Genomic DNA, 69,413 nt, shown 5'->3' on the forward strand with positions numbered 1-69,413 from the left:
AAGCACTGGAACTGAAAAGGCAAATCTAGGACAATCGTTAGGGTGTAAATAAATAAAAAAGTAAAAAGGTGAAATAACCCAATCTTTTAAATCAATCGCCATCAAATGCTAACATTCTGGAATCATAGTAGGATTTGGTACACCCGGTTGTAATGCACCCATTGGTGAAATGATTGTATTAATAGCTCTTAAATCTTTTAACATAAATCTCCATTTTCCTGATTTCTTTGGGATAACAAATATTGGAGGGAATTATATGTCCTAATTTGAGCTGTTCATTGACTAATTTTTGAGTTCAGTCCAGTCGCTCACCTTTTAGTGGCCACTGATCAACTCAGACCGGCTTGCCAGCTTGAATCAGGGCTGGACATCAGTGACGTGCTAAAAATTTGAGGTTAGCCTCACATTCCACTGATTCAACAAAGCCCGACCTCATAATGTATATGGGACATCAAAAACATATGGTTTCAAAATAGCTTGTTTGTTACCTGGGCCTACTGCTAACAAGGTCTGTGCACTCTGCTGTGGGATCTGTGTTCCACCTACTCTGATCACAGCTGCCAGGGCTTGTATCAGAGGCCGAGAGGGTGGCCAGTCAGGATTTTTCACTATAGATACATCAGCCCCTGTGTAAACTAGGCCAGAAAAGCCTTCCCATTAATGATTGCTGTTAAAGGAGGCTGTGCAGCTTTGACTGTCTGTGTCCAAAATTCTTTTGTGATAGCAGAGTGACCTTTATTGTTGTTATACACGCAGCTTTTATAGATTATTACTCTCGCCACGATGTGTCCATGCGGCTCTCACCCAACTGTGATTGATTACAAACAATAATGCACGCACCTATTTTAATTTTACTATTGGCTATGCCTAAAAAGGAGCTATTTTTTACTTGCTAAACTAAACATCATTTTCTCACACACTCTATATCGACTTCCCAAACTCCTCATATCAACTTCTCACACTCCCTGCACCAGCTGTTCACACTCCCTTTTCTTTCTCATCCTCTTTATCGGTGTTTCCCAACTTCAGAAAAGAGCACAGGCTTAAATCATCAAGGTCAAACCTCAACTGTAGCTGTGTGTATGATGCCACAACAACTCCCTCCTTTTTTGTTTTTCTGTGACCATTACTTGATTAACCGTACTCTGTACCGTCTGCTGGGAGCGTGACAATAGGCAGGGGGTGATTATTACTATGCATAAAAGAACTACTAGCAATATAATGTCTGCTTTACTAAAGATTTTAACCATCCTGTCAATTAAGAGCATTGATAAGGCAGAAGCTGTAGCATTAATTTGTTTTGCAAGCCAACAACCCAACTTATTCAGTGTAGTTAACACCTGTGCCACTCCAACTCCTGGTGCAAATATTGAAGCTGCAATAATTTTAGCTGGTTCCCAAAATTTTGCTTTATAGTGTTTCGAGCCTACATTGTGACACACCTTTACTAAATCTGCAATCGTTTTTGCCCGATTTCTGATAAGATCAAGAGCTTGTTGGCAGTCTGTGTTAGCATTTTGAATGGCTAGCTGGAATACCAACACATCTGCAGTAGCCGGATTTTCTGTTTATCTCTGAACTGCCATTTGTAGCTGATCAAAGAAATGCTCATAAGGTTCCTGTGCTCCCTGCCGAATGGAAGCAGAGGAAGCCTCCCCTGTCCCAAAAATCAGGGACACGTCTTAATGCTCTCTTAGCCAATTCAGTCAGCTGTTGGAAAGCCACTTGCTGTAACCCTGCCTGTGCCTAATTTTGACATGAGTGACATTTATTCATCTTAAAATATTTAGCTCTCGATTTAAGAGATTTAACACCTATAACACTTTAGCTATTGTTTCATTGGGAGATTTCCCCATCATTCCCCTTTCTTGTTTCAAAAGCATATTCTCCAAAGTACCATGTGTATATTCTATGATCGGTTGCCCAGTAGGATTGTAAAAGATACCAGCAACATGCTCAATACCTCATGATGACAAAAATACATATGGCTGATAAGAAGTGTATGCCAAAGTTCCTGCGAGCGTAAACCACGAGGATTAACACCATTCACTGGTGGCACGATCGTATTTTGACAGGTGCTACACAATTGTACAATTGAGCGGGCTTGCTCTCTTGTTATACCAAATTGTCACCTAATAGCATTAGCATTCTCATGGTAGAAGTCATGCAAGATGTTTCCCTGCACGAGCGAGTTTGGTACCAGAGCTGCACTCGTGAGAGGCTCAGCTCGCCTGTTCCCTTCTGCTATAGGCCCTGGCAGCGCGGTGTGCGCTCGCAGATGTACAATGGAATGTGCATGTTTACGGTTTTGCAACACTGATATTAACTGTTGAAATTGCTGGAACAGAAGAGGATTAGTTATTTCCCGCGATGCCGATCGAGACGATCCAAGTTACGATGTGCTCTCTCTCGGGGGGGTCAGGCCTCCCTCGCCTCAGCCGGGCGGGGGGGCGATGACGACCCAGCAGCCCTGTGCCGCCCCCCCCTTGTTGTTGTTGCTCTTGTTGTTGTTGCCGCAGCTCCGGCCGCTCGCGCTCCGTAAGCGCCGCCGCCCCCTCCCGCCGAGGGACCATCAGCCGCGAACGAACCGGCGCAGCGGGGCCCGCAGCGCGTCTCCGTCCTTTCCAGCCGCGGTTCGTTCCCGCACACGAGCGGCAGCGCCGAGGCAAACGCCGCCCGCGGCCCCGGCCGGCAGCAGCAGCGGCGTTCCCGGGGCGCCGCCGGGCGCGGTGGGCGGCGCGGCGCGGGGGTGCCGGTGTACCGACTGCGTTGGAAGAGGGGGAAAGCAATAAGTCTGTCTTTCGTTCGGGGCCCTGGATCAAAAGATTCGATGATGACTTTTCCAGGCCGGCAGCATCCCCACAGGTGGCTGCACGCCAAAGTTTAACGTCTATAGTGTCCCAAGTCCTTGTCAGGCATATATTTGAAGAGCTTGCCTCCGGTACATGGGCTGATACCCAAACCAGGAGTACCGGGAGTTTTATCAAGTTAGAACTGTTAGTAGTGCTGGTTTCTCTAGCACTTTGTCCCAGTCGCTTACCTCCTCCTGTTGAGGCAGTTGTCACTTATTTGTGGGTTTGGTTTTTTTTTTTTTTTTTTTTTTTCAGTCACTTACTTCTTCTTTCCTTTGGTTCCTAATTCTTCGTGTTTCTGATAATGTCTTTTGCATACCCCCCTGCAATCAGGGGCCAATATCTTTTTCCAAGTTTTAATCCACGCTCCTCTAAGAAACTTTTCAACAACGACAATGCAACGTCCCGTTCCATCATCTCGTTCCCAGGCTGTCATTGCAGCATTCCCATCCCGAACCAGACCTCGGTCTGCCTGACTCACCGGTCAGTCCGTAGCGCTACGATTCCGCCTCTCTCGGACGATCCGCCTCTCGGGCTATCCGCCTCTCTCGGGCTATCTGCCTCTCTCGGGCGCCGGGATGGCCGTCCTCTCTCTCGTCCGCGTTGTGGTCGTTGAAAACCCTCTTGATCACGTCGGGGTCACCAGATGTTGCGGCCGAAGACGGGGAAGCAAGACGCATCAATATGATGAGTAAAAAGGCTTCAGCTTTATTCTGTGACACTGCTCTTTTTATAGCATAGCTCGGTTCTGTGCACGCTTTCATGCGCTGTACTTAGCAAGCTAATTGGTCTAGCACTACTGTTCACGCGACAAGCACGAGTATGATACACACCGTGATTGGATAGAGATTTCTACGTTTGTTACAATATTTTACTATTTTTGCAGTTAGTATGTTTTGCTCAGAATCTTGTTTTTCATAGTTTCATCCTTCTTGTTTTTCCCAGGGACAGTGTGTTTTTCACAGCTTCAACCTACCTTCTTATCTCAAGGACAGTGCTCTTTTTATATTCGCTGATACACATTCCTTACTGTTAACACTTTAGCTGCAACAATCACCGTCTCATATGTGGGTTCTACCTCTTCCTCCTGTTTTTGTGATGGTCCTGGTTCATTTTCATCCCTTACTAAGCGAGCTGTTTTCTTTAGGCACTTTCTTTTCTGTACAGGGGCCACTGACAGGGGAACAGGTGGGTTCCCCAGCTCAGCTGCAGCATCTGTCATGCTCTTACCAGATTCAGGGACCTCCTCCCTACTTTGAGGGTGCTGAACAGTATTAGACACGGCCACTCGGTAGGCATGGGCCAGGCCCCAGCACACTGCAGCGAGCTGTGTGTCCCTGGAATTGCCAGGGCGACAGCACACTTTTCCCAATTGCTCTATCAGTTTGTCAGGGCTCTGTACTTGTTCGGGGGTGAATTCCCAAAACACTTGAGGTGCCCACTGTTCTAGGAATTTCCCCATGTCTTCCCACGCACCGTGCCACTTGTAACTGTCCTGCCTTGGGGCACATCTCTTGAGTTTTTTGAATAATTCTTTAACCCCAGACAGGACCTGAAACCCGTTCCAGACAAGCAGCAGTAGGACCATGATGGCCAGCTTGCCCCCGGGACATTCAAAATCCTCAAAGGCTGTTGTACCCGGCCCGAACGAGAAGGGCGGGCTGAAGGGCCGGTGGACGGGATCGTCCCCCGACTCCGCCGCCTCCCCCGCCGGTTGGGCGCGATTACCAAAAATTTCCGGGAAGTGGCGCCCGAGACACGGGCACGATGCCAATGCCGCGTACACGGAGCAGCCCAGCCGCGTGGCCAGCGCCACGACCGGACCATAAGCCCTCGTTATCCCGTACAGCGCCAGGAGGGCCCTGAGCCATCTCCCAACCGTCATAAACATCATCACAAACAGTACATAGGGCATGTAGGGAATTGCGGAAAACCACCACGAAAGCAACCAGAACAACATTATGATCAATCACTATTAACACAATAAACAGGTATAACAAATTTGGCTCTGTCGTTATCCCAACCCTTCGTGCCCCACGTTGGGCGCCAAAAAGGACTGTCGTGGTTTAGCTCAGCCGGCAGCTGAGCTACCACGCTGCCGCTCGCTCAACTCCTCCCTCCGGCAGGATGGGAGGAGAAAAATCAGAATGAGAGGGGTGAGACCAGTAGATTGGGATAAGGATGATTTAATAGAACAATATCAGGAAAAGGAAAAAAAAAAACAAAAAAAAACAGGGTAAACAACTCTGAACGTATAAACACGAAAACAATACGAACCGACCGCACGCGAAACGCGACGCACCGCCCACTCCCGATCACCGAAGCGAACCCCTCCCCCGGCTGCTCCCCCAATATATACCCTGAGCATGAGCCACATGGTATCGAATAGCCATTGGCCAGGCTGGGTCAGCTGCCTGAACCGTGTCCCTTTCAGCTTCCCTCGAAAAAGAAAAAAAAAAAAAGAAGAAAAAAAAAAATTAACCCTTTCCCAGCCCAACCCAGAACACTGGCCAATCAGTATTCCATATCATGCAGCATCATGCACAGTGTAAAAGTGAGGGTCAGCCAGGAAGAAGGGCTTTTGCTCTTTTTGCACTTTTGCTCTTTTGCGCTTGCTGCGCTGTTGCTCTGCTGTTTCTCTCTCTCTCTCTCTCTCTCTCTGCCCCTCTCTATTTCGGGGCCTCGCGTTCATCCGGGATTTGCAGTTTTCGGGACGAGACGGGCTTCGCATACGAGGGGGTGGTGAGCACCTATCTTGTGTATTAAATCATCTGTATTAAATCATTCTTATCTCAACCCACGGGTTTCCGTTTATCCTTTAATTCTCTCCCTCATTCCTGGGGGTGGGGGAGGGGGAGTGACTGGCTGTGTGGGGGAGAAAGTTTTCAACTTAACCCACGACAGTCTTAATTGGCGCCCAACGTGGGGCCCGAAGGGGTTGAGATAACGATGTTGCTGGCCGGAATGCTGTTTATTATCCTTGCATACATGTTACTGGACATTTATAATTTATTGCCTTGTTTACCCTATATGATGTTACGCGGAATGTTTATGCGGTTTTCTGGCTCTGGGTGTTGGACCGGCATGAAAAGTACGTTATCGGTAATTAAGGGTTTTGCTATACTGTACGGTGTAACTCTGATAAGATTGTCGGTGCTGGGACCGGCTCAGTCTTTGTATTCGGCGGTGCAGAGGGGGATGGTGATGTGGAGCTCGTTTATTAATTTTGAGCGTCACCTGGCGGATGTCATCGCCAATTATACCGGTGACTTTTCATTCACAAAAGCTTACGTTGATTTTGATAATGCCGAACATCATTGGAATAATTTAACCGGTTTGATTGTCCTGCAAGGTCTCCTGAATATATGTTTAATTATCTATATATTCAAAGTCAATCGGCCATTTAGGGGTGTATATCAATTTATTTCTCGGGTTATTGTGCTTGCCATCTCAACTCCCATGACAAGCACTATAGCTACTCAGACTACAACGGTATCAGTTGCCCCCATAAGGAAAAGAAAATGTATACAAAAGTTAGACGATGAAGAAGAGGAATCAGGGCCATCACAACAACCAAATGAGGAAGAGCAACCAGGGCCATCAGAGCAACCAGACAAAGAAGAACAACCAGGGCCATCACAACGATTGGAGGAAGAGAAACCGAGGAAATGTGTGCGAAAGTCAGAACGCAGAGGAGAGGATGATGATGATGATGAAGAGCGACCAGGGCCATCACGAGAAATGAAGCGGAAGCGTTCTGTTTCGCCCCAGAGGAAATCTCAATGGAGGAGGAGTGACATCATAGATGAGAGGATAACCACCAGATCTCTAAAAATGAGCGAGCTGCGAGATATTCGAAAAGATTATGGCCGCCTTAAAGGTGAGCCCATTGTCTCTTGGTTGCTCAGATGCTGGGACATGGGAGCCAATAGTCTGGAGTTAGATGGTAGTGAAGCTAGGCAGCTGGGAGCCCTTGCCATGGATGGAGGCATTGATAAAGCAATTGAAAGGCAGACACAAGTCCGCAGCCTCTGGAGACGGCTCCTGGCAGCTATAAAGGAAAGGTACCCCTACAAGGACGAGGTGCCATGTAATGTAAGCAAGTGGACCAACATAGAAAAAGCTATTCAGTATCTGAGAGAACTGGCTGTGCGAGAGTTGATTTATCTTCACTCGAGAAGCGGACCAAGACTCGAAGATCCAGATGACGTCCGGTGCACACGACCAGTGTGGCAGAAGATTCTGCGGAGTGCGCCAGCAGCATATTCCACCTCATTGGCAATAATCTACTTCGGAGACGATGAAGCACCACTATCCGTAGGTAATCTGGTCACCTACCTCCGACGATATGATGATAACACTTCTATACGAACCTGTGTTGCGGCTGTGGAAAAGCTGTCTGAAGAGGTCCGAGAATTAAGAGAAAAAGTAGATTTCCCACCACCTGAACGTTCTAGAATTTCAGCTGTCAGAACCAGGCGTTACCCTCCTCGAGAGAGAAAAGAGAGACGGTACATATCACGGGGTGAGCTGTGGTTCTACCTCCGTGATCATGGAGAAGACATGAGAAGGTGGGATGGAAAACCCACTCCGCTTTAGAGGCCAGGGTACGCCAGTTGGGAGGAAGAACCAACAGGAATAGAACTTTCTCCAGTTCCTCCAGGACAGCTGTTGCCCCAGTCTACAGTGAGCAGTCCACTAGTCAAAATGGGAGGGCTGATCCTCCTAGCCACCCTGACTCCAATCCTGCTGACTCCTCTGATGAATATGATAACAGGCATTAGAGGGGCCCTGCCTCCAGCCAGGTGGAGGAGAGGGATAATCGAGTTTACTGGACTGTGTGGATTTGGTGGCCTGGCACATCATGCCCCAGAAAGTATAAGGCTTTAGTGGATACTGGTGCCCAATGCACCTTGATACCGTCGAACTTCAGAGGGACAGAATCCATCTGTATTTCTGGAGTGACAGGGGGGTCTCAACAACTGACTGTGTTAGAGGCTGAAGTGAGCCTAACTGGAGAGCAGTGGCAAAACCACCCTATTGTAACTGGCCCAGAAGCACCGTGCATCCTTGGCATAGATTATCTTAAGAGAGGGTATTTCAAAGACCCAAAAGGGTATCGGTGGGCTTTTGGCATAGCTGCAGTAGAGACAGAAGAAGGCAGGCAGTTGTCTACTTTGCCTGGTCTCTCAACGGACCCTTCTGCTGTGGGGTTACTGAGGATCGAAGAACAACAGGTGCCAATTGCTAATACAACAGTGCACCGATGGCAATATCGTACCAACCGAGACTCTCTAATTCCTATCCATAAGTTGATTCGTCAACTGGAGAGTCAAGAAGTCATCACAAAGACCCGCTCACCTTTTAACAGCCCCATATGGCCTGTACGTAAGTCCAATGGCGAGTGGAGGCTGACGGTAGGCTATCATGGCTTGAATGAAGTTACACCACCATTGAGTGCTGCTGTGCCAGATATGCTGGAGCTTCAGTATGAACTGGAGTCAAAGGCAGCCAGGTGGTACGCTACAATTGATATCGCTAATGCGTTTTTCTCAATTCCTTTGGCACCGGAATGCAGGCCACAGTTTGCTTTCACTTGGAGGGGCATCCAGTATACCTGGAATCGACGGCCCCAGGGGTGGAAACACAGCCCCACTATTTGCCGTGGACTGATCCAGACCACACTGGAACAGGGTGATGCCCCAGAACATCTGCAATACATTGATGACATCATTGTATGGGGCAACACAGCAGAAGAAGTTTTTGAGAAAGGTGAAAAGATAATCCAAATCCTTCTGAAAGCAGGCTTTGCCATAAAACAGAGTAAATTCAAGGGACCTGCCCAGGAGATTCAGTTTTTGGGAATAAAATGGCAAGATGGGCGTCGTCAGATTCCGATGGACGTGATCAATAAAATAACAGCTATGGCCCCACCAACCAACAAAAAGGAAGCACAAGCTTTCTTAGGCATTGTGGGTTTCTGGCGAATGCATATTCCCGACTACAGCCAGATTTTAAAACCCCTCTATCAAATAACCCGGAAGAAGAATAATTTTGAATGGGGCCCAGAGCAAAAACAAGCCTTTGAACAAATTAAACAAGAAATAGTCCATGCGGTAGCCCTGGGACCAGTCCGGACAGGACAAGATGTCAAAAACGTGCTCTACACTGCAGCCGGGGAGAATGGTCCTACCTGGAGTCTCTGGCAAAAAGCGCCAGGGGAGACGCGAGGTCGACCTCTTGGGTTTTGGAGTCGAGGATACAAAGGATCTGAAGCCAACTATACTCCAACTGAAAACGAGATCCCAGCAGCATATGAAGGAGTCCGAGCTGCTTCTGAAGTGATTGGGACGGAAGCACAGTTGCTCCTGGCACCCCGTTTGCCAGTGCTCGGCTGGATGGTCAAAGGGAGCGTCCCGTCTACACACCACGCAACTGATGCCACATGGAGCAAGTGGATCGCACTGATCACACAAAGAGCTCGGATAGGAAACCTCAATCGCCCAGGAATTTTGGAAGTGATCACTAACTGGGCTGAAGGTAAAGACTTTGGAATGTCACCAGAGGAGGAGGAGGTGACACGTGCTGAGGAGGCTCCACCTTATAATGAACTATCAGACAATGAGAAGAAATACGCTCTGTTTACGGACGGATCCTGTTGCCTTGTAGGAAAACATCGAAAATGGAAAGCTGCTGTATGGAGTCCTACTCGACAGGTCGCAGAAGCTACCGAAGGAGAAGGTGAATCAAGCCAGTTCGCAGAGGTGAAAGCCATCCAACTGGCTTTAGACATCGCTGAACGAGAAAAGTGGCCAATGCTCTATCTCCATACCGACTCTTGGATGGTAGCAAATGCCCTGTGGGGATGGCTACGGCAATGGAAGCAGAGCAGCTGGCAACGCAGAGGTAAACCCATCTGGGCTGCCCCGTTGTGGAAAGACATTGCTGCTCGAGTAGAGAAGCTGATTGTGAAAGTACGACATGTAGATGCCCATGTACCCAAGAGTCGGGCCACAGAAGAACATGAAAACAATCAACAGGTGGATCAGGCTGCCAAGATTAAAGTGGCTCAGGTGGATCTGGACTGGCAACATAAAGGTGAAAAATTTCTAGCTCGTTGGGCCCATGATGCCTCAGGCCATCAAGGAAGGGACGCCACATACAAATGGGCTCGTGATCGAGGGGGGGACCTAACTATGGACACTATTGCAGAGGTGATCCATGAATGTGAAACGTGTGCTGCAATCAAGCAAGCCAAGCGGTTAAAACCTCTTTGGTATGGAGGGCGTTGGTTGAAATATCACTATGGAGAGGCTTGGCAAATTGACTATGTCACACTTCCACAAACTCGCAGTGGCAAGCGTTACGTGCTTACGATGGTGGAAGCGACCACTGGATGGCTGGAAACCTATGCTGTGCCCCATGCCACCGCCCGGAACACTATCTTGGGCCTTGAAAAGCAAGTCTTGTGGCGGCATGGCACCCCAGAAAGAACTGAGTCAGACAACGGGACTCATTTCCGTAACAATCTTATAGACACCTGGGCCAAAGAGCATGGCATCGAGTGGGTAATGGGTGGTGGAACCTTCAAACATTGGGATACGCATTTAGCAAAAGCCACCTGGTTAGTCAACACTAGAGGATCTGCCAATGGAGCTGGTCCTGCGCAATCAGAACTTCTACGTAATGTAGAAGGAGATAAAGTCCCTGTAGTGCACATGAGGAATATACTCGGGAAGACAGTTTGGGTTATTCCTGCCTTGGGTAAAGGTAAACCCATCCATGGGATTGCTTTTGCTCAGGGACCTGGGTGCACTTGGTGGGTGATGCAAAAGGACGGGGAAGTCTGATGTGTACCTCAAGGGGATTTGATGTTGGGTGAAAATAGATGATAAAATGAATTGAATTGTGTGATATTAATTGCTGAATAACCCTGTCCCTGCATACCATCATCGCTATGGTTGTCACATTGTACTAATGACATTATATTAAGAATCATCCAGGTTAATGAAGAATGAACTTCGTCAGAATCAGAACTGATTCCAAACACCCAGCAACTTCTTTGAGATCAACATCTTCAACCTGCAGACAGCGGCTGGATACACCAACTACGAGCTCCAGGCGCCACACGCAACAAAGACTACATGTCATCCGTTCTACCGACTGAGCGAATTCCACGTCATCTTTCCTGCCCTGAGAGACTGCTACAACAGATGAAGACACATTTTGGAGGGATGACCCATGGCTAAGGGAATAGTATATATGTAAGGTTTGAGCATGATGTGCATGGTATGGAATAAGGGGTGCTAAAACTAAATAATAGTTTTAGCTAGGACAGAGGGTTTTTTTAACAGCCAGAAGAGCTCCGTGTTTTGGTTTCACTCAGAGGCTCGCTCTGAGAAGAATGCTGATAGCAAGCTGGTGTTTGTGGTTGGACGTGAAACTCCAAGGACTTTTCAGTGTGCCGGAGTGCAGAAGCACGGCGGGATAAGGGGGGAGCATAGATGGGACAAGGGGGACACGATTCCCCTTGTGATTTGTGTGGAACTTAAGACTGAGGCCAAACTGGCCAATCAGTATTCCATATCATGCAGCGTCATGCCCAGTATAAAAGTGAGGGGCAGACGGGAAGAAGGGCTTTTGCGCTTTGGCTCTTTTGCGCTTGCTGCGCTGTTGCTCTGCTGGTTTTTTTTCTTTCTCTCTCTCTCTCTGCCCCTCTCTATTTCGGGGCTTCGCATTCGTCCGGGATTTGCAGTTTTCGGGACGAGACGGGCTTCGCATACGAGGGGGTGGTGAGCACCTACCCTGTGTATTAAATCATCTGTATTAAATTGTTCTTATCTCAACCCACGGGTTTCCGTTTATCCTTTAATTCTCTCCCTCATTCCTGGGGGTGGGGGAGGGGGAGTGACGGGCTGTGTGGGGGAGAAAGTTTTCAACTTAACCCACGACAGTGGGTCCTGAAGGAACTGGCGGATGAAGTTGCCAAGCCACTGGCCATTGTATTTGAGAAGTCGTGGCGGTCTGGCGAGGTCCCCGATGACTGGAAGAGAGGGAACATAACCCCCATTTTTAAAAAGGGGAACAAGGAGGACCCGGGCAACTACAGGCTGGTCAGCCTCACCTCTGTGCCTGGCAAGGTCATGGAGCAGATTCTCCTGGGAACCATGCTAAGGCACATGGAGAGCAAGGAGGTGGTGGGTGACAGCCAACATGGCTTCACCAAAGGCAGATCGTGCCTGACCAACTTGGTGGCCTTTTATGATGGGGTGACAGCATCGGTGGACAAGGGTCGACCAATGGATATCATCTACCTGGACTTGTGCAAAGCTTTTGACACTGTCCTGCACAACATTCTTCTCTCTAAACTAGAGAGGCATGGGTTTGATGGATGGACCACTCGGTGGATAAGGAATTGGCTCAATGGCCGCACTCAGAGAGTAGTGGTCAACGGCTCGATGTCCAAGTGGAGACCAGTCACGAGTGGCGTCCCTCAGGGGTCCGTGTTGGGCCCGGCCCTCTTCAACATCTTTGTCGGTGACGTGGACAGTGGCATGAAGTGCACCCTCAGCAAGTTCGCCGATGACACCAAGCTGTGTGGTGCTGTCGACACGCTGGAAGGGAGGGATGCCATCCAGAGGGACCTCGACAGGCTGGAGAGGTGGGCCCGTGTCAACCTCATGAAGTTCAACCAGGCCAAGTGCAAGGTCCTACATCTGGGTCATGGCAATCCCAGGCACAAATACAGACTGGGCGGAGAATGGATCGAGAGCAGCCCTGAGGAGAAGGACTTGGGAGTACTGGTGGACGAGAAGCTCAATATGAGCCGGCAATGTGCTCTTGCAGCCCAGAAGGCCAACCGCGTCCTGGGCTGCATCAAGAGGAGCGTGGCCAGCAGGTCAAGAGAGGTGATTCTTCCCCTCTACTCTGCCCTCGTGAGACCTCACTTGGAGTACTGCGTCCAGTTCTGGAGCCCCCAACATAAGAAGGACATGGACCAGTTGGAGAGGGTCCAGAGGAGGGCCACGAAGATGATAAGAGGGCTGGAGCACCTTTCCTATGAGGACAGGCTGAAAGAGTTGGGGCTGTTCAGCCTGGAGAAGAGGAGGCTCCAGGGTGACCTTATAGCGGTCTTCCAGTACCTCAAGGGGGCCTACAAGAAAGATGGGGAGAGGCTGTTCAGGAGGGCCTGTTGTGATAGGACAAGGGGTAATGGTTTTAAAATAGAGGGAGGTAGATTCAGATTGGATATTAGGAAAATATTTTTTACCATGAGAGTTGTAGAACACTGGAACAGGTTGCCCAGAGAGGTGGTGGATGCTCCATCCCTGGAGACGTTCAAGGCCAGGTTGGACGAGGCCCTGAGCAACCTGATCTGGTTGGAGATATCCCTGTTCCTTGCAGGGGGGTTGGACTAGATGACCTTTGAAGGTCCCTTCCAGCCCTAACGATTCTATGATTCTATGATTCTATAACTTTATTAGGATTGGTGTAAATTTCTCTTGTGAGGGGTGGTCGCAGCTCGGAGGCGGGCGGAGGTGTGATTTTGTAGCTAAAGGACAGAGTTTCACCATCACTGCTGAGGCAGCGGTTGTGATTCATCTTTATCCTCACCAGGCGCCCCTTATCCCTGATAACCCAGATGAGCCGCGATATCTCCGTACCACTCTAATCCCCATTTCAAGGATATTACCTAGGCCTTGTTTGCTATTCCTTATCCTGGATAACAGGGATGAGCCGTGATACCTCCGTACCACTCTACTCCCCATTGCAAGGGTATTACGTGGGCCTTGTTTGTTCCTGGGAGCAGCAGCTGTGTTTCATCTCAGAGCTGCTCTGATATTACAGCTTAGGTTGAGATATAGCTGAATTTTGGGGACAATGTTCTCCCATTCCCCTCCAATTTCAGTTACTTTCCCACAAAACCATAGAATGGTTTGGGTTGGAAGGGACCTTAAAGATCATCCAGTTCCAACGCCCCTGCCATGGGCAGGGACACCCTCCACTACACCAGGTTGCCCAAAGCCCCATCCAACCTGGCCTTGAACACTTCCAGGGATGGGGCATCCACAACTTCTCTGGGCAACCTGTTCCACTGCCTCACCACCCTCAGAGGGAAGAATTTCTTCCTTATATCTAATCTAAATCTCCCCTCTTTCAGTTTAAATCCATTGCCCCGTGTCCTGTCACTACACACCCTTGTAAAAAGTCCCTCTCCAAGTCACCTGGTTAGAACCTGAAGGCCAGTCAGCTGACGTGGCACAGGCTAATTACTCCTGGGCCAGGTGCTTCTTTTGGGTTGGTTTGGGGGTTTGGCAAGAAGACACACACACGTGGTAAAGCTCAACACCAGCGGGAGAACAGAACTGCGGCTCAAGACTCCGCACTCGCTGCGTACCATAAGTACGTCTCAGTCACACACACACAAACAGGATGAACACAAGTTATAAATTGATTATTGCGTTATATGTGTGTGCCCCTAGAGATCCTACAAGCGGTTTGCCTGTAAGCAGTTTGCCTGCATGTCGTTCCGTCATACTTACCGACGTGCCAGCACCACCGCTCCTGTCCCGATGACCACAGTGACAACCCTGCTGTTCCTTGGGGTCATGGCTGACAGGCACTTCACGTAGCAGGTGCCCCTGTGGAGACAACGGTGGTCTCGATGGAGCACATCTCAACCTGTATCCCCGTGCGGGCTCTGTTGTCTACCTTTCCTTCGTCCGTGTAGGGCCCGTGCGTGGCAGGAGGAGTGACATTGTGCTCCACCATTTTTGTTATATCACATTCCCGCTGTCATGCCTGCACGCGGCAGCTGGGGGGTCGCCCCGGTGGTCTGCCTTCCTCATTAGAGTCTTCCTCTTCTCACGTCTTGCACATCCACTTCTCGTTGCTTGCCGAAAGCCCCAAGTTTCTGCTTACTCCGTGCTGGAAAGTCCCATTTCTGCTCCATCAGTTCTGGAAAATTGTATCCAGTCCATCCCCTGAACTGGAAGGTCCTGAGTTCTGTTCAACCAGCTCTGAAACGTTGTGTCCAGTCCAGCTACAGGCAAGGTCTTCCTCTTCTCACCTTCAGTGTCCCAACTAGGGAACCGCCAGTTGCACACTCGCTGGAAAAGCAAAACTCCAACAACCGACCAGTACAGCATTACTCAATCAGGGGAAAATCACTAAATCAGTGGAAAGTCCCCAAACGACATCCGCGTGTCAACTCCTTACAGTCCCCTACAGTTGGCCTGTTAGCTGCACGATACCAGCAGTGAATGGCCTGCTCCATGGGTTTTTGTCCTGCCAAACAGTTGCTGGCAGCAGAGCTGGCACATCGCTGAATGGCTGGCAGCGCGCCGTCACGCTCCGTGTTTGGTACCAGCACGGGGCTCGCTGCTGTCACCGCAGCCAGCAAGCTGGGCAGCCAACTGCCTGGGGCACGTGCCCGTGCTCTCCCCACACCCTGCCACTCGTAACTATGTGGCCTCAGAGTGGATCTCTCTGGGGTATTTTTAAATAGTTGTTTAACCCCAAACAAAACCTGAAACACCTTCGGGAGACAGAGCATTAACACTGTGCTGGCTAGAACGCTCCCAGAGTGTTCAAAATCCTCAAAGACTGGTGTAATTAGCCTGAATGGGAAGGACGGAGTGAAGAACCAGAGGAAGGGACCCTCTCCTGCCTTTCCCAGGGCCTGAGCCCGGTTACCAGCAAATTCCAAGAGGTAGTGCCCGAGACACAGGCACGATGCCAATGCCACATACACGGCCCAGCCCCGCCGTGTGGCCAGCGCTGCGGCTGTATCAGAAACTGATATGAGCCAGGACAGCACAATGAGAGCCCGGACGGCTCTCCCATATACATGGGGCACGTAAACATTCACATGGCACAGCCACGGGGACAACCAAAACAACATTGTGACCTGCGATATTTCACTAATACAACAAACACGTGTAACAAACTTGGTTTTTAACACACTCTAGTTGAATTTGTCATTATCCCAACCCTTCATGCCCCACATTGGACACCAAAAAAAGGGCTGTCGTGGTTTAGCCCAGCACCAACGTTGCTGCTCACTCACTTCTCCCCCTCGGTGGGATGGGAGGAGAAAATCAGAAGAAAAACATAAAACTTGTGGGTTGGGAGAAGGACAGTTTAATGGAACTGTGCAAAAAATGAGAAAAAAGGGTAATAACAATGATAACATTAATGAAAAGAGCTAGTACAAAATGAGCTGTACAAATGCTCACCACGCAGACCTGGAACCCAGAAGCCCAGCCCGCTCGCAATCGGCAAAGATGCGGAAAGCCCTTCCCTCGGCGAGCTCCCCCAGTATATCTTCTCCCCCAGTATATCTTCTCCCCCAGTATATCTTCTCCCCCAGTATATCTTCTCCAGGCCTGAGCCATATGGTATCGAACACCCCCTGACTGATTATGGTCAGCTGCCCAAGCTGTGCCCCCTCGCAGTTTTCCTGTGAAAGGTTGACTCTATCCCAAGCCAAATGCAGGACACACACCTGCCTGCGGGCCCAGGGTGAGCCTGGCAGCCTGGTGGGGGTGAGGAGGAGGTGGAGGCGGAGAAGGAGGAGGTCAGGAGCTGCCAGAGCAAGCGCCCTGCCAAACGGGTGAGGTTGGCCGCCCTCAGCCAGGACAGGGAAAGGCGAGAGGATGATGGAGCAGAGGAGAACCTCTGGCTGGCTGGAAGAGGCTGAAGGGCAATGAGCTGAGCAGGACAAGTAAAGGGTGGTGCTGAAATGTCGTCTCAAGTGGGTACATCGCTCCCCTTCTGTGGCACGTTCCAGCAGTCAGCTTCCTGGGAGCGTGTTACAGGGTGCCCGACATCCCCTGAGCAGCAATGGGTGGTCCGAGCAGTTGTGGCCCCTCTCTGGGCCAGGGCAGACCCAGGCTCCCCTCGCTTGTGCTGGATGGTCCAGGCATGCCCGGGCAGGCAAGCGGAGGGCAGAGGTTTTAACCTCCCCTTTATCGCTTTAAGGGCTGTGCAGAGAAATGAGCCCCAGAGCTGCTTTGGACAATGCGGCTCTTGGACTGTGTGTCCAGTGTGAGTCTCATCCCATGCCTGGAGTAACTCGTTTTGACTTGCCTTCATGTATCACTTTGTTCTCCGGCTTCTCCTTCCTTCTGGACCAGCACCCGTGACAGTTTATCTTACGAAGATGCTAATGGAGCCATGCAGATGGGCGTTGCAGGAATTAGGCTGCAAGGCAAGTGCCTGTATTTCCGCTTTGCTTCGGAGCTCTATTGGTGCATGCGGCGGTTAAGTGCACGGACTCCGTAGATGTGATAGCAGAGTGACCTTTATTATTGTTATACAGGCAGCTTTTATAGATTATTACTCTGGCCACGATGTGTCCACGTGCCCCTCGCCCAGCTGTGATTGGTTACAAACAATAGTGCACGCACCTATTTTAACTTTACTATTGGCTATGCCTAAAAAGGGGCTATTTTCCACCTGCTAAACTAAACATCATTTTCTCACACACTCTATATCATCTTCCCATACTCCCATGTCAGCTTCTCACACTCCCTGCACCAGCTGTTCACACTCCCTTTTCTTTCTCATCCTCTTTACCGGTGTTTTCCAGCTTCTTCACTAACACAGGCTTAAATCATCAAGGCCGGGCCCCAACGGTAACTGTGTGTATGATTCCACAGGTGCAATAGTAAAGAAGGAATTTAAAAAATACCTGAACAAACCCAAAGCCTGAGAAGTTTTACTCTTGGTGAAACTACTTGTGGAAATGGTAAAATCGGTTTGCATCTGTGGGAAAGTACAGCAGCTTCCTGTTGGAACTGAAAAATTAAAACGTAAAGCAGCCTTGGCTGGCAAGTAACTGCTGGAAAGTCTCTTACATCAGTTGGCATGTTCAGAAGCTGTCACATCCCAAATACCTGCCCGTGACCACGTCATGTCCCAGTTAAGGGTCCACAGATACAGTAGCAGGAAAGAGGGAGAGGTGACTCAGATTCGCCGACCCCCTCTGTGTGGATTCAGGTGAGAATGCACCGAAGGTCCGTGGGTAAACAAACCCCTTTATTCCATAGTTAGGCTCATTAGTAAATGATATATAAAGGAGATTATAGATATAGATATAGATATAGATATAGATATAGATATAGATATAGATATAGATATAAAGGATAGCAGAAATACTTATTGCTCACCACGTGTGGGGGGTTTGATACCTTGTTTTACTTACTAGAAAAAAAGGAATCAAAAAGAAGATAAAAGAAAAAGAAAGGGGAATGGAGAGAGACAGAAAGAGGTACATCACCGGTCCAGGTTCCAGCGTTGGTCCAGCTATTGGGGGTCTCTGGTGTGCAGGAGCACTTGTTCAGAAGTCCCCCCAATGGCACTTGCCGCCCCCTTTTATCTCCGCCGCTCACTGCGGACTGCCCCTCTGCCCGTGGCAGTTTTGTCTCGCTGCGTTGATCTCTTCCTCGGCTTCGTCAACATCTTCCGGGAGCTCCTGATGATCCTGGGCATGACCGAGGTGGGTGACGGTGCCCCAGGCACGGCCGGAGCAGGGACAGATCTGCCCCTCGGTGTGAGGGGGACGGGGGCTGCGGACCCAGCCATGACCACCCGCTTCTCCTCTTGCAGAACTTGCAGAACAAGAAGAAGGAGAAGAAGTCAGGCAGCTCCGGGCCGAGGTGAAGCTGTCCCCGTCCGGTCCCCGTCCCCCACCCCGTCCCCATCCCTTCTCCTGTTCATTACAGGGGTTGCGCTTTGCTGCCGATGAAAAGCAGCCCAGAAGTTTTTGCACCTTGTGGGTTTTTCTCTCGTTCAGCTTTTCTTTGATTAGAAACCGGCTGATGTGCGGATCCTGCTGGAGTTTGGCTCCCTCCACCCTCCCCGTTCCATCCCCCCGTCCCCGCGTCCCTCAGGGTTCCCACTGACATGGGGGCTTTCCATCGAGGTTTCTTCCCAGCCCCACGGGTGTTATCCCCCAACCCGGGCAGCCGTGGGCCTCCCCAGTGCCAACTGTGGGGTGGGGAACGGATAGTGGGACCCCCCTGAAGCCAAACACAAAGGAGGAGCCTCTCCTTTAGCACCAGCGCCAAGAAACACAGATCCGCTGGGCAAGCGGTGTTTGACTCCGAGCTCTCCCAATCCCGTCGTCGTCTCTTTGTACACTGGGATGATGCAGTAAAACACTGCAGACGTGAAGCTCTCGCCCCCTCCCTCGCCCCCCCAGCCCCCGGCCAGCACGGGCGGGACGCGGCTGACGCAGAGATGACAGCGGCTGCACAATAATGTATAGAAATAACCTGCGGGAGGGCGGCTTTATAGAGCTAAAAACCTGGGGGGGGGCTGTACACTGCGATAGCACCATCGGGGGGTGGGGCTCAGCCCTGGCTGCCGCAGGGGGAGGCTGTCGTAGAGGGGAATCACTGAGGGACTCGGAGCGCTCCAGCCCCGGGGGCTGTGCCCCCCGTCCTGCGACTGTGCCTCCATGCTGCCCTCACCCCCCACGTCCGAGGCGCTGGGTGTCCGGCTGCTGCTGGTGCTCAGGGCGGGGGGCAGCGGCGGGGGGGGCCTCCAGGGACACCCCGCGACGTCCCGCCAGGCTGCACACGGCCGCCTGGGGAGGGACAGCGTGGGGAGGGGGGGCTCGCTGGGCCCCCCCACTCCCTGCCAGTGCCACACCAGGAATGGTGGGGGGGTCCCAGAGCCCCCTGCTCCCTGTCACCCCCTTACCAGTGTGGGCCAGTGCAGCCCCTCCAGCCCGCTGGGAGGGCAGAGGAAGGGGTCGGCGGCGTTGCAGGCTTTGGCGTTGGGGAAGGTCCAGTTCACACGGGGCCATGCGGCCCTGGCTCGCCCAGACCCCATGGTGGCAATGCCCGGCACCCCAGTGGGGGAGTTCGGCAGCACAGGGGCAACCGGAGGGGACAACAGGAGAATCTGGGGGCAATGGAGGTGGCGAGGCTGGGAGGGAGGGCACTGGAAGCAGGCGAGGTCGGGGCGCATGAAGCACTTGTGACAGCCCTGTCCCCCACCGGGGACCCTGCACGGCTGCACCCCGTGTGGGAGCACTGGGGGCCACCGGCCAGCCCTGGAGGCAACTCTGCTGCCTTCTCCCAACCAATGCGACAAGCAGCAAAAATAACTGGAGCGTCGGTATTTACAGCCCTGCTCGGCGCAGCGGGGACAGGCACAGAGGGGCTGCGGGGTGGCCCCCATGGCCCTGCCAAGCCTTGAGCTGGCCGTCCCCACTGCCGTGGGCTTCAGGGCCCCAGGACCCCACCGGCCACGTGCACAGCAGCACTGTGCACTGGCACACACGGCCGGACCTCGCACATGCTGTCCCCGTGTCTGTCCCCCTGCCGCCCGCAGGGCCGGCAGCAAACCCGGACAGGTCCCTGGGGTGGCCCACGGTGCCCGTGGGTGCGTGGGCCCCCCTCATGCTGCCCCCAGCACAGGAAGCGGCCCCGAGGCCAGTGGCTCTGCCTGTGTGACGAGGGGGAAACTGAGGCTCTGCCTGGAAGAGAAGAGCAGCCCGCAGCCTCCCCAGGCCCTGCTGGGGGGGACAGCCAGGGGTACCCTGACAGATGGACGGCGCCACTGTCCCCTCCCCCAGCACGGGGCCCTGTGGCGAAGGCATGAGGGTCCCTGTGGGGAGGGGGACACAGGTCCAGCAGGGCCAGGGGCACTCAAACCCCGTGTTCCCATCCCCAGTCCCTCTGGGCCAAGGGAGAGCAGTCGCTTGCTCCAGGCTCTGCAGGGACACGGCACGTGCCCAAACCACGCAGCTGTGGACACGCCAGCGCAGCAGGGAATGGTCCCCTGCACCCAGCCACGGTCCCACGGCACAGCCACGACGGGCCGGCCTTGGTGTGCCCCACACCAGTGTCCCCACCCTGAGCCTGGGGACATGGGGTGACAGTCCCAAGTGGCCCCAACACTGCTGGGCTGCTCTTGGGGCAGTCAGGACACACTGGGGACAGCCCAGGGACAGTGAGGATGCACTGGGGACAGCAGGGACACCCTAGGGACAACTGGGATGCACTGGGGACAAGTGGGATGTGCTAGAGAAACAGCCTTGGGGTAGCAGGAACACATCGAGGACAGCTGGGATTCACCAGGGACACGTCAGGGACAGTCAGGATGCACTGGGGACACGGGACACACCAGGGACAGCCAGGACACAGCAGGGAGAAGAGCCTAGATGTACTGGGGGACGGTGGGGACACACCGGGGACAGTGGGGATGGACCAGGGACAGACGGGATGCACCGAGGGCACACGGGATGTTCTGGAGACAACAGCCTGGGGACAGCGGGACATGCAGGGGGCACAGCCAGGGGACGCACGGGGGGACCGGCCGGGACACCCCGCGCCGCCTTCCCCCGGGGACCCCCGGCCCCGCCGCTCGCCCCCACCACCCAGCAGCACGTTCCGGTGCCCGGCAGCAGCGGGGACCCCCCTCCGCACCGCGGGGCTGTCGGTGCCCCCGAGCTGCGGCCCAACTTCCCCGGGGATCCCCCCCGCCAGCGCCGCCGCCGCTCCCCGCGGCGCGGCCGGACTCACCGGGGGCTACGGCGGGGCGGCACAGCCGGAACCGGGACCGGGGCTGCGGCCGGGACCGGCCCGGCGGCGCCGGTGATGTCATGGTTCCACCGGGCCGGCTCCGCCCTGCGCCCCCACCGCCGCCAATCCGTTCCCGGGGGCGGCGGGGGGGGTCCCAGGGCGGCGGGTGTCCCGGTGCCGCCGCATCTCTTCCTTGGGGCCGGGCTCCCCCCTCCCGGCCCGGTGCCTCCCCCCAGCGCGATCCCCGGGGCTGCCCGAGCGGGACCCGGTGCCCCCGCCCCGGCATGAGCTCGGCCCGGTTCCCCCCCGCCCCGCTGCAGCCCCCGAGCTCCGGGGTCTCGTGCGAAGGACCGAAACAAGTGAGCGAGACCCGAAGGCGGGGTCCCACCGGCAGCAGGTCCGCAGGTCCAGGGAGCAGAGGGGTTGCCCCCCCCCAGGGGGGCCACTGATCACCCCGCACCCACCCGTGTCCCCCCCCAGCCCAGCTGCTCCGTCTCACAGCTCTTCTGTCCCCCCTCGCCCCAGGACAGGGGGACACACGACGTCCATCTCCATCGCTTTACTGGGGGGGAGTCCCCACGGAAGGGAACCTCATTCCCAGACCCTATGTCACAGGGCCCATGTCCCATCCCCGGTCCCGGAGCCCCCACCCCTGGCAGCACACGAGGCACAGACCCCACGGCAAAGGACCCCACGGCAAAGGACCCCACAAGCTCCGGAAGCACCAAGAGCCACTGCGCCTGTCCTTGCTCCCAGTCCCACTGCGGCTTCTCCCCAGGTCACCCCATCCCTGCAGAGAGGGCAGGCAGAGCCGGGGGAAGGAGGGGCAGAGCCCCCATTGCTCCAGGGACACCATTGGCAGAGGAGCTGGAGCTGCGGCTCAGCCCAGCACCAGACGAGGACACCGTCCCACCGCTGGGCTCTGTCGCCAGTGGGATTTGCAAGGGAGCGGAGAGAAGCCACCGGTCTCAGCTGACGGACATCGGCTCCAGGCTCCTGTTAGCAGCCATTCCATGGGCCAGGGCAGCACAGGTGGATTCCTCTGGCCGCCTCTCATCACCTGGCACGCGGTCATCAGCAGGTGACCCTGTCGGGGAACAGAAACGCCATGGTGGGCTGGCTGCCGCGGGCGCTGCCCAGGCAGGGGCAGGGCAAGCCCAGTCAGTTGTTGCTCCCACACGAATTGGCTGTTCCATGAGGACCGGAGCGCCAACAGACTGGGAGATGTTTCCTCTGGGCTCCTGCTTGAAACCAACGGCTACAGCAAACTGTTGTTCTTCATTCAGGGCCTGGAGGCACATACTTCAGGGCTGGGGGTCCCCCCACCCCAACATTCGGCTCCCACCAGGGGAGAGGCACCGCAAGGACTCCCCAGCTGCAGGGACAGTGTTGGAGGGGTGATGTTGGAGGGGACGTGGGATGGGGCGTCTGAAGACACCTCCAACGACAACACCCCATGGGCCCGTCCTGAGCCCACGGCACAACTTACGTCACTGAACTCCAAGGGCAAGCTCTCCGTGGGCTGGAGCTCACTGGTGCTCAAGTACAGGTCCGTGGGGGCAGCTCCCAGCTCCTCGGGCACAGCCAGCACCTGCTCGGGCACGTACATCTGCGGACGCAACTGGAGATGGAGCAGGCAGCACGGATCCTCGGAGAGGCTCACAGGGACTGGCTGGTTGCAGGGCACTTCCTCAGAGCCTTGACACGGCTTAAAGAGAGTCCCACTCGTGTCCTGACAGATGTCTGGGAAGATGGGGTCAAGGGAAACCTGCGCAGCAGACAGGCTACAGGCAGACACGTATCCAGAGGCACAAATGCTCCCGGCTCACCCACCGCCCTCCAGCAAACGGTGTTAAAAACCTCGCACATCTCTCCAAGATCAGACTCCAGAGTCACACCTCGACTGCCCGGCGATGAGGGTGACGTTAACTGCACAACAGAAAATGGGGACAACAGTGACAGCCTCCCAGCAATGGCTGGGAGACGTAGCTGGGTCCCTGTACAGCACTCCCAGATCCTCGGATGGAAGATATCACAAACGCACGGGCTTACTTTGATTCGCAGACGTCCACTTACAAGGCATCTGCACAAGCCGCAACATCTAACGCGCAGCGGAGATGCGAGCACACACAATGCTTTTTCCACAGCCAGGAGTTTAGTTCCAGTATTTCTACCTTCCCCAGTGCATTTTCCTTCCCAATGGAAAAACCTATTCCTGCCAGAGGTGTAAATGGGATTTCCTGCCTTTAATCAAACAGAAACTGCTGCGATTGCGTTGTGCTCACAGAGCGATCCACCAGCAGAGAGTAGCTACACACCGAATCCCATCCTCTTCCAAGAGCCCCGTGAAACTCCAGACGGACCCGCCGTAGAGGCTGCTCATGGGTCTGCAGAAACAACATCTCACTGACAGGCGTCAAGTTTCTACTCACTGCTGCGAGAACAGCGGAGGTTGTCACCGAGCGAGCAGAGCGAGGCACAGCCTCCGCGCAGGTGACACCCCAGGGCTGGGGCTGAAGCAGGTTTTGGGTGCGGATCAAGTCTTCCAGGTCGGATCCCTCAGCATCACACCCCCCCAAATAACTGCCCGGCTGTTCTCCACGTTTGTGGGGTTCATGTTGCAGTTTCCTCTTCACACAGCACAGTGTGGGAGACTAAAGACGACAACTACCGAATTTCCAAACCCACATAAAATGGCAAAACGCAGTTTAACCCAGTTTCTTAAGCTGTCTAGGTTTCAGATTTATCCTTTCCTCCTCTTCTCCCTGCACCGAGGCAGCTGCGAACGCTCCGATACGCCTCCCCGGCAGGCTGCAGGGAGCCCATAATCCGTGCTCGCCACGGCACCGAGCCCAGCCCGGAGGAGCCAGATCCCTCAGACACTCGTGGGCAGATGCGGTGAGGAAAGCGTCTCTGTATCAACAGCAGGGTGGGGAAGGCAAATTCCCGTCTCTCCGAACGACTCCCGGATCAAGCACGGACATTACGGGTAGCCGAAGAGCGCGGATTGCCGAGCTGACAAAAATCCCAGGCCCCACCAGGAGCCCGCCAGCCCAGCTGGGATCGGTCCCTCCAGTGCATTGTCACAAACAATCCAGCTCCTGCAAAGCAAACAAAGCCCCAGAGCCCCCGACAACGCACCGAGCGGGGCGGCTGCAGATGGTATCGGCTCCGCGGGGCCGACCCAAGGAAAATGCTGCTTGTGTCCGTGGAAGCCAGCTGACAGCTCGGACGTAAGGAAATCACACCTGGCTTTTTTCCACTCCCTTCTCCACCTGCCCCGCTCAACGCGAGCCAGCTGCAACGAGCGGCTCGAACCGTTTTACAGGTATTTATCCTGACTTTATTTCGGAGTATACGGTCACTAGAGAGAAACAAAAGCAGCTTCCTGCTCTCCGGGCGGCTCCCTGCGCGTAGCTGGAGTTGAGGCTGCCAACTCCAGTAACAAAACCAAACCAAACCAAGAGCTCATCCTCCCCCTCGCTGCCAGCTCTGCTCTGGGACGCAGCGCCGGAGCTTCTCCCGACTCACACCAGCAACAGCTGCTAACGCCGCTCCCACACGATCCAAACCTGCTCCTGGGCACATCCACCCAATCCCCCTTGGACAAGAGCTGCGCAGATGAGGCTTTGAGCAACCTGATGTAGGGGAAGGTGTCCCTGCCCATGGCAGGGGGATGGAACTAGATGGTCCCTTCCATCCCAAACCATTCTATGAATCCATGAACCTGGGGTGACGCTCGGATCGTGGATCCCATGTTGGGGTGGGGATCCCTGAGCTGGAGGGATCCCAGTGGAAATTTCAGTGCTGGCTCTCAAAAAGTCAAGGCTGTTTCAGGAGGTTGAACAGGTGTTTACACACACGTGTGAACCTTTCAAGGAGCAAAAGGAGACTGAGCTGACCCATGGCAGCCCCAAACAGGCTAGGAACTACTGCCTCATTCAGATCGTCCCAAAAAGCACCGAGCAGATGCTTCAGCAGTCAGACACCCTTTCTCTCACCCCAAGAGCTTGCAGACCCTGCTCAGGACAGCTGCTGGCACCCAGTACCTGCAGCCAAGATTTGCTTCTGCTCCCCTTTCACTCAGCCAGAAACTCTCTCATGCCTCCCACAGGCTTTGTGAGGTTCCCTTGTCTCTTCCAAGTGAGCTGGCCACCCCATTTGGATGCTCTGATGAGGCAAGCTCTGCTTTTTGTTGCTCCCACACGAATTGGTCATTCCACGGGGACAGGAACACCAACAGACCAGGAGACGTTTCCTCTGGGCTCCTGCTTGAAACCAACGGCTACAGCAAGCCAGTGGCCTTGATTTGGGGTCAAAGAGGGAAAAAGGAGGATCAGACACACTTCAAACCGCCAGCAAACGGTCGGGGCACAGCCCGAGGCAGCACGGGCAGATCAAAGGATACGCATAAGGCAGTGCCGGGTTATCGGGAGGGACTGGTTGGAGCATCGGACATCGTCGACAAAGGCCAAGCACCTCTGGCTGTAATGGATGGTGTGTGCCTGCACGTCCAAGAGAAGAGCTCAGAACTGGGCTGGAGTTATCCGGCTCTGCTCCAGAGAAACCCCCCCGGCTACACAACACTCACGTCCTGCTTTCAAAACACGCCAAGACCAAACTCCCCGTTCCGCTCCAGCAGAGCCTCATTCCTCATTATCTCCTTCCCATTCAAGCCTTTACTAAACAGAGCTGAGATAAGAAGGCACGACTCGATTTCCATAGGAAGAACTCCACCTCAGAAGTATGTCTCAACAAATGAGGCTTCTCAGACTTATCCTTCAACTTTCAGAAGTCAGGGAAGGGAACGCTTCGAATTTTAAAATGGTTTCCAAGAAACGGCTGCACACAGCTGCCAATTTAGGTTCACGTGTGATGCAAGGCGCCTGCCTTTGGGTCCCCACAGGTCACAGGGCAGTCTGGGTTTCACCATTAAAAGGAGGAGTATTTTCCACACATTTTTCAGCGATGAAAATCAGGCTACCCTGTACCGAGCCCTCCCTTTCAAAAGGGAAAATTCTCCAAGCCCACACTTTAACTTTTGCAGTGTTGGTGCCTGTTTAAAATGACTTGAGGAACCCTCAGCGTCTCAGCCAACACATGGATACTGAGGGTGCTGGCCAGGACCAGATCTTTGTGTCCTTACAGAAAGGGGCAATCCGGCAGGGCCAGAGCGGACCTGGCCTGGGATCACTCCAAGAAAGGGACAAGAGGAGCGACTCCGCTTCCCAGCGAGGCTGTAGCTGCAGCCGGAGGCAATCCCCGCGCTGCTGGACACACCTGCTGGGCAGCGCCGTCGGTCGCCAGCATCCTGCGCTCCTTCAGCTGCCGGCGGAGCAGGGCCTCCACGCCGCAGCGCTGCCGGTAGCGGTGCAGGCGCTTCAGGTTCTCGTGCTCCTTGGCCATCAGTCCCTCCGGGCCCGTCAGAAGGCTGCTGCCTGCGGGGAGCGAGGGAGGGGTCAGAAAATACCACCCCACCTGCCATGTCCTTCCACATTATTATTTTTTTGGTATCGAGAGCCAAAATCAGCTGTGGAGAGCTCCAACAGCTGACTCAGGACACAGAATTCAACGCACAGAGGGAACAAGCAGAGTTGCATGTATAGACAGGAAGCACATCTTTACACAAGAAGATGACAAAACAGACTCCATCCCGAAATTTATCCTAACTTCTCTCTGCACATGAGGAACACTTGATATTTTCAAATATAGAATCATAGAATGGTTTGGGTTGGAAGGGACCTCAAAGATCATCTAGTTCCAACCCCCTGCCATGGGCAGGGACACCCTCCACTACACCAGGCTGCCCAAAGCCTCATCCAACCTGGCCTTGAACACTGCCAGGGATGGGGCAGCCACAGCTTCTCTGGGCAACCTGTTCCAGTGCCTCACCACCCTCAATGTAAAGAATTTCTTTCTTATATCTAATCGAAATCTCCCCTCTTTCAGTTTAAATCCTTTGCCCCTTGTCCTATCACTACACACCCTTGTAAAAAGTCCCTCTTCAGCTTTCCTGTAGGCCCCCTTTAGGTACTGGAAAGCTGCTATAAGATCACCCCGGAGCCTTCTCTTCTCCAGGCTGAACAGAATATCTTTTAAAATAATGTGTCTAGTCAAAAGTTGTGGGAAACTACGGCTGGTCCGTGGATCCCAGGACAGAAGATGAAGAAACTGACCTTGTAGACATTGCTGTGGACCCCTGCAGATCTGAACACTCCCTGAACAGAAGAAATGGAAACAACTTGCAGGTGCTGGGAGAGCCAGGGAACCGTAAGATAAGGAGGAACTGTAAGATAAGAAACTGGGCTGTGTTTCTGCACTAATTGTGTGATGTAATGAATTTGGCTTGGATTACATAGAGCGCGTGATCACCAATCATGTATTAGGCTGAGGCGCGTGAACAGCTGTAGGTAACCAATCACCTGATTGCTTATGTCGCGTGCACTGTTAGAATTAGTATAAAAGTGCTGAAACCTGCAAGAGTGAGATGGAATTAATTATATAATAAATGAGCACTACTTGAGCCTGTGTATGTCGTGTCCGTCTCAACAGCGACATACAGCAACAAAAAGTCCATTGTGATTTCTGCGGGCAGAATAGAAGTTTGTCAAATTTCAGCTCACTCCTGTCTGTGCAAGTTCTGGAAGCTTCTCGTAAGCACCCCGAGCTGTAATTACAGGGCAACGCTGGGGATCTGCTTTTCTATTACTGGTTTGCTAAAAAGAGTTGTACAAAATCGTTATGTACCAAACTCCCAGTTATTTTTACTTGGGACGGAGCTGTATTATGCCATTTTCCAGGATGAGCTGTTCTAAGACCACGCTAGAGAGAGGGTTCTTTGCACTGCAACACTTGCAACCAGTTACACAGCCCGGTTCTGCCTCTGAAGTACAAACTCCTGCCTCCAAGAGTATGTTCCGTGCAGAGAGAAATTTTACTGAGGCAGAAATGCTGTTGCAAGGGAAAGCTGCATCTGTGCTAAGGAGGAATATGTCATTACAGCAGCACTGGTGGAACCACCAAAACAAACTTCTGCCGATACAGACAGGACCTTGCAGGTGAATAAATTTTTTGTTTAGAAAACCAAAACCAGGAAATCCCATACAAAAAAAAGAACTTTTGTCTCAGAATTAACTTTGTAGTCTCATTTCCTGGCAGCACTGCAAACTTTGAAGAGCAAAGAAACACAGCAGCCTTTCTAACCCAAACGATACCAATCTCCAGGCATGGGGCCAGCTACAGAAATACCTTCTCTAACTGACTTTGGGTCCTACAGCAATTTTCACCCTTACGGAGACACAACTGCTCTGAAATCTGCCTCTACGAAGGGCATTTTTTTTTTTTAATACAGAGTTCTGCTGGTGTTTTAGAGAAATGCTGTGCCCTTGGCCAGAGAAATACGGATCAGTGACTGCCTGTACCAGTACTTGCCCAAGGCTTCACGCTCTCCTTTGCGGCTGTGCAGGTATCAGCGCTTCTTCTCCTTCAGAAGGTGCTGGAGTCGCTTGAACTGGTCAATGTAGAGTGACTGCAGCTGGATCAGCTTCTCCCACATGACCAAAGTCACCTCCTCAGCTGTGTATACACCAGCATGCCTGAAAAACACCCACACAAGAAGGGTGAAGTTTCTAAGGGTCCCTCAGGGCTGTTCTGTTGACCAAATGAGACGGACGTTCTCAGAAACACGGGCTGAGCAGGGCTGGATTAGACAGATCAACGGGAATCGAGCAGAAATACTGACTTTTACACATTTATTCTTTTAAGAGATCACTCAGAGACTGCTGCTGAATGGAACACTCCACACTGAAAGGAGATCACTATCAAATGCTCCCCAGAAGAATGACCAGGTCCAAGACTGGTTACCGTTCACACCTGGCAACTCACCAAGGCACAAAGTCCAACTGCGACACCATTAATGTCGTCACCTCTAACATAACCGCCGTCTCCTCTGGTGTCACACTGAGCTCAGAATGCTCTGCACGCTACACGTGTGCAAGAAGCCAGCAGCCACCAGCATCCAGCTTACTTCACGGGATCCTCCTGGTCGCTATCAATGCTGTCAGCTTCGCTGTCCGGGTCCCCTCGCCACATCTGGTCCACCGTGATAGGGTCCTGCTCGCCATCGCTCCAGCTGTCCTCATCTGAAAAGTCAAGTCACCTTCAGCAACAGGACACTGTCGTACACCCTAGCCCTCACTGCTCCTGAACAGGACAGCCGGGGACCCTGGGAGCTTGGCATCTACCTGGGAGCTTCTCCTCCTCAGTGCAGCATGAGCAAGGGATGTGGAACAACAGGAAGCCCGCCAACTCGGCGCAGCCAGAACACAGAGCTCCTGCGGAGCGACACTCCTGCCTGCTGAGGAACCACGACCTGCCGGATGAACGACCCTGCAAGACGGGAAGCTCAGCACGGAGCCAGCACTTGACAGGCACTGCTACAGACTAACACAGCAGAGAGGGAAGCTAATGTTTCAGAACGTCTGACAGGCATCAGAGAACAAGAAGCACAACTGTTACCAGCAAAGCTGTCAGCAGCCGGGAAGAAAATTCATCTACACAAAGCAGATAAACAGGCACTCCTTTATTCCTGCACAGGGGGACATGCTTGGACAGAGCTATCCCCCGTGTCCCCCAGCGCAGGAATAAAGGAGTGCCTGTTTATCTACTTTGTGTAGATGAATTTTCTTCCCGGCTGCTAGCAGTTTTGCTGGTAACACAACCAGGTCATCGACTCCACATAACAAGCGACCAGAGTATCCGTGCTGAGGATTATCCGTAAGCACAGACAACGGCAAGTTAGATTTGCTGGCCTGAGCAGAGGCACGGCACCGCGTGGGTGCACGTACAGCTCTTACGAAGGACCTGCCTGGATCACTGCAGCCACCTTCTGATGGCAGAGGGCAGCAGCCGGACAGTTCTGCAGGACCAAGACAACTCCATGCAGTGTCCAGCGCTCACAGAGTCTTTTTCTAGGTTAAAAACACTTCAGAAAGAGGGAGCCGCTTGTCTGAGGTAACGTAGGGCACCAGCTGAATCAGGAGGAGGACCTTTTTCTGCCCGTTTTGGTTCTACACGGTACAGAACCAGGAGACAGAGGTACTCACCCACCCTTCTTCTCTGGTTTGGGCGCAGCGTTGGGACATCGCTTTCCGTTCTTTGTTGAAACGTAGCTGCACTACTTGAAAGGGGCACTCCTGTCTTCAAGGATGTGCTTAATACAAAACTCCTGCCCCTCCAGCCGTGGCTGGGAGCACTGGCGGTGGGTGAAGGCACACGACAGAGGCTCCTGCGGCCTCGGCACCGGAGTAAGGCGGCCTCGGCTGGAGGGCAAAACGTGGATCCGAATTCTGTTCGTGCCAACACCTGCTCGAGAGATGCAGACCAGTTAAAGGAAATGAAACAAGCTATTGATTAAAAAAAAAAAGAGAAGCAGCATGTGCTAATGCATCTGAATAAAACACTTTGACCCCCTTGTACAGGCGGGAGATGAAGTTACTCCCGCAGAGAGAATTTCTCCCAAAGTCTGAGGAAACTTTTAGCTTTGCAGCAACCCCATTTCTGCGCAGAATAAACCACATCTCGCTCACCCGAGCTACCCCGCAGCAGCACCCATGCCCAGGCGCGGGCACGGACAGCGCTGAGCCCTGGGGGGGGGACGCGTGTCCCAGAGGTACCCCTCACCCCCCTCGCAGGACCCCCTCCTCCCCGCACACGGCTCCCGCAGCCCCACCCCCTCCCAGGGCACATCGCTCCGCCCCACACACACCGCACCAGCCCCGTAACGCCCGATACGAGCCCCATCCCCCCACGGCAGCTGCCCCCCCCTCACGGCCGCCCCCGCTGCCCCCACCCTACCCCTCCCACCGGCCCAGCGCTCCCCCCAGACCCGCTGTCCCACTGCCCCCTCCCCGTGCCGCTCCTCGGTGCCCGTCTCCGCTCCCACTGCATCCCGGTGCGCCCACCGGTCCCGGCGCGGCCCCTCTGCCCCCCACGCACGTGCTGCACCCCCCGGCGCCGCCGGGCCTGAGGGGCGCTCCGGAGAGCGGCCCGGGCAGCGCTGCCGGAGCGGAGGGCGGGGTGGGAACCGGCCCCCCCGGCCGGTGAGGGGTGGCGGGGCCCCGGCGGAGCGCGCAGGTGCCGCGGGGAAGCGCTGCGTGAGCCCCGCACAGGGTGGGCGGCGCGGCCACCATCTTACCTCGCTGCCGCCCCGGCCTCCCTGCTGCCTCGCCGCGCGCCCGCCCCGCCACCTCATTGGCCCGCCCGCCCGCCAATCCGCGACAGGCGCGGAGGCGGTGCCGCGCGCCGTTGGCCGAGCCCTCCGTCACTCCGCAGGGAACAGCCACGCCCCGGCAGTCACGTGAGGCCGGTGCGGCGGAAGCGGGACAGCCCCGAGCGAGGGCGGAGGCGGGAGCAGGTTCGTGCTGCGGCTCGGGAAGGGCAGGAGCTCTCGGCAGCCGCGGGCACACCGCGCGGTCCCAGCGCACCGACAGGGGGCCGAGAGCCCCCCCCGGTTCCCCGTGACAGCTGAAGGCCGACATTGGTCTCTGCTGATGAACGGAACGGGCAGAACGAGCGATTCACCGCGGAGCCCAACAACGCGGGAGCAGCCAGGCCCCAGCAGCAGCGGGGGTGAAGTGAGGGACGGGCCTTTGCCGGGAGCCGAGACCTAAAAGCCGTACCCAAACCGGCGGGGGGGTTACGGACGGCAGAGGGTCAGGAGCTCCCACTGCTCTGAAAACCAGCTCGATGTAGGAGGAGTTGCACAAAACCTACAGAGTGTATTCATTGAAGGGTGGGAAAGTAATGTCTCAGAACAAAGGAAATCGGCTTTTCCGAAACGTTCAGCCAGTGGCTGCCCTGGCCCAGGGTTTAGGTCACGGTCAGAACTGTTTCCAGCTCAGCTGTGAGCAGCCACACACCGATGGGATCCTCTGGAAGAGCCACCCCGTGCCCCGGGCATGGCGACTCTTGAAGCCAACTGTTCTTCACGGCCTCGTCCTGCATCCCGGCTGGGAACGTGCCATGGCGCCCCTCTCCACATCGACCTCCGACCAGCCACGGACCGACTCCACCAACAGGTTTCACGCCCAAACCCGGTTCTACGTGCACTGGCAGGACCCCACCAGCCACCAGACCGCTCTGCCCCAGCGGGTGCTCTCGGGCACAATCTGGCTCCACATACAAGCCCCTCAGCACCGCCTGTCCCTGCCAGCCATGGGCAGCTCCTCTGGACTCCCCCTCTCCAAAAAGCAGCCATGGCAGGTAGGCCCTGGACCACGTGCCCTCAATCCATCACCCCACTCGGGCTGCTCCATACCAGCCGTCCCAAAACGCCACCGAATGCCCCCAGCACGCACGCTGCTCCTGAAGCCCCACGACCGCCGGGTTTTCCAGCGGCAGCGATGGGACCTGCAGGAGCGGAGCAAGGGATGGAGATGGGATCCTGAAAGCAGAGCAGCTTTTGGAGCAAAGAAACCGGACCCGCAGCAGGGAGAGCAGCTCCTGTCACCCCATGGTCGCGGCAGCTGCGATTCTCCCACCCCCATCCTGAGCAGCCTCCAGTCTCTGCTGTCCCCTCCACCCCCCAAAAAACTCCTGAACCCACAGTCTGTCACCAACCGCTCGAGCAGAAACCACCACCGAGCCACCTCCAGCCCTCACCGGGCTCCTCCGCAGCACCACAAAATTAAAATGAACAAAACACTAAGATATAAGTTACTGCTTAAATTACTTGTAAAACATCTTAAATTTTCTGTGACATATTTTAAATACCCCCAGAGCCCCCCCACAGTGTGTGTTCCCCAGAGGGGGCTTCAGTTCCAGCAGGCAGAGCCCGCCACGAACTGCAAGTCGAAGGGGGAGGGAGCAAGAACAGAGAAAGGGTTTCTTATCCTTTCACAGATTCAACAACTCCCAGCTCTAAATATCAATAATAAAAGTTATAATATAATAAAATAGTTCTTCGTGAGGCAGTGGGGCTTGGGCTCTGTAGAAACTCTGTAGCAAAACTTTTACTTGGGGAGAGGGGGGAGTGGGGGGGGTGGTTCTGAGGGCAGCAGGGGGTGGTCGGGGCTTCTCCGTGTCTTCTTCGGCAGGCTCTCGTCTTCACCATGGTCGTCAGCCTTCGACTTCCTGGCTGCTTGAGAGGCCTGGAATAAAAGCAGCAACGGGTCGTTTACTTTGGGCTGTCGCGAGAGCTGGTTCGATGCCAGCAGCTCACCCCGTACAGCGCAAACTCTCATTTAAAGACAGATCCACTTTGCCCCCATCTCTCCTTGCGGGAAAAGACCCAACCGCTGCCAGCAGGGCTGCCAGAGCAGCCGAAAAAACAAACTCTCTACAGAGTTAACTCAGAACAGATGAACTCGAGCGCTGAAGCGAGGTTTTGCAGACGCGGAGCGTTCGCGTTTCCCCCCACACATGCCCTTCAGACACTGTCTCACATTGGAACACCGGAGACACCACGCAGCAGAGAGCAAGAGCCTGTGTTCTCCTGCAAGCACCCGTGGTCCAAAGGAGATTCTTACCCGCCAGTTCCGTATACATTTAAGCCGGTTGGGAGCTTTCTCAAGGATCTGTAGGAATTCGTGAGCCAGTTCTGCAGAGGAAACACAAACCAGGGCAAGAGGGTCAGAGGTGGGCAGAGCAGCACTGATCCATCAGGGCAACCCCCTACTTACTGATGAGTGGGAGCTACTCCAGGAGGGGAAATACTGACAACTAGTATCACTGGCCACATTGAAACTCATCTCACTGTGCCCCTTCTGCCATCTCTGTTGCACCATAGAAGCTGCTGCTGCTGCACTGGGAACCTTGGCAAGGCCTGAAGTCCTGGAGTCCATGAACTGGCCGGTGGCCGTGTTTGACAGAGCCAGGGACAGAGATGCCAAAATAACCTAAGAGCCTTTGGGGAGGGGGGAACCTCGCTCCAAAACTTACCATCTAAGAGATCCAGAGTGACAGTGCCATCAACGTATTCCCACCAGTGCTTCCCTTCCGTGGAGACTGGGATCTCCCAGTTGGACCACTTACAAGCCAGGTGGACACAGACGCAGGCCACAACGGGAGGGGTGTACTGCAGGCTGAAGGTGGTCAGGTGCAGGCTGATGTCACCAGCAGGGAGAGAGAAACAGAAAGCCATGAATTCCCAAGCCTGAACTTCGGCACTCACAATCGCCCACTGAACAGCCGCTGCATCAGAGGCGGACACGGAGGGGAAGGTCCTGCCATTCCTCCCCCAGTACAACCCTACTGTTACGGGCATCTATCCCGCTCCACTGGTTTGCTTGTTCCTTCTCCATTCTGCTGTGGGTAATTTGGGTCCAGGCAACTCTGTCTCAAACGATTTTTAGAAAAAACACTGCAGCTTCGGTTGTGAATGGCATCATACACTGGAGTGACTCAGGAGCGCCTAAAAGGAAGCCTGGCCCCTCATCAAGCATTTTCATTAGTAAATTAATGTGCCGTGTGACAGCTCAGACATCAGTGCTGGGAGGTCTAGGTAGCACTGAGAACAGGAGAAACGATGGACTAAGAAAGCATCCTACTCTACCTGCAGGAACACCAGGTCCTCTAAGGCTTAGAAACCGTGACAGCGAGTGCAGGATTTGCCCACTGTCACACTCATCCATCGGCCCTTTCAAAGAGCGTTTGATGGAAATGGTGCCACCGAGCACCTACACGCAGCCGCCGGGCGGCATTATCCGCGTTTCTTCGCCGTGCTCGGGTTATTAAATGCTTTTCCATCAATGCAATGCAGAGACACAGAGATATCCATCTACAGCCAAAAAATCTGAAGCCGTTTCACGGATACTGCGTTTATCCATATATCAAGAAGTCAAACCCAGGAAATTCAGAGCCTTATCCAGACTGCCAAGGTAAGAAGCAAAGTTAAGGTGCACAAAGAGACTTAACTCTGCCCCATAATGATGCCAGAAGGAAATAAAAGTTAAACATCCGTAGCTACACCTGCTAAATCTGGTTCACCACTTAAGCACCTTAATCAGGCGTTTCATGTCATCGCTTCAAGGCAAAATTGCCTGGCTGCATTTCTTACTTTCTGCCTGGATTTCTTTCCATTATAACCTTAACTCATAATTCCTTGCTTTTGCAGTTATTGCTGCAGGGATAAAATATGTTTCAAGGATGTATTTACCCACACGTTGCTAACACCACCTTCCCTTTACACTCGTTTTTGCAGGAAACCCACACAGTGCCCTTTGGAGCTAGAGAGCACCTTCAGCAAACAATTCTCCCGGCACGCCGTGGAGGTGAGCAGGCAACACCTCTCCCAGGCAGAGAGGAGACAAATGACTCGCCCAAGGCCACACGCTTTCACGGCTCAGCCTCTCCTCACTCTGCAACCTCACCTGTGCTAACACCTAAACCATCTTTTTCTCCCATCCTTTCACTTCTGCGAGCAACTTCACAAAAACACGAAGATTTTTCCATGGGACTCAGTCTGTTCCAAACATTAACTCCCGTGATTTGTCTGAAGCTGGTAATCCAGGAAATTCAATTTAAAAAAAACCCAAAACGTCAGAAGTCCCAACACAAGAGTTGGTATCAGCCTCGCAGTGAAAATCGAGCAACAAAACTACCCAGACCTCTCAAGACGAAAAAAAACCTCGGAGCCTGATTTCCAGCACTCTCTGTCCAGTCACGCAGGCCAGACAAGGCTATAGTTTTCCCTTGTAACGCCTCATGCCTGCATCCAACTACCCTTTTTCTCCCTTTATACTCTAGATCAGCCATCTTTGGGGTACAGACCGTATTTGTTGACAATCTTCACAGCACCTAGTCCAGTGAAAACTGACATCCAAGTACTAACCAAGTAAAACCGCATATATTCATTTCAAGTCTACCTTTTTGGTTTGGGGTTTGTTGTTTGGTTTTGTTTTTTTTTTCACTTTCACAACTGTCTAACTCCCCATAAACGAAAGCAGTGAAGTTCCTGAGCATCCCATCTGCCTCATTTATACGGCCAATTTTGCAGCTGGTTTTGACCAGCAGCTAGCAGGAGAAAGAGTTCCTGCTCTTTCTGAACCAAACCGAGCGATTCCCAGTTGCTCGCAGGCTGACCAATGCCCCAGGGGTCACCAGTAGCACATCTCCTCCAGATAAGACCCTCTGTCAAATATGAATCAATTGTAAAATAATAACCTGTTGGTAGCCATGAAATAGGAAGTTTGCGCCAAGTCCTTGCTGGCTGAAAGAGAAAAGGAAAAAGCAAGGCGTTAGTCTGCAAATCCTGATAAATATTATTACGTTTTAGTGCAAGAACCACGGGCCTCTCACCACCACACACACGTTAAGACACCCAGCACAGTTCAACTATGTCTATGCCACAGCTATAGAAGGATTTTAGAAATTACTGTACATAGAAAGCTTTGCGTGGTTCAGCAGAGCCACAGTATCAGCGTCAGTCATTTGCAACTGCCTCTAGTTTGACGTTCGTTATGGTTATTATGGAGACTGACTTTAGGCAAGTTCTCAGACAATCCCAGCTGAACGCTACAACATATTTTTACAGTTCTCTGCCAAGCTGAGGTTACGTGGCAGAGGAGCCGCAAGCACCCGACGTCCGACATCGCTCACCTCGCACGAGCTGCATGCACTTCACCACGTGGATATGGGGGTGCTCAACAGTGATCTCATAACCTGGAAGAACACAGACATACGGCCATCAGAAAACCAGCAGCACACCCCCACGGATCTACGAACCTCACGTTTCCTGCTCCTGGGGGACAAGGCCTTCTCCCCTTCCCTCCTACAGCCCCTGCTCTCTGCTCGGAGGCAAGCAGGAATAGAGGAGCCCGTTTTCCTGTATCCAGAAGACTCAAGTTCTCCACTCATAAAACCCGAAGGTCACTGCTGCTGCCAGACCTCCAAGCAGCTAAATGACTTCTGTGCTTGAAAGACCTCACTGAAAACAAAACAGCTATTAAGGATTTTTAAAATAGCAGGACAAAGTCTCTTACAGCAGCTGGGAGGAAGGAGAAGACAATGGCATCTGCTCAAAGGAATTTCCCTCACCCAAAAAGCTAAGAGGAAACAGATGTTTCCCTTTGAAGGAGCCTACAGCACTAAAGAGAACTGAACTTAATCCTCGCTTCAGTTTCCTATTCAGTTTGTGCATTATGTTTTAAACAAAAAAAAAATCAAATCGATCCATGTGTGCAACAGATTTGGTTCTTCCCATGCAGAACGTTCTAGAAGAACTGGGACGTTAAAAAAAGGCAACTGGAGAACTGAGTTGTTGCAGAACTGGGGTCACAGTTTAGCCACTGGTTTGCCAAGCCAGCACGTCCGACCCACCGACACACCTGTCCCTCCTGTCCCCTCGTGAGTGAGGGACTGGTAGCATCTACTCTGAACCAAGTCGGAAACAACAAAGGCCTACTGAGTACTTTGGAGTGGAAGGCTATCTACAAACTCCCTCTGAAATGGAACAGATGTTAGTAAAAATAAGTTTTAACAGTATATTTTAGAAAGGAACAGGATACCGAATCCAACAGCCACAGCCCTAAATGTAGGCTCCAGCTTCTACTTTCAAAAAAAAACCCCAAAACTGTTGCTGGTTTTGGGTTTTTTTTTCCATGTTCAGCTATCTGATCAAAATATTAACTTTCAACCCAGGTTCTGTTAGACATCTCTCAATGCAACCTGCTTCCTGGCCACCCAACTAGAACATGAAGTTCAACAGCACAACAGAGGAGAGCGACCGGTGCCCAAACGGTACAAAACCTGTTGTGGGGGGAAAGGAAAGAGACGAGCCACACTTCCACGCTTTAATTTCTCTGAGCATTGAACCTGACACAAGTTACACCTGAAAAAACTGACGTTAAAAGGAAAACAGAAGGAGCGGGTGTGAAAAATAGAGTTTGTTGCCTGGACTCTTGTTGTCCCACCGGCCAGCTGTACATCTGCCCTCCAGCTGTGGAGAAGACTGTGCAGTTAGGCTCTCCGCTCTGCGGAACACTCCTGGGTCTGGGATTCGTGTGGCAGCCCGTCCACTTTGAAAAACTTACCCAGGGTCTCCAGTATTATCCTCTCTAGAACGACCAGGTCCTGGGCTTGCTGCAGGTAAGCCTGGGGTTGAGAGGACAGGCAAGTTACTCACGATGAGGCACTCCGTATAAAGCCCGCACATTTCTAACACCCTTTTCTCAGGGAAGCAAAAATAGCAAAGGGGAATCTTTATGCCGATCTGCACTGGGGGAACTGGCACAGATTTCCTGCCAGAAAAGAGAAAGCAGAGTGCTGGGCTGGACCTGCTGCCCTGCCAGTGCTTCTGCCAGGGGACGGCTGCGTCGGGATCCACAGTGGCCCTCTCAGTCCTGGTCCCTCACACTGCACGGGACGGCTATACAAGCAGTACAGGAGAGGAATTAGCTGCTTTTCTTTTTTCCTCAAGCTTTCCTGGATAAAGCTGCCCCTTTTCAGCAGGGTTGGCTGCTCAGTTCCATGTAAGACGGGCTGTCTCGAGAGATGGGGAATCGGCAACGTTTTTAACAAACCCACCGTTAAAAGGCGTGGGGACAGAACAGAACCAAACCGCGCGCACCACCTTCTGCCCTGCCACAGACACTACTCAATCACAGCAGCCAACATCCACGCCCTCCTCAGCAGCTTTTCACGCAGCCACTGTCACACAGCACATCCGAGTCACGTTGCAGCAGCGCAGCAGAGGAGAGCAGAAGAGAGGTTGCCACAGAGCAGGAAAGAAAAGCCTTCTGCTGTACAGAAGCCAAAAAGCTCTCACAGCATCGGAGCAGTTTAACTGGAAAGCTCTCCCTGACCATCCCAGGGCACAGTCAGTCACTCAGAGAGCGGGTACTGCTGAACCCGATTTAACAAGACGCTGTAGCCACACGGTTCAGGATGCAGCACGCTTCCGCCATTCCCACTGCTCCTGCCTCTGCTCCTCACATCAGGGCCCAGTTCTTCCATCTCGACACTTACCTCGCTCTCGGTGTCTAGAGGAGTTTCCTGGTGATGCAGGCACGCATTTGCCACCTTGATTACGTGCTCCAGCTTACGAGGCTGCTGCTCCACCTTGGCTGCCAAGAACAGAGCTGCTGGTACCAACGACTTCAGAGAAAAAAAAAAATATTTTTTAAAAGTTCGTAAGTTTAAAATTAACGCAAATAAATTAGGCTAATTCTCAAGTTTAAAACAAACATTCCTTTAGGAAACAAAGCCTACACAAGTCCAACCACCACCAGGACAGAAAAGGGTCTCTGGTGACTAGCAGCAGCTATGAATCACCCGTCCCCTTTCCAAGCCCCATCCCCAGGGCCAGTCCCACCACACTGGCCCCCGAGCTGGCTGCCAGTCAGCAGCAGGAGCAGAGCTGGGGGTTTCCCGGTGTCCCCCACCCCGCCAGACCCCAGCACACTTACGTTCCAGTGGAACCGGGTGAAGGACTGCACCATATAGAAGCGCTGCATGAACACGACGGCCGTGTTGATGATGAGCTGGGAGCTGGTACCGGCGGTTAAGGAAACACACAGCCGCGACGGCGACCCTTAAGCAGCGCCCTCAGCTCCCCTGCATCCCACCGGCACCGGGCCGGGCTTCGCTCTCCCCGCGGCCGAGCTCGGCTCCCCCCGCTCCCGGGCCGGGTCTCACTCTCTCCGCTGCCGAGCCCGGCTCTCCCCGCACCCGAAACGCTCCCAGCTCCCCCCGTGCCCCCCCAGCTCGTATCCAAAGTGAGTTTTATGTGCGATGCACGACGGACAAAGTCCCTCAGATCTGCGCTGGGGGGGGAGCCGGTGTCCACCCCCCCGCCCCAAAACTGCTTCTAAAACCCAAAAAAATAAAGGAAAAGAAAAAGAAGTCACTTCATTTTTTTTTGCATTTAAAAGGGGGGAGGACCTGCCCCCGACCCCCCCCCACCGGCAGCACCTCGGGAGGGAGCGGGACCCCCTGGCCGAGGAGGGCCAAGACTCCGGAGGGTCTGGGGGGGGCCGCGGAGGTGCTTTGTCTGCGCCCCGCCGGGCAGGCAGCACTTCAGTTTGGCACATGGACAGGGCTGGGGAGACACCGCCCCATCCGTCCGTCCATCCGTCCATTCCCTGGGGGGCCTTATCTCCCCTCTTTGGCACATGGGGGATTTCAGCAAAGGGAGGGCTGCACCCCAACACCCCCCTGTGCAAACACCCCAGTGCGGGGCTGGGAAATGTACCCCCCGACATGCCACCCTGGTGGGGGGCACACCCCCCCCCCCAGCCACCTCCCTTATGTCCATTTCTCCCTTTTTAAAAAAAAAAAACACGTGGATTTGGGGATTTTTCCTTTTTTGCCTTGCCTCGGAGCAGGCTAGGGGGGCACCGGCCCGGGGGGGCAGGACACACACTGCAGGGCCCCCCAGGCCGGCGTTGAGGAAGTAGGTGGTCATCTCCCCCTTGCCCTTGCCCAGCCCCTGGCACTCCAGCATGTAGCCCTTGGCCGCCAGCAGCTGGTACAGGTCCATCGTCACCTGGTGGAGGAGGACACGGGGTGAGGGGGCTCTAAGGGGGCGCCCTGTCCCGCCTCTTCCACACCCCCACTGACCTGGATGCGATCGGATACCCCGGTGCTGTCCATGCGGCTGGAGACATTGACGGTGTTGCCCCAGATGTCGTACTGCAGCTTCTGTGCCCCGATCATCCCCGCCACCACCAGGGATTCAGGCCTGGGGGAGGACAGGGGGGACACAGAGCGTCACAGCCCCCTCCCCTGCCTGGGGGCGAGGGCACGGGGAGGGTGTGCAAGGGGAAAAGGGGGGTGCACAGAGGGGCATGGGCAAAGGGGAGGGGGTGGGCAAAGGGTCTGCATGTGCACAGGGGTGGTGAAAGCAAAGGAGCGTGCAAAGGAGTGTGCAAGGGCTGTGTGTGTGAAAAGGGAGGGGTGTGCAAGGGTTTGCACGTGCAAAGGGGTGTGCAAGGGTTTGCACGTGCAAAGGGGTGTGCAAGGGCTGTGTGTGCGAAAAGGGAGGGGTGTGCAAGGGTTTGCACATGCAAAGGGGTGTGCAAGGGCTGTGTGTGCAAAAAGGGAGGAGCGTGCAAGGGTTTGCAGGTGCAAAGGGGTGTGCAAGGGCAGGGTGTGCAAAGGAGAAGGGGTGTGAGGGCCGATGCCTGTGGCCCCGGGGTGAGTGCTGGCTGCCAGGTCCTGTGGCTCTGAGGCTGCTGTGCGACAGCCCTGCCGTGCAGATCCGTTGGGAAAATTGCTGAGCGTGTGTGAGTTATCCAGAGCTGCAGCTGGTCGGTCCTGCGGTACCTGTGGGTCGTGCCCCGTTGCAGCGATGGAAAAGCTGCTGGCTGCGGGTCCCCGGCTCATTGCCACCAGCAAAGGGACCCGTGTTGCCAGCTATCTCGCAGCACTTGCTGTCCCAGCACATGGTGGAACTGCCAGCCTTCCTCCTTGCCAGGCTGTGTCTCCTGGTGCTGGTGTCCCAGAGCCCAAACCTGGGCAGGGGGAGTGCTGCAGCCGCCTGCACTGCGCTGGGCTGGCGGCGGGGCGGGCACTGGGCCAGGCTGTGCTCACCGCTCGCTCTTTTACAGCGAAGTGCTTGGAGTGCAACAGCATCTCGGACACCTACGACCCTCACCTGGACATGTCGCTGGAGATTGGGGTACTGTGGCGGGGGCGGGGATGAGCTCTGCTCTCGGGGGGCGTGTTCCTGCAACGGCACCATTAGTGCTCTCGGGGCTCCCTAACCTGCCGGTGTCACGGCACGGTGCAGGCAAGAGTGGATGCGCCTTCCGCCGCCTTCTCTGGCTGCCGGAGCAGTGCCCGTTGCCTGAGCATGAGCCACGGCTGCTCCGTGGAGGCACCGTGGTGCTGGTGGCAGTGCAGCCGTCCCTCGCGGCATGCCGGTGCCCAGCTGGTGGCAGGCTCCTGGGTTCGGCGCAGTCCGTGGCCCTGCGCTCAAGCTCCGTGCTGTCTCTCGGCACCAGTGTCTCGGCAGGGAGCCGGGCTGTCGCATGGACGGGCCACTCGTGCCTCGACTTCTCCTCTGTCCTCGCAGCGAACCACAAACATGGCACGGGCGCTGGAGCTGTTTGTGAAGCCGGATCTGCTGGGCGGGGAGAACGCCTACATGTGTGACAAGTGAGAGCGCAGGGCTGGGGTGGGAAGGGCCTGGGGTGTGCTGGTGGGAAGAGGTGGAACGCCTGTCGCGATACGGGAGGGCTTCTCTACCTGCTCCACGGCCAAACCGTGAGTTGCGTGGCCCTGGAAGCCTGCGATGGAGCCTGCTGCTCCTCAGCTCCCTTCTCTTGTGAGAGGACCTGGGCCAGCAGACGTGGCCGTGAGCAGGTGCCCCGGAGCGGTGCCTGGTGTCGGCAGGGTTGTTCCCGTGGGGTTTGCTGCGTGGCCAGGGCTGGCAATCATCTGGGTGGTGGAACAGCTGGAATAGCTCCAACTCTTCCTGTGCAGATGCAAGAGGAAAGTGTTAGCCAGAAAACGCTTCACCATCCACCGCACCTCCAACGCTCTCACGCTAACGCTGAAGCGAAGGCCAAATCACAAAGGTGAGCGGTCGGCAGTCCCGAGCTGGGGCTGTCTCTGGGCCCGAGGCCTGGCTGCCCAGAGCAGGGTGGGGGCTGGCCCTGTGTGCAGTGCGAGCTCTCCCCCAGCTGTGCAGTGCGGTGGGAGTTCGTCTCATCCCGGCATCTTCCTCGCCGTGACCTCTGCCTGGGGAGAGCAGGTCCCCCTCTCTTGAGACATGGCACTCGTGGGACAGCTGAGCTGCTCTTGCTGCAGCACGAGAGCCGACCGCTGTGCAGCTCCTGAGACATCCTCTCTCCGCAGGACATGGGGTACCCCGAGTTCTTGGACATCCGTCCTTACATGTCTCGCAGCGAGGGGCACCCTGTGCTGTACGGACTCTATGCAGTGCTGGTGCACGCTGGGCACAGCCGCCACGCCGGGCACTGCTACTGCCACGTGAAGGTGAGCCCAGGACGTGCTCTTGGCACCCACTCCAGGCTGGGGGGAGCTCGCGGGTCCCCGTAGCGTGCAGAAAGGAGGGTGCTCAGCAGATGTGTGGTGCGGAGCACTGGATGGGGGTACGGGCTGTGCTCCGCCGTGGGAATCGCGGAGGTCTCCTCTCGCAGAGTCCCCTTGCCTGCCCTGGGCCGCCGGAGGGTTTTGGGGAGAGGAGCTTTGCCGACGGGTGCTGTTCTGCTGCTCTTCAGGCTGGGAGGGTCCCCGGACACCGCCTGATCCCCTTCTCTCTTCTTCCTCAGTCTGGCAATGGGCAGTGGTATCAGATGAATGATGACCTGGTCCACTCCAGCAACATTGACATTGAAGCGGTCCTCAACCAGCAGGCCTGGAATGGTCCATTCCACTTTTCCTCAAGGGGGTGACCTGAAATGGTTTTAACATAAACCCAATCTCCAGGTTTGAGTGCATGCACTGGAGAATCTAATCCCTGTGCCCTGATAGACATCACTACTTTGTTTACATCTTCCAGTTGTTTTCCTAATGCTATCAAATATTGCTCTAAGCCCATTTCTCCAACTTGACTGAGATCTTGCCCTTGATATCTAATTTGAAATGGTTTCCCATATAAGATTTCAAAGGAACTCAATTTTTCTTTGGTTCTTGGTTTAGTTCAAAGCCTTAATAAGGCAATTGGAAGGGCCTCATCCCATCTCAAGTTGGTTTCTTGACAAATTTTGCTTAGTTGTGTTTTTATTAAGTGATTCATTTTCTCCACCTGCCCGCTTGCTTGGGGGCGATAAAGCGTATGCAATTTCCAGTCGATTTCTAAAAATGTACTAACAGATTGCATTACTTGCGATACAAAATGCGTCCCTCTGTCTGAAGAAATTACTTCAGGGACTCCAAACTGAGGGATGATTTCCCTTAACAAAACTTTAGCCACTTCTCGGGCTTTGTTAGTCCGACAGGGAAATGCTTCAGGCCACCCGGAATAGGCATCTGTTAATACTAACAGATATCTATACCCCCTTTTCTAGGCAATTCCGAGAAGTCTATTTGCCAATTTTGGCGTGGAACACATCCTTTGCCAATGTTTCCAAACTTTACCCGGTTCTCTTTGTGTTATTCTTTAAACAGGTTTCACATCTAACCACATTTTTCAGTTTGAAATAGACTTCGGGCTATTATTTGCTTAGAGAGAGAATTGTATAAAGCTTCTGTTCCCCAATGAGTTTTGCCATGCTCAGTTTTTATCAACATCCATAGTGTTCTAAAGGGAACTATTACTCGATTGTCCTCTACTGTTGCCCATCCTGATGGATTAACCTTAGCTTTTAAATCTTTTTATCTTTTTCATCATATTCTACCTTTTCAGGTAGTGATCAAGATTTTTCTGGGATCAAACTTAATACCTCACCTTGTTCTGCTGCTCGCCTCGCCTTATAATCAGCCAATTCGTTACCCACCTCCTTGTCAGTGTTACCTTTTTGGTGTCCTTTACAACGCATGATGGCCACTGCTGTTGGAAGTCGAATTGCTTCTAAAAGTTGCAGAATCATATCTGCATGTTTAATATCTTTTCCTTGTGTGGTTAAAAGTCCTCGTTCTTTCCAGATCGCTCCATGAGCACGTGCTACACCAAAGGCAGACTTTGAATCTGTCCATGTATTTACTCGCAGTCCTTCAGTGAGCTCCAGCGCTCTCACCAAGGCAATTGTCTCTGCCCTCTGTGTCCACGTACCTTTTGGGAGGGACCTTGCTTCTATTACCTGATCTGTTGTCAACGCATACCCGGCCACTCGGACTCCATTCCTCACAAAGCTGCTCCCGTCCATATACCGGGAACGATTGGCCTCTTCCGATGGTTCTTCTTTCAGGTCCAGCCTGCTCGCACAGACAGTTTCAATCGTCTCTGTGCAGTCATGTACAATGGGGTCGGTTTCCTGTTTATCGCTCAGGAAGAGGCAGGGTCAGCTACTGCAGACGTAACAATTTCCACATCATCCTGCTCCATCAGGATCGCCTGATATTTTAAAATCTTGACGGTGATCACCAATGTCCACCTTTCTCTTCTCAAACGGAAATTACTGAAACGATCATTTTCTGCCCCAGGGTAAACTTGTGAGCCTCTCGAATGATTATGACGACAGCCGCCACTTCCCGGAGGCATCCTGGCCATCCTGTGCTGACTGCGTCCAATCGTTTGGGAAAATACGCTACTGCTCACTTGGAGGGTCTCAACCTTTGGGTTAAAATTCCCAGGGCCACTCCTCGTTTTTTCATAACCAAAAAAGTTTAGTCACATCTGGCAAGCCCAAAGCAGGGGCTCTCCTCAATTCTAATTTTAGTTCTTTGAATGCTCTTTTGGCCTCCTCAGTCCAGATTATTGTTCTGATTGGCTTTTAGTAATTCCTATAAAGGTTTCTCTAACAGTCCATAATTATAAATCCGTAAGCCTCACCAACCTGTTGTTCCTAGAAAAGTTTGACCTTCCTTTACCGTAGGTGGCTCTGGAGTCTTACAGATGGCCTCTTTCCTTTCATTTCCGAGCTGTCGGTGTCCTTTGGAAATCAGGAATCCCAAGTTGACCACTTCCTTCTGCAGGATTTGGGCTTTCTGTAATGACACTCGATAACCACTTAGTCCAAGGAAGTTCAATAAACTCACAGTCCATTCTTTACACCCTTCTCTCTTTTCCGTAGCTATCAAAACGTCATCCACGTATTGTGAAAGAATGCCATTGCCTGGAGGCCTTTCCCAAAGTTCCAATTCCCTTGCCAATTGGTTTCCAAAAATTGTAGGGCTATTTTTAAATCCTTGGGGTAACACTGTCCAAGCGAGTTGAGTCTGACATCCCTAATCGGGGTTTTCCCATTCAAAAGCAAATAGATCGTGGCTTTTGGGGGCCGAGGTGAGGCACAAGAATGCATCCTTTAAATCCCAAACTGGGAACCGTTCACACGTTTCTTTCAGGCTGGTTAACAAGGTGTACGGGTTTGCTACTACCGGATACAGATCCTCCACAGTTCTGTTTACTGTCCTTAAATCTTGTACTATTCTGTATTTCCCATCCGGTTTCTTTATTGGAAAAATTGGGGTATTATATTCTGATTCACAATCAGTAACCCAAACTCTTGGAATTTTTCCATCATTTCCTTTATGCCCCTTTGGTTTTCCAATCTTAAAAGATATTGTTTTATTCTAACCGCATCAGAACCAGGTTTTACTTCCACCTTTAGCGGTACAGTGTTCTTTGCTTTCCCTGGAATCCCAGAAGCCCATACCCCTGGACACACTTGATCTGGGATTTCTTCAATCTCTGAGGTACCTTCAGTTTGTTTTTCAATTTGGCATCTTTTACTTTGAATTCAACTTTACGCTTTTCGAAAATTATTTGTTGCTCTAACAGGTCCTGTCCAAGTAAAGGTTTTGGAGATTCTGGTAAATAAAGGAATTGATGAATGCCTGTTTATTTTCCAATCTGAAATTTAATTGGCTGGAGAAAGAAAGCTTTTTTCTGATGGCCAGTGGCTCCTATTACAGTTACGAAATCATGACCTATGGGTATTAATTCTTGATTTAATACAGAGTATGAGGCACCTGTATCTATTAAAAATTCTTCTTCCTCATTCTGGTTCCCCAGTTTTAATTTCACCAGTGGATCTGCCAGGGTAGATTCCCCAGGTCCCCATCATTTAGCTTCAGCAACCACCTCAGGCTTTAATTTCGGGCATTCCCTTTTCCACTGCCCTCATTTTCCACAGTAGACACACTGATCTGATCGTAATGTTGTTTGGAAACCCCCTCGAGATCCCCGAGGAGGCCCTCCTCTACCTCTGCCTCCAGGGGGTCCCTGGGGTCCCGCACTTTTTGTGCAGCGGGGACCAGTCAGCCCTCACCTTGCCGTCCAGCTGCTCACTGAGCTGGTGCTGCACCTGCTGCCAGCTCTGCTCCTGGCTCTTCGCGTGGCTCACCAGCTCCTTGATCTTCTCGTTCAGCCGGTCCATGTTCACCTCAAACTGGGCGCGACCGACTTTGCTGGCCAGAGTGGTTCTGTCTGCTTTCTAGCAACGTGGAACAGCAGGAGAGCAGTGAGGAAAGGATGGAGCAATGATGGCCAGGGCCAGCTCGCGCCAGGAGGAGAGGGAGAAGTGTCCCCGCAGCACCATGGTGCCCCTTGCACAGCTCCATGACCCCACTCACCCCATCGCCCCCGTGGGGTCGGTCCCACCAGCTGAAGGGACCTGAGGGGAGACAGAGGCACCAGGCAAGGGACCCGCAGCCTGTCTGGAAATCTTCCCTCCCCCCCGGCCGGTTCTGCCTCCTGCACCCAAGGGACAAGGGGCCTTTGTCACCCTGCCGAGGACACCCTCCACCGGGGCCCCTCGAGGCCATACCACATCCATCTCCAGCTCCAGGTCCTCGTTGTCGGCTTTGTTCTTCTGCAGCCTCTCCAGGGACTGGAACAGAGCCTTCCAACAGAGAAAGCCCCCCATCACACCGCGGTAGGGGCACAGCTGCCTCCTGGGCAGCCCAGCACCCCCCGCTTCCCCACCCCACCCAAAAACCTCTGGCAAAGGAACTTGACACCTCTGGGGGCTGCAAGCAGGCTGGCAGGGGGACAAAGCCCTGGTGGTCCCAGCCTGGGCTCTGCCTGGAGGATGCTCTGACCCCGCAGGGGTTTCAGCCACCTACCCTGATGTCTTTCTGCTGCTGCTGGTGCTTGTCAAGGAGTTTCTGGAGCATATTATGGTCCCCGTGAACCTGCTCGATGGTGGCCTGGATGTGCTTCAGCAGCTCCTCACCCTGCTTCACGGAGGAAGATGACAAGGTGGTGACAACCAAGGAGGGGTGGCTGCCCTGCAGGGACAGACCCGGCTTACTCGGCTGGTGACCACGGGCTGTCAGTGCCAGCAGGACGTTTGCAGCGAGGTTTTCATTCCCTTCCACGCTGCCGACTTGGACAAGTCAATTTGGGGGTGTTGAGAGGCTCCCCCACATTACGTCGAAGCACAACCAGCAAGGGGGTCCCAGCAACACCCTCCTAAGGCCCCCATGCCACCATCTTCCTACCTGGCTCCTCCTCGGCAGCTGCTTCACCACCTTGCCCACTGCCTGCCGCGACCCGAGGGACTCCACCCGCTCCTCCAGCTTCTCGCAGCGCTGCAGGAGCTGCCCCACCTGCACACTGGTGTCCCTGCTGCAGACGTGGCGCGCTGCCTGCGCCTCCGCCTGCTCCTGCCCTGCACTCTCCACCTTTGCCCTCAGCTCGTCCAGCTGCAGGAAGGCGACAAGGAACCCGCTCTGAGATGGGATGGACGTGGCCAGCAAGCCCGGCTGCCCAGGAGGCTCCATGGCCCCAGCCAGCCAGCCAGGGGACACACCCGGGACTCCCACCAGGACAACCTCGCTGGGCCGGCGGGCAGAGGGAGCGCTCCTGCTCCGGCCTCACCTGCTCCCGCAGCTGCTCGGCTGTCTCGGACGCACGCTCCAGCGCAGCCTTGTTCCTCTCCTGCTGCTCTCGCAGCTCCTGCTTTATCTCTGCCAGCACGGACCTGGCCAGGGAGAGAGGTGCCCAGGCAGGCTTAGCCTCTGCAGGGCCACTTGGCCAATGTGTCCCTTGCCCCCAAAGGAACATGCTCCCAGCCCCCCCGGGCTCCCTTGCAGCCTGGGGGCATAGGAAACCCTCTCCTGGCCTTTTACCCCTCTTGCAGGCTGATCCGGGCGCTGCCATCCGCTTGCCCGTTGGCTCCAGCCACCCGCAACTTGTCATGGGCATCCTCCAGCTGCTGATCTGGGAACAGCGGTGGCGGCAGAGTCAGGGAACAGTCCCCCATGTCATCCCAGCATGGGGGCACTTTGCCTGCCCCCCCTCGGCCCAACCTCTCCCTGCCATCCCCGCAGCCCCCTCGGGGACTGCTGCCAGCTCACCTTCTCCTTCTGGCCCTGAAGGTCACTGGCCAGGCCTTGCAGGGAGGACACCTGGCCCCGCAGGGAGGACACCTGGCCCCGCAGGGAGGACACCTGGCCCTGCAGGGAGGACATCTGGCCCTGCAGTTCAGCCAGGGTGCTGGTGATGCTCTCTTGGTCTGCTGCCTCCAGCCCCAGTGCAGGATCCGGGCGTTCTCGCAGCCATACCACATCACCTGGTCACGGTGGGCCAGCAGCTGGCCAGTAGTGTCCTGGAGTTTCCTCTGGAAAAGGGCGAGGGCAGGGACGGCAGTCAGGACGTGGGAGCAGTTTTGAAAAGGAGCATCCACCAGTTCACTTGGGCACAAGACAGAGGGACCCTGGGCTGGGCTGTGCCTGGGGCTGGATTGCACAGGTACGTCCTTATCTCCCCTCCTTCCCAGCACCCCTCTTCCTTTTCTTATGCTGTGGAGTTCCAAAGTGCCCGAGCATCGCTTTGGCCGAGGCACACAGCTCCCCCTAGCCTGGCCTGCAGGGCCGGATTCTGCCCTCCCCGTGGCAGAGTGGCAGGCCAAGGGTGAGGGGCTCCAGGTGGGGTGGGATGAGCTTCCCTGCTCCCTCCTCATGGCTCTTCCCACTGGGTGACACTGACGGCTGAGGGGCAGGAGCTGGGGCAGCAGGGCGATGGGGAGAGGGACAGGGAGGGGGGCAAGGGCTCAGCTCCCTCCTGGGGGCACCGGCCACAGCTCACCCAGCCAAGGGCCTCCTGGATCTTGGAGATGTCCGCTGCCATGCGGGACTGCGCTGCCAGCAGCTGCTGGTAGAGAGTCGTGTCCTGGGAGAGGGGGGTGGAGGGACCTTGACCCTGTGGGCTCTGCACAAGGGGCAGCACAGGCCCTGGGGGAGGGGGCGTCTGGCAGGGAGCACCCCGGGGATGGGAAAGAAGCTCTACCTTGGAGACTTCGCTCTTGCAGGCTGTGTCAGCCTCCATCACCGCTGCTTCTGCGGCCACAGAGGCGACCTGGGGGCTGCTGAGAGAATCCTGCAGCAGCTCCTTCCCGAGCTGCTTTCCCAGCTCCCAGGGCTGCTGCCCCCTGCCCTGGGCCTGGGCCTGGGCAGCTCCTGGATCCTTAGGAGGGCCTCCAGCAGCCTGCGCAGTGCCCTATAGTTTACATTGATGTCGGGAAGCTGGATGGCCGCGTCCAGAAGCTGGGACAGGCTGGGAGAGGCCATGGCTGCTTCCCTGCCCAAGCAGCCAGAGCCTTCGTGGGGGGTGAAGCCCTTCTGCCTCTTCTTCTTCTTCTTCTGCTTCTTCTGCTTCTTCGGCTTCTGCTTCTGCTTCTTCTGCTTCTTCTGCTTCTTCTTCTGCTTCTTCTTCTTCTGCTGCTTCTCCTTCTGCTTCTTCTGCTTCTTTTGCTTCTTCTGTTTCTTCTGCTGCTTCTTCTGCTTCTGCTTCTGCTTCTTCTGCTTCTTCTGCTTCTTCTTCTTCTGCTGCTTCTCCTTCTGCTTCTTCTGCTTCTTTTGCTTCTTCTGTTTCTTCTGCTGCTTCTTCTTCTTCTGCTTCTTCTGCTGCTTCTTCTTCTGCTGCTTCTCCTTCTGCTTCTTCTGCTTCTTCTGCTTCTTTTGCTTCTTCTGTTTCTTCTGCTGCTTCTTCTTCTGCTTCTTCAGCCGGTCCCTCGGCAGAAGGTGCCACGGTGCCCCAGGGCCTCTTCCCGTGTCACACCTGTGGCGCAGCCGGTGCCGTCGGGCTCGGCCGCTGCCGTGACGCAGCTCCGTGCAGCCCGTGCCCGGGGAGACGCGGCTGCCGAGCAGGGCAGCCGTCCCTGCAGAGGAGGGTGAGCCGGGGGCAGACAGACCATCCCTGCCACTGGCACAGCCTGGGCCCGCCGGGAGCCACCCGGGAGACCCGTCTCGGCCAGGCAGCACCTCCGCTCCCTGCGCGTGGAGGCGGCGGAAGCACGGCGGAGTTTGCCCGCTCCCTCGCACGGGGGAAGGGTGGCCGGCTGCTGCTGGCTGCAGCCACGCACGCGTTTCCAGCATCCGGCTCTGGAGCCAGGAGCCCTGGAAGCAGGGAGCAAGGCTCCATCTATAGATGTAGAGAAATAAACCCAGCAGCTCTCTCCAGAGAGGAAAATGCCAAAGGAAGTGATTTGGAATAAGCAGATCTAAGGTGTCATGGAGCCTGAACAGGGAAGCTTTCCACCAGAGCACAATGGAGAACTTTTCTGGAGAAGTGAGGGTTTCCAGCCCACACCTGCTCTGGACTGCAAAGCAGTGTGACCCGCAGGAGAAGGTTTGCTCAGCTTCGGAGAGCCCAGGGCACGTGATTGAAGCCAGTCCTTGCCAGCGGGAAGGGAGAATGCCCTGCCAGCACAGACTGAGGCACGGGACCTCGAGTGGGGCTAAGAGATATGCCAGGGGACCTACGTGAGACCCCCAGCCTCTGGAGTGGTGGCTGGAGGATGGGAAGGTCAAAGGGTCTGGAAGGGTGTTGCCCGTGGGAACACCCGGGATCTGACACAGAAGACTGGGGCCATTGTCTTCGAGGGCTGGCAGAACCAGCAAAATGGGAGAAATTTTTCTTTCTGGTTGCCCATGTCGAGGAGGATATATTTTTAGTGATACCAAAGGCTTTTGTGACTCTGTAATATTTTAATTTTTTTATTTATTAATTTACAGGAGAATGAGGCCGTTTGAACACCTTTTAAGAGCTCACAGGAACAAAAAGGGGAAGCACTGAATATGCAATACAAAAACCACTATGGCCCTGGACCAGCTGTGGGTGCTGAGTGGCGGGAAGGAGGCAGCGGGGGAGGAAGAAGAGGAGGGGGAGGAAGACAGCGATGAAGATGGAACCTCCATCATCCCCATCTGGTCCATGGGCTCCTGCATTGCCACTTTTGGGTCAGCTGTGATGTCACATCCCATGGCTGGGCAGGAGAGGTTCCAACCATGCCCACGTCATCCTGTGAACGGCCTCTGCCCCCCGTGCAGCGCCTGGGCCGGGAGCAGGCAGGGGTGGATGGATGGATGGATGGATGGATGGATGGTTGGATGGATGGAGGGCTTTTCCACATCCTGCATTCCCTGGCCACCCCATTTCTGGTCCCCAGGAGGGAATGGCAAAAACAGCCGCTCTGGCAGGACAGAGGGAGCCAGGGTGTGGGCAGCACCTCTGTCCTGCCCCACGGGGCTTCCACCTGCCCCTGTGCCCTTCCCCATGGGGCAGGTCTGTGCAGGCACCCGCCACTGCCCGGGGACTGGGGGTCAGTGGGGCATGATGCCGTTTCTCCTCTCTTTCTACAGCTCGTGGGCACTGAAGGAGCTGTGGGTGGGCACATTGCTGGGGTAAGCCGGGGGGATGCTCCAAGGGCAGGTGGTCTGGGGAACGCAGCTCCCCGGCTGGGGAGAGGTGCCCCTGTGGCTGCGGGCAGCTCTCGGGCAGAGCTGCCTGCCAAGAGAGAAGAGGCGGCTTGGGGCTCACCCAGCTCTCTCCATGTCCCTTCCCGGTGCACAGGACACCAGACCGAGCACACGGAGCCCGAGTGACCCAGCTTCCATCCCTCAAACCCTGGAGAAGGAGCTGAGACGCCGCCATGCCATGAGTGTCTCTCTGGTCTGGGCTCTGTCCCCGAGCACTGGTCCTACAGCCGAGGATCAGAGGCATCGCTGCTCACCTTCTTCCACTTCTCCTCTCTTGCCCAGTGGAGGCCATTCAGAGCCAGGAGCCTGGAGAGGCTGATTGGGGGACAGGCAGAGGTAAGCATGGCTGCCTTTCATCTGCCTCCAGCTGTGCTGGGGGGCCCGGGATGTGCAGTGAGCAGGGTGAGCTTGTGCGGGAAGGAGAGAGGGTCCCACGGTGCCACGCAGGGAGTGGAGAGGGTTGGGAGGATATCAGGAATGCCGGCATGTACTGGCTGGTGGCACTGGGAGAAAACCGTCTGCTCAGGGCACAGAGCCCAGGAGGGCAGAGGGTCCCAGCTCTGCCGTGCTAGGGCTGCTGGTGCCAGCTGGCAGCTCGTCGGCAGCCCTTTGTGCTGCGAGGCTGCTCTCTAAGCACAGCCTGGTTCTTGCAGGATGGTGCCAAGCAAGGGCCTCCGCCGGCCCCATCTGGAAACGGAGAGCGACTTGGCCACTCACCAGGTGGGTTTGGGGAAGAAAGGCAGCCTCCTGCAGGCGGTGGAGCTGCGCTCACTTGTCCCTTGAGTGTCGCCGTGCAGGCTGCGCACCCCAAGGGAGGATGGCACCTGGAGAAGCAAGGACACCCGCTTGGCAGCAGCCGCTGGACGTGGATGTGTGGGGACACGGAGCCTCTGCTGCTGCCCAGAGCTTGGAGGGGGGCAGGGCGAGGGCTGGGCAGGACGAGGGCTGGGCCAGGCTGTCGCGGTGGCACGCCAGCGCTCAGGAGCCTGCGAGCCAGAGCTGCTGAGCCGGAGCCGCGGCTCCAGCTGCTGGCTCCCTGCCCGTCCTGCCGCACCGCTCAGCACCGTGCTGCGGGCAGGGCAGGGCAGGGCAGGCTCCGGGGGCGCTGGCCTGGCAGGCTCCGCTGACGGGCTGTTTCTCCGTTTTCCTTTGCAGCAGGAGGGAGCAGCGGGAGGAGGCGGTGGGGGCTGCCCTGGCCCTTTGCTCTGCGGCGGACCCCGGCCGCTGCCCAGGTGCCAGGGCAGGCGGGCTCCGGCTGCAGCAGGGCGCTCTTTGGGCAGCCCCTGGCAGCCCTCTGCGGGGAGGACGGCACGCTGCCCCAGCCCATCCAGGTAAGCCAGCCTGGCCAGGGGCTTGCCAGCCCTCCGGATGCTCGGAGCTCCAGGGATGGGGGACTGGGCTGTTCACCCCCAGAACACACTACAGGTCCCAGCGATTTTGCAGACAAGTAGCTGGATCTGTGGCAGTGCTCTGGGCACCGCTGTTGGAAAGAAGCTCCTCAGCCAAATAACTGTCCTGCTGCCTCCCTGCAGGAGCTGCTGGCTGTCCTGCAGCGGGAAGGGCCCGCTACGGAGGGGATATTTCGCAGAGCTGCCAGCAGGATAGAGCTTCGGAAGCTGCAGGAGGCCCTGGACCACGGCGCAGAAGTTGACCTTGGAAGCCAGCCTGCACTGCTGCTGGGCAGCATCTTGAAGGTGAGTGCTTCCGAGCTGCAGCTGAAAGAGCTCCTGGCTGGCCTGGAGCGTTCGAAGGCTCACGCGGAGCCCTTGGCATTGCAGGAGTTCCTCCAAAGCATCCCTGCCAAGCTCCTCGTGACAGAGCTCTACGAGGACTGGATGGCAGCCATGCAGAAGAGCAGCAAGGAGGAGAAGATGGCAGAGCTGAAAGCGTAAGCGTGGGCAGCGGCCTGCCTGTTGAGCAGGAGCCCTGGACGCTGGCCCAGAGCCCCTGGGAAGCCGCGTAACACGGCCGCTGCCTGCCACCTGCCTTGGGCAAGCCGGGGGACGGCAGCGGGCAACAACTGCTTTCTTCACCTTGTGTTCCTGTTCCCTCAGGGTGGCCGGGAAGTTGCCCGCAGCCAACCTCCTCCTCCTCAAGCAGCTGCTGGCCCTGCTCCAGCATATCGGCCACAACGTGTCCACCAGCAGAATGACCTCCAGCAACCTGGCCATCTGCGTTGGGCCAAACCTGCTGAGTCCAGCCAACGAGGACCAGCTGCCGCTGCAAGCCATGCTGGAGGTGACTGAGAAGGTACGCTCTCTTGAGCAGCCAGCTGCAGCCTTCCCGGCCCGTCAGAGCCTGGCTGTTGAGAGGTCCCTGGCTGTCTCCTCTCTGGAGCAAACGCTGGCGGGGTGGCTGCCTGGAAGAGCAGCCCCACAGCCACAGCCTTCTGCGCAGAGGCGAGGGGCAGGAGTGGGAGAGGCTGCTTGCTGGTTTCAGGCAGCTGGCTGGAGACCAAGGGTTTGGTGTGTGCAGGTGAACGTGCTGGTGGAGTTCCTGATCGACAACTGCTGGGAACTCTTTGGGGAGGAGATGGCCTTGCTGTCCAGTCCCTCAGCTGAGGAGTCACCAGCGCTCACGGACGGATGCACAGGTGTGAGGAAGGGCTGAGGGCTGTCCGAGCTTGAGCAGGCAGCTGGTGTAGGGCTTTGGGTACATTTTGCCACAGCCATTGTCCACTTCCCGGGAGTCACTTTGCTGCATGGGCTTTTGCTTTCCAGAGCTGCCTTTGAGAGAGCAACGTGGTCCTGCAGGAGAAGCAGAAATGGAGCAGCAGGTAAAAGCCTTCGGGGACACGGCACCGTCTCTGCCCGTCCTCCAGAAAGCAGCAGGGGCAGATTCGGTGGTGGGATCGGAAGGGGCAGAGGTACGGCACCGCGGCACAATGAAGTGGGCAAGTCTTGCTCGGAGGGGGACTGCAGGCTCCCTGCTGAATGCTGCCCCCTTCCAAACACGCTCGGTGTCCCACACCCGTGTGAACATGGTGTTCCAAAGTGAGGCCCTCGGAAGAAAGGGCTAATGCCAACCAACCAGAGGGTTCTTCTCTGTAGAGCTGAGATAGCAATTTGCCAAACACTTGCTCACAGGTCCAGGGTGTCCCTTGCCACCTGCTGACGCCAGAAACTGAAAACAGAAGAAGAAGAAAGAGAAAAAAGACCTGGGCAGAGGAGAGGGAGCATCAGCCGGAAAGGAAGAGACGGAAGACAGAAGACAGGCACTACAGAAAAAGCAGGCAGATCCAGAAGGTCAGCAAGCCCAGGTGTGTAGCAGGCCCTGCTGCCCATTTTCCCCAACTCTGAACACTGCTCTGAGTCAGCCCAACTCTCTGGCGAGGGATGGTGCTCCGCGGGGTTCGGAAAGAACTCCATGGCAGCTCCCCAGCGGCTCCCGACGGAGCCCCGCTGCGTGGCACAGGGCCACTGTGCATCTCTGCACGCGCACCGGTCTCTAAGGGCATCACACGTGGGGACAAGGGGCCACAGCCATCCCATAGTCAATGCCAGCAACAGCTCTCTCCTCTGGGTCGTGATCAGCTTCTCGTGAGCGGCGTTCCCCACAGCCAGGGGAGCCCAGTGGTGCCTGGTCCTGCCTTTGTGGGTTATCAGGGCTTTGGACTCTGTCGTTGCAGGTGCCGATTTCCTGTTAGTTGAACTAACTGCGACTCCTGGGCTCCTGCACTTGACGCCCACAATAAAAGAATATTTCCTCTCTTCTGACTATGTCTGCTGTACGATCTTCTGGACTAGGTAGAGGTTATTTTGTGATGAATCGTGGTGGAGGAGCCTGAGATCATCTCTTGCCCCAGGATCCTTTCCAGAAGGCAGATCCTTTCCAGGCTGAGTTGAGAGGCTTTAGGAGTGAAGGCAAAGCACAGAGTAAGGAGGGTTGAGGTTGGAAGGCATCTGTGGAGGTCATCTGGCCCAAGCCCTCTGCTCAAGCAGGGTAGTCTAGAGCAGGTTGCTCAGGACCATATCTCCTTGGGTTTTGAATATCTGCAAGGACAGAGACTCCACAGCCTCCTTGTGCAACATGTGTCAGCGTTTGACCCCCCTTGACTGTAAAAATTGTTCTCGTGTGCAGGTGGAATATCATGTGTTTGAAGCGGTGCCTGTTACCTCTGGTCCTCTCAGCAGGAGCTCTTGAGAAGGGTCTGGCTTCCTCCTCTTCATTTCCTCCCAGCAGGTTTATAGATATGTATTGATAGGACACCCACACACACACACACAGCTCCCCAGGTGTTCTCTTCTCCCAGCTGAAGCGTTCCGGCTTAAAAGCACCTGGGAAAATCGGGCTTCCTTGAGTCTCGTTGTCTGCTGCGGGATGTACGTGTGGCTGGTTGGTCCACCACCTTACGTAGTGCCTGCAGTGCTGCTCCCCCTCTGGGAACGGCTCGCAAAGGGAGACAAAGCTACGGCTCAGCTTGTGCCCAAAGAACAAGCTGTCTGGCCCAGCTCGCTTCAGCTGGGCAAGAGAAGGCTGAGGAAGATGTTCTGGGGAAATGGGGAATGCTGAATGGCTGGAGAGGCCATAACGGGACTGGCTGGTATTTCTGCTGCCAGCAAAGGGCCCAGCTGTTGTCTAGGTCAGAGTGAACACAAAGAGGTGGCTCTTCACAGACCATGTGGTCAAACTGTCTGCTGCTAGACACTGTAGAACTTCAGTGGTGTCCATCACAGACTTTCACTGCTGCATGTGTTGTGAGCAGGACTCGGCAGGGTCCCTTCCACTCTTCCTTTAAGGGTTCGTCATTCCGGGCCCAGCGTAGATCCGACTCCTGGCTGAAGGTTATGCACCTGGACATCCAAGGTGACGGGTGAGGTCACTGTGATATACCTGCGTAAAGAGGAGAGAACTTTTCCCAAAACTGTGACATAACCTCTCAATGATTGTTCTCCAATAACGTGCGTCTCCCCAGTTCCAGTTCTAATCTGATAGGGCCTCCCAAATAAAACTTCATAAGGACTCAACTTTTTGGAGCTTGGTCTGGTTCTGGTTCTCAATAAAGCTAACGGCGAGGCATCAGGCCATCGGGACCAAGTTTCTTGACATATCTTACTCATTTGTCTTTTCAGACTCTGATTCATTGTTTCAACCTTTCCACTAAATTGGGGTCTCCATGGAGTATGTAAATCCTATCTTATACAAAAAATATTTTGAAACCTCTTGTACTATTTCTGCCACAAAATGAGGACCCCTATCCAATGCTATTCCCTCTGGAATCCTAAATCTAGGAATTATTTCCCTTCACATCCTTTTATTACTTCTCTGGTTTTGTTGGTTTGACACGGGAAAGCTTTGAGCCACCCTGAGAAGGTATCCACTATTAAAAAAAATAATCTGCTATTATTCCCCAGGGAGATGTCCCCGTTTTACCTCTGCAGGTGGAGGTTTTTCAAAGTTTCCCTTGATAGATTGTTGTAAACGTTCCCTAAATACGAGTGAGGTGGTACATTATTAAGATGGTTAAGGAATTGGTCAGAAACCAGAGACATGAATTAAAGGTGTCTGTTGTTCACAGGAGTTGGTAAGGAGTGAAGCCCCACTGGGCTGTAATGGTGTCAATGCTGTTTAATACTGATTTACATGTTTTAAGCAGAGCTGTGGCACGCTCCTTCATCGTCGTGGGTGTCACCCGAGAGAGAAGCAAAGCTCAGAGAACTGCAGCATTAATGGGCTGGAGCCCAAGGTCTCGAGGCAGTGGGTCGGGCCACACAGGATTATTGGCACCAGCGAAGGGAATGGCAGCATGGACAGAATTTGAACATTAACCAGCCAGAGCATCGCCAACCGCTGACACACGTGGAAACGCAGAGATGACTGTGAAAGGACAGACAGCAAAACGACCCAGCCTGCGCTGCGGGAGAGGTTTCACAAATGTGAGCAGGGCCAGCATGTCACATTTGGGCAGAGCTGCCAAACGTAGAAGGTGAGTTTTTGGAGCTGCTGTACTGATGAAAGACTGACAAATGAAAAGCATCTTGTCATGGCAGCACCGAGTGTCACACGTGTTGTCCTCCGTTGGCTCAGGCAGGTGATGGCAGCCCTGCCCACCATACCCAAGCGCTCACAGCCAGCTGTGGACCCTAAAAGTGAAGCCAACCTCTGCACGTGATTTAGATGGAGAAGACCACTAAGCTCAGCCTCCCACAGGTACCCTCCTAGTCAGGTGCAGTCTAACCCACTGGCAGAGCTGGCCCATCACAGAGCTGACAAATCCAAGTGAGGTCTGGAGATCACCGCTGCTGGATTCGGTGGAGCCGCATCACGGTGCCTGTGACGGCTGTGCTGCTGTCAGGCAGCTGTGTGTGTTTCCATACGGAGCTCTGTAGGTGAGGCAGATCTGAGAGGAGGGATTTCTGCAGAAGGAAGACTGTGCACCAGCTTCCCCATGAACACAATGATTACCTGACAGCGCTCAAGAAAGCTTTCTAGACACGTCAATTTTCTATTGTTCTTTGAATAAAAAAGCCCCTTTTGTGTAATGAGATCAGCTATCCCAGCTTTTCAGACAATTTACATCGCTGATATATATTCATACGGTACACAGTGACCGTGCTTAGAAATTAAACCAGCAGTTGCGTTTGATCCACAGCGGTGGCTGAAAACAGTGTGTACCATCTAAACTGGCATATACAACCCCCAGGGGTGAGGCAATGGCTGAACTTTAAGGACACGCTTTTCCAGAGATCGTGACATGTGCGAATCAAGAAAATTCTTTTTCATTCAAAAGACAGTGAAATGTATCTTGAATGCATGCTGTCAGATGAGTGACACCTACGGGGAAATTATAGCACAATAATCAAAGTCTGAGACAGAGAAACACCCTCTTTGTCCAGAGAAGAAGAGATCACAGTCATAGAATCATAGAATCACAGAAAGGTTTGGGTTGGAAGGAACCTCAAAAAACCTCTAGTTCCAACCCCTCTGCTGTGGGCAGGGACACCCTCCACTACACCAGGTTGCCCAAAGCCTCATCCAACCTGGCCTTGAACACTTCCAGGGATGGGGCAGCCACAGCTTCTCTGGGCAACCTGGTCCAGTGCCTCAGCACCCTCAGAGTGAAAAATGTCTTCCTTATATCCAATCTAAATCTGCCCACTTTCAGTTTAAAGCCATTGCCCCGTGTCCTGTCACTACACGCCCTTGTAAAAAGTCCCTCTCCAGCTTTCCTGTAGGCTCCCTTTTCCTATAGGTCCCCGGAGCCTTCTCTTCTCTAGGCTGAACAGCCCCAACTCGCTCAGCCTGTCTCCATAGCAGAGGTGCTCCAGCCCTCTGATCATCTTCATGGCCCTCCTCTGGACCCGCTCCAACATCTCCATGTCCTTCTTGTGTTGGGGACTCCAGAGCTGAACGCAGTATTCCAGGTGGGGTCTCAGGAGAGCAGAGCAGAGGGGCAGAATCACCTCCCTGACCTGCTGCCCACGCTGCTTTGGATGCAGCCCAGGACACGGTTGGCTCTCTGGGCTGCCGGCTCATGTTGAGCTTCTCATCCACCAGCACTCCCAAGTCCTTTTCCTCCGTGCTGCTCTCAATCCATTAGCTGGATGGGATAGCACAATCCTCCATCTGTCTGTGCTCTGAGCTTGGTGCTTGCTTCTGTGCAACGTGAGTGTCTGGTATCAGTGATGATGACTGGATACTGAAGACCTCTCTTTCTGCCTATTCTGCAGCATCTCAGAGTGCTCAAATCAGCGTTGCAGTTACTGTCGTTCGCTCTGACACTTGCATTTTCCAAGTGACAGACCCATGGTATCTACCAAAGGTTATGGCAGTTCTGCTGACCCAGGATAACCCGACCCATTGCTTTCGTACAGAGCTATGTTCAGTCCCCCGTTTCATTCCAGAGAGGGCCCACATTTTCCCTGGTCCTCCTTTTATCACTGAAGAACCTATAGAAGTTTTTCTTGTTACCCTTGATGTCCCTGGCCAGCTGTAATTCTGTCAGGTCTTTGGCTTTCCTAACCTTATCCCTGGTTGCTCGGACAATATTCCTCCCAGGTTACTTGTCCTTGCTTCCGCCCTCTGGAGGCTTCCTTTTTGTGTTTGAGTTGGTCCAGGAGCTCCTTGTTCATCCATGCAGGCCTCCTTGCATTTTTGCCTGACTGCCTCTTTGTTGGGATGCACCGCTCCTGAGCTTGGAGGAGGCGACTCCTGACTATGAACCAGCTTTCTTGGGCCCCTCTTTCCTCCAGCGCTTTCTCCCACGGTAGGCTACCAAGCAGATCCCTGAGGAGGCCAAAGTTTGCTCTCCTGAAGTCCAGGCTAGTGAGCTTGCTGGGCTGCCCTAAGGCTCTTGAACTCCACCATTCCATGATCAGTACAGCCAAGGCTGCCCTTGAGGTTCACATTCCCCACCAGCCTCTGCTTGTTGGTGAGAAGAAGGTCCAACATAGCACCTCTCCTTGTTGGTTGCTTTGTCCCTTGGAAGGGGAAGGTGTCATCCATGCATTCCAGGAACCTCCTGGATTGCTTCTGCCCTGCTGTGTTGTCCCTCCAAAAGATATCAAGGTGGTTGAAGTCCCCCATGAGAACCAGGGCTCGTGAACGTGAGGCTGCTCCTGTCTGTCTATAGAGCGCCTCATCCACTCAATCTTCCTGCTCAGGTGGCCTGTAGCAGACCCCCACTACAATGTCCCCTGTCCCTGCCCTCCCTTTAATCCATAAGCTCTCAGTCAGCTCCATGCAGAGCTCCATGCACTCCAACTGCCCTGACATAGAGGGCAACACCTCCTCCAGTTCTCCCCTGCCTGTCCTTCCTAAAGAGCCTGTATCCTTCTGTTCTGACACTCCCGTCACAGGATTCATCCCACCACGTCTCTGTGGTGCCAGTGAGATCATAACCCTGCAGGCACGCACGCACCTCTAACTTTTCTTCTTTACTCCCCATGCTACGTGGCCACCTGCTTTTGTGTAGGGGCGTTGAAGTTGAGCCCCTGATGAAGCTGACTTTGGCTGGAGTGTCTGGAGTTCCTTTCTGCTGCTCTTCAGGTGCTCAGCCTGTCTTGATGGAGCTTGATATTATCCCCCTCCCCTGTCAAATCCAGTTTAAAGCTTTGTCAGTGAGCCCCACGAGCCGTTGTGCACAGACCCTCGTTCCCCGTTGCGAAAGGCGAATGCCATCTGGTGCCAGCAGCCTGGTGCCGTGTGTGCCACCCCATTATCGAAAACCCCAAAATTGTGGTGGTAACACCAGCCACTTTGTTCCTTGTTGTGCTGTCTGAAGGAACCGATAATGGATTAAATTGATTTGTCCCTGTGATAAATGAGTGAGTCCCAAACAGAACTCCAATCAAAGTTTACAATTTATTAAGCGAATAAAGGCAAGCAAACAGCGCTGGGTGCGCCGGGAGTCTCCGCTCCACCAAGACACACACCCGCCGTGGCAGTTTTTCTTGTATTTATACAAACATATTCATAGCCCCCCCAAAAAGGTCAGTTTTTTCCCATGAGATCATTTCTATAGTCCCCGCCTCAGGATCCGCCTCAGGCTCCTCCTCGACACGCCTCCTGATGGTCGTGGGCCTGGGTCTTCAGGATGAAGGCCGGAGGTCTTCCTCACGTGGGCAGGGGTCTTCAGGATGAAGGCCGTAGGTCTTCCTCACTGTGCACTTTTCACCTCTTCTCTAAAATTCCCGATTTGGCTGGGTTTGCAGAACCAAACCGGTTCCAGCCTGGTCCGTCCTTGAGTGGACATCTGGTTGTAGTTCTTGTTAGTCCTTATCTTGCCCTCATAGGCTAGTTTTTGTCTCCCTTCCTCCCTACAGATGTGTGGGTCTTGAGTTACGACTTTGCTGGCATCTCTCTTATCTCTCTCACCAACCTCCTCCCTGGGCAGCCAGCAGGGACTGAGACTTCACACTTTAATTAAGGCAAGCAATAATTCATACAGCAGTTAGTGTAGCAGTTAGTATTGAGTGTTTAAACAATTAACTTGTTAGTATTTAATATTTAAACAATAACTAATATATACCTTCTTATGTGATTTTGTTAGTATTTCTATATTCCCTCTGTCAGCCCCCCCCCTTTTTATTAGATCAAGTAAATCCTTTCACTTGCATAAGTTTCCTGATTGATATAACACTTTGTGCACTGAAAATATACACGCCAAACCCATATGTACAACAGTGTCAGTAGCAATATTAAAGCAGCTGCAGCTATTAACAGTATTGTCACAGGATATTTTAAATGACTGAAAAATCCTGGAGCTGAAGGTGACCACCTGAAGAGAGTTTCCCAGCATCTATGCTCTCCATCCTTTTCTACCTTTTCACCATTTCCTTTTATCTCGTTTTGCATCACGATGAACTGTCACCAGAGCTCTTTGTTCTGCAGTGCCAGAGCATCCTGTGTATCACTCTGGCGGTCAGCAGCATCATGAGGAATTTCGCAAGTTTATGTTTTTGCATTTCACAGAGATCTTAAACTAAGATAATCACTTCTCTTAAATAAGGCACACCCCGCTCCTTACCACCATATTGACACGAATCAAAGGAACATATTTCACAATCCCTCATTTTCTTTTTTGATGGTATTGATTCGTGTTTTTGTTTCCAATCGTGTCAACACTTGCTGAATAGGTGTCGGTCCCTTGGCTTCTTTTGTTTTTATTACTAACAGGGAATGAGTTTTTCCTTTTTGTGTTTCCGAATTAACAGGTACTGCAGATATCTGCATTCCCTGTATAGCCGAATGTACTAGCCTAATGACACAAGGTATCAAACATGGAATTATTAACAATCCTCCGAATATTCCTAGTATAACTATTCCAATTTTGGTTAGCCAATCACCAATCACGAAATTTCCAAAAAATCCCCCTAATTCTCCTAGATTGATTCCATTCCAAGTTTGAACTGGGACATGAGCTACTTTTTTCATTTCCTTTACAAGTTCATCTATAACTTTTCCGTCATCATCAATTGCCAAACAACAATTACTAAGATTAAATTTTCCGCATACACCTCCTTCTTGTGCCAACAAATTGTCCAAGGCTAGGCGATTCTGATACAAAGCCGTTCTCATTTTGGTTTGTTGTTTAGCAATTAATCCAAGTGCATCCCCAGTTTTGTTTACTATTATCTCCAGCACTGCTTGTAATCTTATTATCCTATTCAGCATATATATTGGAGTTCTGTAACCCCAAGATCCATTTTCTGCTCGTGTAGTTGGAGCATAACAGGCAATGATTCTCTCAGGTGGTTATTCATTATCTTTCCAATTTGCAAATTCCGCTTATAGCGCTTTCTTTTTAACTCATCGGTTTCTGTATACACTTGAATTCCCAGTCACTCTCCCCGATTTATGGGTAACAGGAAAAAACTGGGTCTTACGGTTTTTAATACTCAGGACCCTGTCCAATTTTTCAGCAAAAATGCATAAGCTAATTTGTCACAAATCCAATAATGACCTTCAGGAGCTGGCTAACCATTTGGTATATTGGTTCCATTGGTCCAATTTTTAAATTGATTATTAATTTCCAGTGGGTTTCCCCACTTACTCCAATTATTTCAAGTTTTATTTCATAGGTAACCTCTTTCACACTCCAGGTTACCTACTTGTTTTCCGTTATCTTTTAGATTTTGCCAGCAACTCCTTCCAATTATACTTGTGTGGAGTACCCATTGTTGTTTCCTATTTCCCTTTTCTATTTTTTTCATATTTGGGAACTACTTATATTGCTTTCCATGGCCTCCCATGGCCATTGTTCACTTTGATTTGTTCCTCTACAAACATAGCAATTAGTTACATTTAATGATTTAGCAATATTCTCAGCAAGATTTACAAATAAATTTTTAGTTATTGTGGGAATTTCATATTTTACTCCTTTTTTCATTTCATGATAGAAGGCGTTGAATAATAATCTGTGCTGTATTGATTCCCTTGTCTTTTCTTTAATTATTATGTGTAAAAATAGCTCCCAGATCTTCCCCAGGTCCATAAATTAACAGTCCAATTCTTATGTCCTGGTCTTTCCGTTGTTTTGGATTTCTAATAGTTAGGTTAACTGGATTACAAGAATGGGCTGTACAATTGGAGACAACCGTTCCTTTTTTAATTTCTGCTTTTAATTGAGTCCCCTTACATTGTTGGGGCCATCCCCATGGGGGAGCTGTACTCCAACAGGCACAAGTTTAACCTGCGCCCCCACAATAGTAATAGCTCCTGGCAAGATAATCCCAATTGTTGATATAACAATTAGATGGTTGGGATGTCTTAGGTCTGGGACATATATATTTTTCACTTTGATTGCAATATTTTCTCCATCCCATGTTACCACAATTACTATACAAGTCGTCATCAATAGCATCACAGGTGTCAAAAGTTATCAATACTGGAGTATTCAAATCAGTTATTACCTTACTTGTTCCAATTAGTCTGCCTTCTTTTGAATTTGTCGTTACTCCCATCCAATATTGATAAGGGAGTTCCTTTGGATCATAGCATACAGTTCTGTTTTCTTCTTTGCAGCTTCCTATTTTCTGAGCTTTGCATTCATAAACAGTATGATATACCAAGATTTGGGAGTTTACCCGTCCCCTTCTGGTAGTGACCACACATTGGCTGTAATTGTTTGCTGCAGCCTGAGTCAGGAAACTCACCCCATATAGGCTCAGAAGAGGTCCGGTAAGGGCCATAGTGGTCGGCGGTCACAGCCCGAAGGGGTTGCAGCCCTTGGCAGACCTTCTAAGCCGCACCACTGATTCCCTGTCCGGTCTTGCCCTCTTCCTTAATCTTGAAGGGGTGGTCTTTTTCTGAGCACCTGCAGGGGTTACAAGGTTAGCTCTTTTAATTGGTATATTATACTTAGTTTTGTCATCCTACTCCCTATTTATATTAAGGGAGTGGTAGCTCCACAGTGAATGTTCCGAAAAATTTGAACTATTATGTAAATATTAAACGCGCAGAACACTTAACACTTACAAACAAACAACAGCATTTAAACAATGATCAGGCACAAGTGCCAACTCCTCTCCAGAGGCTTATAGGAATATTACCTCCTGCTAAACTTTATTGGAGTTACCGCTATGAAATTCCCACAGTAACTTAGCTTATATTTCTCCAGTGGAGGTCTCTTTAAGTTCATCAGATGGTTAGCTTAGTTCCTCCCAGTTCAGATGTTATTTTCCACTTCTTTACTGGACTCTTTACTCACTACGCGTGTCCATCCTTTTCAGCAGTTCTTACAGCTGTTTCTGTGGTTAATAAAACAAGAAAAGGTCCCTCCTAAAGGGAAGATAAGGTTTCTTCTTTCCACGTTTTCATCAAAACATTATCTCCCGGTTTTATTGTGTGAATTGCAAACTTTAAAGGCGGTGTTTGAGCTATCGTTCCAATTTCTCTTAACTCTTTTAATCTTTTTCCAATAATGATTATAAATTTTTGGATATTATGATCCTCAATTACATTATTTCCCAAGGGCATTCCTTGGGAATAAGGCATACCATATAACATTTCATATGGTGATAATCCAGTTTCACTCTGTGGTTTTGTTCTTATATTTAAAAGTGCCAAAGCTAAGCACTTTGTCCAAGGCATTTGAGTTTCACTCATTAATTTAGCCAATTGTTGTTTTTTATTGTTTTGTTCATCCTTCCCACTTTTCCCGAACTTTGTGGATGCCATGGAGTGTGGTACTCCCATTGAATACCTAACGATTGACATAACAGTTTTATTATTTCAAAAGTGAAGTGTGTGCCTTGATCAGAATCGATGTACTCGATTATCCCATATCGAGGTATCAAGTGTTTTAACAAAATTTTTACTACCATTTGTGCTGCAGCTCGTGCTACAGGGTGAGCTTCTACCCATCGTGTTAAATGATCTACTAGTACTAATAAATATTCTGTTCTTCCCGCCTTAGGCAGGTCAGTGAAATTAATCTGCATTCTCTCGAAAGGTCTGTAAGCTATTTTTCTTTTTCCCGAAGCCACTTGCCGAAACACTTTCTTATTTATCTTTTTGCAAGTTACGCAGTTTTGTGCAATTTGCTTTGTTATTTCGTAAATCCCACTACAGCCGAATTGTTTAAGGAAACGATCGCTTAATGCCTTTGTCCCCCAATGTGTTTTAATAGCTTCAGGCTCGGCGGCCCCCGGCGCCGGCCGGGCCGAGCCGAACGGGCCCGGACCCGCTCCGCCCGCGCACGGGGAGGCGCGGCCGCCACAAAGCCGCCCCCGCCCCGGTCACGCCGCCGGCGGCAATGGGGGCCCCGGGGCGGGCCGAGCGCGGCCGGCGCGCCGGGAAGGAAAATCCCCGCCGGGCCGCGGCCGCCGTCAGGCCGGCCCGGGGGGGCCGTGCGCCGCGCCGGGCCCCGCCGCCACCTCCGCGAGCAGCCGCGGGCAGCCGGGCTCCCGCTCCAAGGGAAAATAATTTCTGGATCTTTCACCCAGAGAACAGACCCAAAAGGCATCTTTCAAATTTATTACGCTATACCTAGTATGTTTTGGGGGGGGGGTGTATGACTCGGTAAAGCATAAGAATTTGTTACCACAGGGAATTTAATGATTGTTCGCTGATCTACAGCTCTCAGGTCTTGCACCATTCTATATGACCCATCCGGTTTCTTTACGGGGAGGATGGGTTTATTATGAGGTGACATACATAGTTCCAAAGTTCATTTTTCTAAAAGTCCGTCAACTACGGGTTTTAACCCCTTTCGACCCTCCATGGGTATAGGGTATTGCTTGATTCTAATCGGGCGATGTAGATTTATTATGTAAACGCTTACGGGGTCCATTTCTACTTTTCTAATTCCTTTTTCTTTATATTTTGGCCCCTGTATCTATTAAAATAGAACCTCTTCCTTATGGAGACCTATTGTTAATTTTATCAAGGGCTCTGTTGATGTTGAAGTCCCCAGAATATATAGCCCCTGACACCCCTATTCTTCCTTAAACATTTTTTTTTTTTTTTTTTTTATCTTGTTCTCGCTTACGGCAGTCTTTTGAACATGTCCCTTCTTGTTACAGTAGTAACAAATGGGAACCGTGATTTTTTTTTTTTTTTTTTTTTTTTTTTTTTTTTTTTAACCGGCTGCCCCCGGGGTATGTTTTCTAATTTTTACTTCCCCAGACAGGGCTTTATTCCTCTGACTTTCTCTCACTGCTACAAAGATTTTTGCTTTTGCCGCTTGTCTTTCTTCATCTCTTCTAACATAGACTTTTTGGGCTTCCCTAAGTAATTCCTCTAATCCTCTTTCCTGCCAATCTTCTAATTTTTCTAATTTCTTTCTTATATCTTTCCAGGATTTAGCTACAAGTTGCGTTCTAAGTAATGCGGTCCCAGCTACTGTATTCGGATCAATTCCTGAATACATTTGTAGGCTTTTTTCTTAGCCTCTCCAACCATTCTGTTGGAGATCCATCTTTCCCTTGTTGTTCATTAAATGCTTTATTAATATTTTGCCCTCGGAGAACCGCTTCCCTTATTCCTTGTATGATCAACGTTCTCAGATCCCTCATGTTTTGTCTCCCCTGGGGTTGTTGATGATCCCAGTGGGGATCCACATTAGGCCATTTCTGGCCTCCCGGGGGTCCTGCTTGATTTTGTCTTTCCCAAATTCTCATTCCAGCTTGTCTAATCATTCCTTTTTCTTCAGCAGTAAATAAAATCCCTAAAATGGATTGTATTTCTTCCCAGGTATAAGTATTAGGACCTAGGAATTGATCCAATTTTTCTGCTACTTCGAGGGGATTATCCAATAGGGTTCCCATTTCTTTCTTAAAATTTCTTATGTCTGTGGTATTTAATGGGACTGCTACGAACCCTATACCCCCCTGAGGACCCCCGAGAGGAACCTCTCGTAAAGGATATAAAGAGGCTCCCTTGGGTACGGCAATCTTACTTCTTGTACAAGCAGCCGGGGTTTTTCCAGCTCCGGTGCTGTCGGTGGAGGTGGCAGAGGTATAGACAGTTCTGATGGGGATATTACGGCCACCGGGGGGGAAACCACCACAGGAGGCGGATTGTTAAGATATGGTGGCGGTAAATTATCCAGCGGCTCCCATTTATCGTCTCCTTTTTTTTTTTCTTTGCTTTTATCTCTTTTTTTTTTCCTCGAACTTTTTATCCGTTTTTAATGTAAGTATTGGGGCTGAAAAAGGACCTGGAGTCCTGATCCATAATTTTGCATATTCGCTTTCCTCCTGACTGAAAGGTTCTTTTGAATTAACATATATATTTAAAGCTTCGCAAATCCAATCATCAAAGGATCCAAAAACGGGCCAGAAAACATGTGGCTTTAAAGGTTTTTTTGGCCATGTAATCATACAATAGTGAATCAATTTTAATTTATCTTTTTCTTTTCTGGGGCCCCTTTCATCCCAATTTCTGATCATTAGTCCTAATGGACTTTCTACCGGTATATCTGGTAATTTGCTCCCTTTTTCCTGATCCTGGGTCTTTGACTTGTTTTGACCCATCTAGGAATTTTACTGTGGCAATTCCTACAGCCCTTGATTGCTGGTATGAATGTGTGGCAATTCCTACAGCCCTTGGTGGCTGATATGAGTGTGTGACAATTCCTACAGCCCTTGGTTGCTGGTATGAGTGTCTGGCAGGGGGTTAATGATCTATCACCCACCCACGAGTCCTATAGGAATCGCTTCGGTCCTTCACCGGCCAAGTCCCTCGCGGGAGATTGGAACCGCGGTTAGAAGACCTCCGCACTCGCTTCGGAACTACGTTCCGTCTCAGTCACACTCTTACACACACTCATACACACACAGGCAACCGTATCCCACCCAACCGAACGATC

General features: G+C 53.1%; 4 protein-coding genes and 2 non-coding genes across 6 annotated transcripts; 2 read left to right on the top strand and 4 right to left on the bottom strand.

Moving 5' to 3' along the window:
- Nucleotides 1-22,359: 22,359 nt before the first annotated feature.
- Nucleotides 22,360-31,929, bottom strand: LOC147525865 (KAT8 regulatory NSL complex subunit 2-like). The gene is given in 7 exon segments (XM_086630853.1): nt 22,360-22,478; nt 22,886-23,134; nt 25,800-25,896; nt 26,672-26,825; nt 28,819-28,986; nt 29,418-29,532; nt 31,587-31,929. Coding segments are annotated over 7 exon segments (1,245 nt in total).
- Nucleotides 22,555-22,683, bottom strand: LOC147525866 (small nucleolar RNA SNORA2/SNORA34 family). The gene has a single exon (XR_015222994.1). It is a non-coding gene; the product is annotated as a small nucleolar RNA SNORA2/SNORA34 family (small nucleolar RNA).
- Nucleotides 25,582-25,710, bottom strand: LOC147525867 (small nucleolar RNA SNORA2/SNORA34 family). The gene has a single exon (XR_015222995.1). It is a non-coding gene; the product is annotated as a small nucleolar RNA SNORA2/SNORA34 family (small nucleolar RNA).
- Nucleotides 31,930-33,402: 1,473 nt separating the features above from the next.
- LOC147525868 (cyclin-T1-like) lies at nt 33,403-41,992 on the bottom strand. Its single transcript, XM_086630854.1, has 11 exons — nt 41,985-41,992; nt 40,949-41,069; nt 40,727-40,874; nt 39,796-39,920; nt 39,356-39,484; nt 38,422-38,482; nt 36,989-37,051; nt 36,554-36,599; nt 34,331-34,494; nt 33,919-33,989; nt 33,403-33,540 (listed from the first exon to the last, which is right to left on the bottom strand). Exons 1-11 carry the CDS (start codon nt 41,990-41,992, stop codon nt 33,403-33,405), a joined length of 1,074 nt encoding a protein of 357 aa, XP_086486980.1.
- LOC147525869 (ubiquitin carboxyl-terminal hydrolase 36-like) lies at nt 41,991-43,749 on the top strand. The gene is made up of 6 exons (XM_086630855.1): nt 41,991-42,008; nt 42,405-42,487; nt 42,815-42,909; nt 43,015-43,085; nt 43,190-43,330; nt 43,627-43,749. Exons 1-6 carry the CDS (start codon nt 41,991-41,993, stop codon nt 43,747-43,749), a joined length of 531 nt encoding a protein of 176 aa, XP_086486981.1.
- Nucleotides 43,750-51,998: 8,249 nt separating this feature from the next.
- LOC104382506 (T-cell activation Rho GTPase-activating protein-like) lies at nt 51,999-56,803 on the top strand. Its single transcript, XM_086630856.1, has 10 exons — nt 51,999-52,141; nt 52,544-52,568; nt 53,314-53,380; nt 53,816-53,991; nt 54,193-54,354; nt 54,439-54,548; nt 54,715-54,910; nt 55,136-55,253; nt 55,381-55,526; nt 56,741-56,803. Exons 1-10 carry the CDS (start codon nt 51,999-52,001, stop codon nt 56,801-56,803), a joined length of 1,206 nt encoding a protein of 401 aa, XP_086486982.1.
- Nucleotides 56,804-69,413: the final 12,610 nt, after the last annotated feature.

Source organism: Tauraco erythrolophus, unplaced genomic scaffold (genome assembly GCF_009769465.1).
Source record: "Tauraco erythrolophus isolate bTauEry1 unplaced genomic scaffold, bTauEry1.pri scaffold_55_arrow_ctg1, whole genome shotgun sequence".
Classification (NCBI taxonomy): Eukaryota; Metazoa; Chordata; class Aves; order Musophagiformes; family Musophagidae; genus Tauraco; species Tauraco erythrolophus.

Coding starts and splice junctions, on each gene's coding strand:
- LOC147525869 (XM_086630855.1), top strand. Junction 42,488..42,814: donor AACGCCTACATGTGTGACAA/GTGAGAGCGCAG, acceptor CTTCCTGTGCAG/ATGCAAGAGGAAAGTGTTAG. Junction 43,331..43,626: donor ACTGCTACTGCCACGTGAAG/GTGAGCCCAGGA, acceptor CTTCTTCCTCAG/TCTGGCAATGGGCAGTGGTA.
- LOC104382506 (XM_086630856.1), top strand. CDS start 51,999: ATGGCCCTGGACCAGCTGTGGGTGCTGAGTGGCGGGAAGGAGGCAGCG. Junction 54,549..54,714: donor AAGATGGCAGAGCTGAAAGC/GTAAGCGTGGGC, acceptor CTGTTCCCTCAG/GGTGGCCGGGAAGTTGCCCG. Junction 54,911..55,135: donor TGCTGGAGGTGACTGAGAAG/GTACGCTCTCTT, acceptor TGGTGTGTGCAG/GTGAACGTGCTGGTGGAGTT.
- LOC147525868 (XM_086630854.1), bottom strand. Junction 38,483..39,355: donor CTCTAGACACCGAGAGCGAG/GTAAGTGTCGAG, acceptor TCTCAACCCCAG/GCTTACCTGCAGCAAGCCCA. Junction 36,600..36,988: donor GTGCATGCAGCTCGTGCGAG/GTGAGCGATGTC, acceptor TTTCTCTTTCAG/CCAGCAAGGACTTGGCGCAA.